At 42.9% G+C, this 72,089-nt stretch overlaps 1 protein-coding gene across 3 annotated transcripts; it reads left to right on the forward strand.

Annotated features, from left to right (window-relative positions):
- The first annotated feature begins 11,378 nt into the window (after positions 1 to 11,378).
- Positions 11,379 to 52,024, forward strand: LOC111153805 (sorting nexin 19). 3 transcript variants are annotated; one of them, XM_022513048.1, is made up of 11 exons: positions 11,379 to 13,576; positions 15,734 to 15,872; positions 17,184 to 17,284; positions 17,393 to 17,512; positions 19,407 to 19,537; positions 20,805 to 20,901; positions 21,329 to 21,509; positions 24,179 to 24,308; positions 47,910 to 48,094; positions 49,322 to 49,409; positions 50,495 to 52,024. In XM_022513048.1, the coding sequence occupies exons 1-11, from the start codon at positions 11,873 to 11,875 to the stop codon at positions 50,625 to 50,627; spliced, it is 3,009 nt and encodes a 1,002-aa protein (XP_022368756.1). In that variant the 5' UTR covers positions 11,379 to 11,872; the 3' UTR covers positions 50,628 to 52,024. The 3 variants fall into 3 exon arrangements, with proteins under 3 accessions (XP_022368756.1, XP_022368758.1, XP_022368757.1); XM_022513050.1 differs by lacking the exon at positions 47,910 to 48,094 and having other exon boundaries at positions 11,434 to 13,576; XM_022513049.1 differs by lacking the exon at positions 17,393 to 17,512 and having other exon boundaries at positions 11,434 to 13,576.
- Positions 52,025 to 72,089: the final 20,065 nt, after the last annotated feature.

The following is a 72,089-nucleotide window of genomic DNA, read 5'->3' on the forward strand; positions in this document are numbered from 1 at the left end:
CTGGTCTCCAGCCCGGAGGAGCCGAGAGCCTGGGGCCCCACTCGTCAGTGCACCCTCAGAGAACAGCGCCCAATTACTCCCGTCACCCTGGCCTCCGGCCGCGCTCCAAGCGGACCGAGCCTGCGACCGGTTCAAGGTAACCCTGAGCTTAGAGCTTACTCTTCGGCTCTGTCTCTGTAGCCGGCTTCCCCGTTCTAATACCTGTAAGCTCTGCGACATTCAGACACCCCCGATCCTTCTGTGACCCTGCGGGACCTGAGGCCACGCTGACCCCGCGCGGGCTTCACCCCGGTTAAGCCTCTGGAGCGATGTCCCTCAGCGGAACAGACTTTTAAAAGTCCTGATTTTGTGCTCCATTGCTCCGCCGCTTGCTGGGAGCCGGCCCCTCCCCCCGTGGTCTATCTTCCCGTCGCTTTGGATTCAGTTCTCCGCCAGTCCTACCTTTCAGAAAGTGGTTGATTTTCTGTTTTTAGAATTGCTGTTCTTCTTCTCTTCGATCTCCCGTTGGATTTGTAGGTGTTTGCAATCTTTAGATAAGCTATCTAGCTGATCTCCTGCTACCTGAAGTAGTCTCAGCTGCTACTTCTCCGCCATCTTGACTCCTCCCCCAAGCCCTAGCATTCTTATCTTGGGTAATTCTCTGTAGGCCAGGGACTACAATGGGATTTGTTGCCTCTGAATGAGGATACTTAAATGAAGGGATGTAATCGGATCCCAAGGTAACAGGGTGTTCAGCAGTGGCACTTAATCATCACAGACCAGGTGGGTGGACAGCATGTTCAAGGCAGTAATCAGAATAATCTGACACAGAGACTACACCTTTGGTTCTTTGATCATTGTCCCTAGAAGAGAAATAGATGCGCAATCTACTAAAGCAAGCAGAAGAATTTTAGGTCAAGTGAGCAGAAGTCTAACTTGAATCACCAAAACAGAAAATATTGCCCCTTCAATCAATTTTCAGACTTAATCATGTTTTACCAGGGTGACTGTACATTGGAGAAAAGGAAAATAATTAGACTTTGGGGGATTATTGAAACATTGACTCTGAACTGTCACTGATTTTAGAAGACCCATAATGTCACTATGGCCCACAAGTCATAGTAGGAGCTATGCAGGTCAGATTATCAATAAGGTTCTAATTCAAGTCTATCCAACAGTGGGTATAATGGATCACCAAACACAACCCATGGTTATTTTCACAGTTCCAGAATGCATAATTGGAGTAGACATACTGAGCAACTGGCAGAATCCCCACAGTTTCCCTAACCTGTAGAAGAAGGGCTAACTATGGTGGGAAAGACCAAGTGAAAGCCACTAAAACTGATTCTACCTGGGGAAAGAGTAAACCAAAAACAATACCACATTCCTACATGGATTTTGGAGACTGAGGCCATCATCAAAGAGTTGAAGGTTATAGGGGCAGTATTTCCATTCAAATCCCTAGTTGGTCTGTGCAGAGAACAGATGGATCTTGGAGATTGACAGTGGATTATCATAAATTTAATCAGGTAATGATTCCAATTACACCTGCTGTTCCAGATGTGATTTCATTGCTTGAACAAATTAACACATCCCTGATACCTAGTATGTCGCTATTGATCTGGAAAAATGCACCTTTTCTTGATACCTGTTAATAAATAAATTAAAAAAAATAAAAAATAATAAAATAAGAAGCAATTTATGTTCAGCTGGAAATAAACCTTCACTGTCCTAATTTAGGAGTATATCGATGCTCCAGCCTTACGTGATAATTCAGTCCACAGAAACTTGATTGCCTTTCCCTTTCACAAAGTATCACTCTGCCCCATTACATTGATGACATTGATGTGCTAGTAAGCTAAAACTGGCCACTATTCTAGACTTACTGGTAAGAAATTTGCATGTCAGAGGTTGGGGAATAAATATAAAAAAAATTCAGATGCCTTCCACCTCAGTGAAATTTCTAGAAGTCCAGTATTGACATCTATGTCAAGATATTCCTATATCTTCTAGGTACCTAGATCTATATTCCTATATCTTCTAGGTACCTAGTGACCCTCTAGATTTTAGAGGCAACATATTCCTCATTTGGGCATATTACTCTGGCCCATATACCAAGTGACCCAAAAAGCTGTTGTGAGTAGAACCCAGAACAAGAAAAGTCTCTGTAACAAATCCAGGCTGACATGCAAATTACTCTGCTGGTTGAACTGTGTGATCCATCAGATCAACGGTGCCTGAAGGATCAGTGGCAGACAGGAATGCTGCTTAGAGCCTTTTGCAGACACAGGTATTTTCTTAATAGAAATAAAACGATATCTCCATACAAAGAATTGCACACAAAAATTCACACCAGCTTTACCTGATATCGTTATAAACATTAAAAAATCCAATGTCGGGTGCCTGGGTGGCTCAGTGGGTTAAGCCTCTGCCTTCAGCTCAGGTCATGATCTCAGGGTCCTGGGATCGAGCCCCGCATTAGGCTATCTGCTAGGCAGGGACCTGCTTCCCCCTTTCTCTCTGCCTGCCTCTCTGCCTACTTGTGATCTCTGTCTGTCAAATAAATGAATAAAATCTTTAAAAAAATTTTTTTAAATAAATAAATAAATAAAAATCCAATGTCCATTAACTGCTAAATGAATAAAAATATTATGACATATTCATTCAATGGAACATTACTCAGCTATAAGAAGAATGGATCAATGAACAATAGATCTGTGCTACAATATGAGTGAAACTCAAAACAGTTATGCTGAGTAACAGAAGCCAGACACAAAAATGTTTACGGTATATGATTTCATTTGTATGCAATTCGAGAAAATGCAAACTAATCTAAAGTGGAAAGAAAACAGATCAGTGGTTGCCTGGGGGGAAGGGGCAGAGCAATGCTGAGTGGGCAGGAGGAACGTTTTGAAGATGACAGATATGTTAGTTATTACTGTGGTAGTGGTTTCACGGGCATATATATATGTCAAAACTTAATCAACTTGCACACTTTAGGTATGTGAAATTCATTTAATGTCAACTATACCTTAATCAACTTAAAAATATTTACATATAAGAAAATAATTGCATGGGGAAATGGTTTTCTGCTTCCCATTCAAAATGATACTGTAGGCTAAATGTCTCTTATAATTTGTTATGAGATTTGTTTTTTCCTTTTATTTTATTTTTATCTTCTTAAGAACTTTATACAATATTATATAAATTTGGAATGACCATATTACATTTGGACTTTATTTGGGAGAATTGGCTGGTAAAACTCTCCAGTGTTTTATTTGTGGCAAACTTTAAAAATATTATTTAATTTCTTAATAGATTAGATATATCCAGACATCCTTTTTCTTCTTGAAATTATATTTTAATTTACATTTTTCTAAATTTTTTTCCGTTTTGTCTCAGAGTTTGCTGTCATAATTTTTTTATCTTTAATATCTCCTATATCTGTAATTATGTCTCCTTTTTCTGACTTAATATCATTCTTGTGTTTCTCTCTTTTAGTCCCACTTTATTTCACTGTATTTTTTCTTCCTTCTATTGCAATCAACTTTCGAATTTCTTACCATCAACTTTTGGCTTTGTTGATCTACTTTTTATTAATAATACTGCCTGAATCTGTGTATATATGTCTTCATTCCAGTTCCAGAAAATTCTCAGCCAGTAGCTCTTTAAATGATTCCTCTTCTCCAGTCTATCTATATATTATCATATGTCTTATCTCCTTGCTCTCTGTGAGGCAGTCTAAGTAACTTATTTAAACATATATTCCAGATCATTAATTTTCTCTTCAACTATGTATAATCAACTATCAAAGACATCTATTAAGATTTTTATGTCAATAGTGTGATGGAGGAAAAACTTTTCCTCTACCCTCCTGGGTTCTGTGACTGATTTAAGAATTACGTTGTAATTGGGGCACCTAGCTCAGTCGGCTAAGTGGCAGACTCTTGATTTTGACTCAGGTCATGATCTCAGGGTCCTGGAATGGGGCCCCACTTCAGGCTCCACACTCAATGGGGAGTCTGTTCAAGGATTCTCTCTCTCCCTCTCTGTCTGCTTTTACCCCTGCTCACATGCTCTTGCATGCTCTCTATCTCTTTGAAATAAATAAACCTTAAAAAAAGAATTACATTGACATATAAGAGATTAACAGGGAAAAACATTTTAATTATGTGTGTGTGCATGGGAGTTTCATAAAAACATGAGATTCAAGGAGGCAGCCAGGTGATTGGGACTTACATACCATCCTGAGCTAAGGAAGAGAGAGAGGGGTATCAGGCTTCTGCAGGTGGGGAGGCAAAATATGGGAAGGAGAGGGGAGGAAATAGAGGATAAGTCAAGTTTGCCATATTACACAGTTAACTTTATAACTACTCTGGGAGTAGCTCTCTTCCTGGTACAGGTACATTTACTAATGGAAATTTCATTTTTAAAGTATAAATTTCCCTTATAAAAGGGAAAAATTAAACTTTATTTTAGGCTTTTTTTTTTTTTTTTTATTTAGCTCAAAATAATCCATATGCTGAAGTGGAATATTTTAGGGTAGCATGTTCTGAACTCCACCAGAAGTTTTTTTCATTTATAGAAATTCTCTTTGGCTATTTTTTAAAATCTGTATGGCCATATTTGATCATCTGTCATTGTTAGTATTTATGTTTCATTTCTTAGAGTTCATACACAGATAAGCATCAGTTAATTTCCATTTCTACAGTCCTGGTGGTCTAAATCTGATCTGTTATTTCTTCTGATTCTCACCCAAGGTGGTTTGCCTTCCCTTATAGCTGATGACTTTGGAATTCATATTCAGTCTATATTAAATATGAGATAATTTGGGGGGCTTAAAATGAGAATATTTTCTCCCAGGAAGGATTTGTATCTATGTCTTCTAGGAGCTAGGGAAAGTCACTGGTCTGGAATGTCTTCAAACTCCCCTCAAGAACTGTGGTGGCTAAGACAGGAGTCGGGGCTCTGTTCCACCTCCTTCTGCTGGAACAAGGCCCATAACCTGGATTACTGTCCTGCTAAGGACATCTGTCCTTAGGACCACCCTGCCCACTACTCCCATTCTGCCCTCATCTCAGAGTTTGTTTTCTGTTCTCTCCAGTTTAGGGAGAGGAAAAAGATAGTGTACTGTGAACTCACCTACCTCTCCTCTCTTTTTTTTTTTAAATAAAGATTTTACTTATTTATTTGACAGAGATTACAAGTAGGCAGGGAGGCAGGCAGAGAGAGAGAGAGAGAGGAAGGAAAGCAGGCTCCCTGCTGAGCAGGGAGCCCTATGCAGGGCTGGATCCTAGGACCCTGGGATCATGACCTGAGCTGAAGGTAGAGGCATTAATTCACTGAGCCACCTGTAAAGGCCCATTTAGCCAGGGCGATTCCATCCAGTTAAACAGTGATTTTGTTTATGCAGTGAAACTTAAACTGACCCTGCCCCAGGGGGACTTACTTAAAAGCAAGTCCGGGAAACCAGTCCCAGGTAAAAAAGCCCAAATACAAGAGTGGGTCAGGTCAGGTGGAGATAACAGCTCGAATGAAGGGATGAATCGGGTCAGGTGGAGACATCCAATCAGTGGGGCGTGCATACTGTCTCCCTAGCTACCAAGGAGTGTGGGCCCCACCTTTTGGGTGCCTTTTGGGTGCCAATTCTGACCAAGGTGATAGGTTAGTTCAAATAGCTACTATAGGGTAAATTGTAATTCAATTGGCCACCCGTGTGTGACCTAGCATGACTGTGCAGCTTTCTCTGTGTGTTACAATCTCATTGGCCACCTGTGTGTGGCCAGGCCCAACCACATGGCCTTTGCTCTATAAAAGTTAGTCTGTAAGGCAGGGAGGGGTCGCCCTCTCTGTAAGAGGTGGCCCTGAACGGTTGGTTTGATTCTTGATGCTTGGCGAGAAATAAAGCTTTGCTTGACCTTTGCTTTGTATTAGTCTCACTCCTTTAATCATGGACCCATTATTGGGGGACCTTTCACCGCCCAGGTGCCCCCTTACCTCTCCTCTTATGAGCCTATCAATTCACCAAAAAGTGTTTCCATTCAGGATCCAGTTGTTCTACTGTGGGAGTACCTATTAGAGCACTTAGTATCATGTGTTGTCAGGTGTGAAACTTAAGTCTATGTCTCTTTGACTTGTTCAATGTTATTTTTATTTTTTATGCCATGAAAGCTAATGCTGGCAGATCATAGGACTTCTCAGCCTCACTGGCATGAGCCAGTTCCTCACAATGAATCTACATATACCTGTGTGTGTGTGTGTGTGTGTGTGTGTGTGTGTGTGTGTGTGTGCGCGCGCGCGCGCGCGCGTGCATATATACTGGTTCTGTTCCTCTGTAGGATCCTAAGAGAAATTTAAAGCTGTGATTAAAGTTAAGTGAGGTTACATTGGTGGGCCTTAATCCTATATGCGTGGTGTCTTTAAAAGAGAGAGAGACACACCAGGGAGGCACAGACAAAAAGGAAAGACCATGTGAAGACATAACAAGATGTCAGTCATCTGCAAGCCAATGAGAGAAGCTTCAGGAGAAACCAACCCTGCCAACATCTTAATCTTGGATTTTCGACCTCTAGAACTGTGAGAAAATGAGTTTCTATTTTATTAGAAATAAAATATTAGAAAATTAGACACCACCCAGTCTATGATATGTTATTATAAGAGTTTCTAGCAAACTAATACAGGAGATTTCTCGGTGTTCCTCATGTTTTCTTTATTCCTAGAATGGTGCGTTCCTCTTGTCTTCATAAGAAATTTAACCCATCCTTCAAGGCTAACTCAATTGTCGCCTCTTCTGTGAAACTTTCCCAGATTCTCTGTGTTCCCATATTTTGACATATTTCTTTTATAGCATTTTTAATATTGTGTTGGTGCCTGCCTCTTGTACAAGACTGTGAACCCTTTAAGAATAGCAGCCATACAAAGTCTGTCTTTAAATTCCCAATACCTAGTTTAAATGCCTGTTGGATGAAGATATATGAATGGATGAATGAAAGAATACAGGAGATGCAATTTCCCCTTAAGATGCCATACTCCCGAGCACCTGGGTGGCTCAGTGGGTTAAAGCCTCTGCCTTCGGCTCAGGTCATGATCTCAGGGTCTTGGGATCGAGTTCTGCTTCGGACTCTCTGCTTAGCGGGGAGCCTGCTTCCTTCTCTCTCTCTCTCTCTCTGCCTGCCTCTCTGCCTACTTGTGATCTCTCTCTCTCTCTGTCAAATAAATAAATAAATAAATAAAAAATCTTAGAAATAAATAGATTTAAAAAAAAAATGCCATACTCCCTACTGCCCTCTGATGGCTATTTATTCTACAACACTGAATCTAAGGCAGTTTCCCCACAAAGCCTGTTTTCCAACTTTCGAAAAATTCTCCGCTCCTATTTTGGTATTACCACAATCTACTCTCCTCATTACATCATCCACCAACTTCCGATCATCCCCCTCATTTACTGAGAACATTTGTACCAAGATCCCAGTCCTCACTCCCCTAACATCAGTGACTTTCAATGACATGTAGATCATCCTTCTCAAAGACTGATTCAAAATTTCTTCCTCAGCCCTAGCATGTTATCTACATTCTACTTCAGTAACTCATTACTTGGCCACACCCAGCCTTCACTGTCACAAAAAGATTTTCATATCTGGATATCTTGACTCTGTAGTAAGTGGAATAACGACCCCCAAAGATGTCCACATTCTAATCCCCAGAACCTGCCACTGTGTTACCTTTTATGACAAAAGAGCCTTTGCAGATGTGCTTAAGTTAAGAATGTTGAGATCAGAAGATAAACTTGGATTACTGGGAGGGGGCGCTCAATATAATGACAAGGGTCTTTATAGGAAATACGCAGAAGGGTCAGAGTGAGAGAAGTGACCACAGGAGCAGAAGCCTATGTAACGTAAGGCCATGACCAACAGAAGGCAGGCAGGAAAGGGCAAGAAAGCAAGTTCTCCCTTAGAACCTGCAGAAAGAACACATCCCTGCCAAGTGGGTTTAGATTTATGACTTTCAGAACTGTGAGAGAAAAAAAAAAACGTATGTTGTTGTAATCACTGTTTATGGTAATCTGACAGAGCAGCAATAGGAAACTAGCACAGGCTCTAACAGACCAATCTCTAACCACAAGTTTTTAATCATCTGGTTCACTCCATTTCTTTCAGTACAACTAACCTTATTCTCACAATTGATATTCTCTCTCTGGCTACATTTTCTTTCTTAGATACACAGACACCGTGATTTTAAATATTAATATCTCTCCTCTCAAGACATCAAGGTCCTGGGACGCCTGGGTGGCTCAGTTGGTTGGGCAGCTGCCTTCGGCTCGGGTCGTGGTCCCGGGGTCCTGGGATCGGGTCCCGCATCGGGCTCCTTGCTCATCAGGGAGCCTGCTTCTCCCTCTGCCTCTGCCTGCCATTCTGTCTGCCTGTGCTTGCTCTCTCTCTCTCTCTCTCTCTCTCTCTCTGACAAATAAATAAATAAAATCTTTAAAACAAAAACAAAATCAAGACATCAAGGTCCTAACCCGAGCTAGGTCCTCAGTCCCTCTTTATTCTTTATATGAACTTCAGGAGCTCCTTCTGTTTCTCAGAGCAATAATTACAAACCAGGTCACCTGCTCCATCACTACTGCTCTCTTTAGGAAGTTACTTGACCTCTGCTTTTGAAAGAAAATGGAGGTGTGGCATGAGCTGCCTCCAGCATGCCCCCTTGCTGGAGTGCCTCCCCCTTGCTCTCACTGTCCTGCTTATTTCTCTCTTCGGCCTCTCCTAACAGACCTTCCTGCTCTCTTCCCCTTGCTCTCTCTATCCTCCATTCACCTAAAATAACTCACTTACTTCTTTATCTTTTTCCAATGTTTTCCAACTTTCTGTGAAGACTTTATTGACACCACCCAATTCCCTGGTTGACCAACCCTCCTTCATGTTCCCATTTTATTATACATTCTTCTACTGCAACTGTCATACCACCTATGATAATGTTTTGTTACATTGATTTATGTGTCTTTCTCTTTCAACTAGACTGCGAGTCCCTTGAGGTGAATTACTGTGTCTTATTTGTCTCATTATCTCTAATGCATCTAACACTTTGCCCATAATGTTTTAAGAAATGGTAAGAAGGAAAGTAGGAAGGACTTAGTGAGATGGTGAGTGATATAGCCAGACAACAAGCTTCCTCCCACCACATATACATACCATGACCATCACCAAACATCAGTTCTGCCTCTCACCTCCTCCCTGTGATTAATCTGTTTGGAGACTCAGGCTGGTCCCAGATCTCTAGGCAGAAACTCATTCCAGTCAAAATGACAAGTGCACTGGCATGTTCATCTGAGAGTCCTATTTCATCAAATCCACTTCAGAATCAGGAAGGCACTCTTGGCTACCTATGTACTCCAGACCATCTGGTCAGGTGGCACAGTGCCCACTTACAAGGTCAGTTTCTTACTGCCCTGAACACTCCAGATTATGCTGCAGAGTAAACTTTCTCTCTGAACCATCACAGGAAAATCTTCAGAATCACACTAGACTCCCTCTCATCCACTTCTTTTAGTTCTTGGTTAAATGGCAGGGATATTTCTCCAGAGCATCATTGCGATGTAACTGTCCCTCTGACTGAGGACAATGAAATGGTCTGGGAGGACAAAGGACCAGCACCCACTTCTTATATTCCTTTTTTGTGGGAGGGAGACACCAGTGAAGTGGTCTGTACCATGGAAACACTGGACCACATTCTGGCATCTCAGGGATGTGTCCAGTCAGCTTCGTGGACATTCTGATCCTAAATCAAACTCTTCGTATTAGAATTGATAGGCATTAACTATGCTTCACGTCTAAATGATGGTTCCTTTTGTATTCAAAAGAAATCGTTGCCCCAACAGTAGGCATGAGAGAAGCTACGATATGTTTGCCTCTTGTTGGCACAGTTTTTGGTTGGAGTTTGCCTGAAGGTTCCTTTAAACTTCTGGGAACTAATGGCTATAATGATGAACCCTGCTAACATCATAGAGAAAGCTGAAGATGAGTAATCATAAATAGCTTTATACAAATTATATGCATCCTGTGCCAAAATAAAAAGGATAGCCACATTGCTAGCAGAGCTCCTGGGGACCAAGATGGGGAAGAAAGCTGGCTTCACACGACACCGGCACATTCTAACACCGGTCAGTTCTACTGTCAGGTATTCGATCTTCCTGTAGGTAATTCTGTCTGGGTAGATTTCAAAGCAAATATATTTGAGGACTGTCTGAAAATACATCTCTACTTCTGCCTTCTTTTCCTATTTATTTGAGAAATGGGGAAGATAGCATGAAAGGGGTTAGAAACCAACTCTCACCCTTGAAGATCCAACATAAAGACTACCTGCTCTGTGAGGTTCCCTCTAAACCACTGGAAGCCCCAGTGATCTGTCCTTTCCCTGAATACCTCTAAGATTTTGCATTTTACTATATACCATACTGACTTGCGTTATTAGTTACCCATTCATGATCCAGGAACTTGTCTCCCCAATGAGCTACCAGGTCCTGTGTTGTTGTTGTTGTTGTTGTGTTTTGTTTTGTTTTGTTTTAGGATTTTATTTATTTATTTGACAAAGAAATAGAGAGCACAAGTAAGCAGAGCAGCAGGCAGAGGAAGAAGGAGAAGCAGGCTGTCCGAGAAGCAGGTAGCCGAATGCGGGGACTGGATCCCAAGATCCTGGGATCATGACCTGAGCTGAAGGCAGCTGCTCAACCCACTGAGCCACCTAGGCGCCCCTACCTGCCAGGTCCTTGAGGACAAGGACTGCTCAATTCGTCCACATTACCTATTCACAGTGATTGAATACAGCAGATGTTCAAGGTATCTGATTGCTTGGGTAATGCTACCAGCAAATAACCCCCAAGTCCCAAATATGATTTTGTTACAGAGTATGTGAAATATAAGGAAAAAATCTATCTCTGTATAAACTTTGTACGCCTTGTGTTCTGCAATTCCTGAGAACAAGGTACACGAGCTGTGTATTGGGGGCTGCAGGGGGGCCCCAGGAGGGAGCGGGGTAAATGTTAAAATGTATCAAGCCAATAAAAAAAATGCCCGCATGGGATTAAAACAAACTGGATTACTGAGAGTTTGCCTAAACAGTAAAAAATGCTGGCCGACTCCATTTAATAAAACTAGAAGTCTCAGTCTTCGAGGGTTACTGCCTGCAATGCCGCTCTGTGCTCCACACGGCTTTGGGAACTTAGCCCACCCTTCAGCACAGCTTCTTCAAGCAAGAGTTTGGGAGACCACTTTCCGCTGGTGGTGTCACGGCCGATCCTCACCACCAGGGGGAGCCGCGCGCAGCGCCGCTCGTGGGGGCGCGCGGCCGTTCTCCCAGCATGCCCCGCTCTGCCGACGTCGACCCGGAAGTTGTCGCCGGCAGCCGCCGGCCGGCAGCCGTGACAGAAACCCGGCGGCTGATTGCAGTCGCCCGGGGAACCGAGCCTGGGGGAGAGTTCCTCAGAGGGCGGCGGCGAAGACACTGTTGTGTCCCCTACAAATCGGGGTTCGGTCCGGGCGCGACCCCCCCAGCGGTGTATGACCCGGTGTTCGGCGTCTGTAAGTGTTGGGTGAGGGGCGCCGTAGGCCCTGCCCCGCCCTCCCCAGGCAGTGCAGAGGTTCTCCGACCTCTGCATTATGAAGGCCTCGGAGTCTCCGAGAGCGGCGTCTCCGCTGGAAGGGGCTGGAGCGAGGGGGAGAAGCGCAGCTGCCTCTGTGGCTTTGCAGTGCGTGTAGGACTCCGAGGACCCAGAGTCCTGCCCCGGTCCCTGAATAGCAACCCAGATAGCCTTGTCTCCGTACAGTTAACGCCCCATTCCCGAACTCAGGTGAAGTAGAGGGCGATCGACCGTCTGGGTAGCCATCTGCCCTTTTCAGCCATGGAGGCGGCGACAGTGTCCTCGTTACAAGAGGCTCCAGCTGGGTCGAGCTGGAACCTCAATAACCTGCTGAGTAGCCGGAAGCTGATGGTTGTGGGGATTGTGCTCGGCTGGCTCCTGGTCATCCACTTTCTGGTCAATGTGTGGCTCCTATGCCTTTTGTCCGCATTGCTAGTGGTGCTGGGAGGATGGCTGGGCTCAAATGCCATTGTGGGGGCTTCAGGTCGATTGCACCTGGAACGCTTCATCCCAGTGGCCACCTGCCCTCCAAACCCTGAGGCAGAGAGGCAACTGGAACAGGAGATCGACCGCACCATCCAGATGATTATGCGGGACTTTGTGTCATCGTGGTATCGCACTGTGAGCCAGGAGCCAGCCTTTGAGGAAGAAATGGAGGCTGCCATGAGAGGGTTGGTCCAGGAGCTCCGGAGGAGGATGGGCATGGTGGACAGTCATGCTCTTGCACAGAGGGTTCTGACTCTCTGCGGTTGTCACCTGCAGAGCTATATTCAGGCGAAGGAAGCCCTGGCTGGGAAGCAGAGTGGTACCGTTGAGCCCTCCCAGCTCTGGGAGGCTTACTGCCGAGCTGCTGCCCCACATCCTGCTGTACAGAGCGTCACCACTGAGGTCACCTATACACGTGGCATTGTAAATTTGTTGCTTCAAGGACTAGTGCCAAAGCCCCACTTGGAGACCCGGACCGGTCGCCATGTCGTGGTAGAACTCATTACTTGCAATGTAATCTTACCACTGATCAGCAGGCTGTCAGATCCTGACTGGATCCACCTTGTACTTGTGGGCATCTTTTCCAAGGCCAGAAATAATCCGACAGCGGTGGTTAAATCGACTTCCCCAGCCAGTGCCCTGGAAAAGCCCTCAGTGCCCACATCTCTGCCACTGATTGTTGAGGTACAGAGCCTCCCGGAAGTGAGAGCCCCTTCTCCAGCAGCAGCGCCAGTGCTACTAAACTGTAGTGAGCCAGATGGGCCTTCCCACCACTCCCCAGAAGTTGAAGAAGGCCGTGAAGCAATAGAGGGAGAACTGGGTGGCATGCCAGAAGAGAGAAAAATAGGAAACAACTCATCTCATTTCCTGCAGCCAGATATTCGAGGCCCTTTGTTTTTATGTGAAGACACAGAGCTGGAGTCTCCATTGTCCGAGCTGAGCAAGGAAACCATCATGCTCATGACCCCAGGCAACTTCCTCTCTGACAGGATCCAGGATGCCCTGTGTGCCCTGGAGGGTCCCCAGTCTCTGGAGTCTAAGGATATTGAGGGATCTGAAGGAATTGAGGGAGCAGAGCCCGAGGAGGGTCCAAGAACAGAAACAGAGACAGGGCTGCTAGTCTCCATGCTGACTTCCTGCCCAGAGATCCACATTGACACAGCAGACAAGGAAGTGGAACAAGGAGATGTCACCTCTCTTACAGCTTTGCTGACAGATCCAGAAAGGACCTGCCTCCCACGACCCTCAGGCTTAGAGAAGGATCTCACCAATGACGTGAGCTCTGTGGATCCTAGTCTGCCACAGGTTCTGCTTTCCTCTTCTCCAACCGGTCCTCTCACCTCAGCCACCTTCAGCTTTGAGCCCCTGAGCAGTCCAGATGGCCCAGTTGTCATCCAGAACCTTCGTATCACTGGTACCATTACTGCTCGAGAGCACAGTGGCACTGGATTCCACCCATACACACTCTACACAGTGAAGGTAACAGGATTAGAATTACGGTCGGTCACCCACTCTGGGCTGGGAATGGGTTTGGAGAGCAGAGCCAATGAAGCTAGTGTTCTGAAGGAGAGAGGCTACTCTTCATTTACTATGTTCAATTCAGCAGTCTATATGTGAATGGTCTGAAGATCATTTGTAAAGCAGAGTTGGTATCTTTAGTTGGTATCTTTAGTATCTATGCAAACAATCCTAGAATCTCAGGGTTCTTAGGATACTGAGGCTCATATTTTTCAGTGGTTCCAATATAGAGGCTTGTCCAGAAATTCTCTTTCCGAACCTCCCTGTTAATTTCTTTTTTTCCTTTTTTAATTACTAGTATCTTTTGTACTTTGTTTAGGAAATATATATATACTTATATACATACAACGTCTCAGAAGGTGTAACAGCTTCCTCATTCCCAGAGGTGTTTAAGCACAGAAGTAGGAACTACTTGGCAGAGATGATACGAAGGGGTTCATGTATTAGATGGTGAATTCAGTTACAGCAGCGGCTCCCTGAAATGCGTTAGGGTAGACTGCCTCCCATTCACCAGAAGAGGGTATTTTTGTAAATTCTCATTCAGCTCTATCAGAGCCTATCGGAATCTATTTAAAAAGAAGCCCAACTGATTTTTAAGAAGTAGCCAGGTTTGGAAATATATGTGTGTTGTTAGTGTCACTCAGGGAGCAGACCTTTCCACAGAAGCTCCCAGGTGCTCCAGGATTGAGAGCCCCACCCTGAATTCTGTCTGGGTCTCTTACCCAGGCCTTTCCTTTGCCGTGCTGGTCTGAGGGACTACTACTTTGCTTATGTCAGTTCATGATGAATACTTCGCTCTGACTCTAGAAAATTTTAATACAGTCTTAAACCCCACCAACAAAGAGATCATTTGCTCCATCACTTGTCCCACAATATAATACCTCCTCCAAACAATAATGGTAACCTACCCCTAATGAGAACAAGTACATACATAGTTCTTGCACATCATTTCATTATATCTTAACTACTCTGTCAAAAAGTCTACCCTGCACTGAGTTGCACCTTTCATGCTGCTCAGGGTGTTTGCTCTGGGGGAACATTCAGTACGAGTTCTCTTTTCCCACATACTGGCCCTCCACACATATGAAGACAGGGAACTTTGACCCCTTACAACATCTCCAGTATTCATGTGACTTCCAATCATACAGATGATATGTGCTTAGGGAAAAAAAAAAAATTAGCTCCAAGAATAATAATTAATCTGCCCAAAGCAAAACAAAAACACATGTTCCTCTAATGCATTCCAGGCAAACAAGTGATTTTATTCATCAGCTGTTTTGGATTATTTGTTCTTTCCCCTAACTAACATAAATAATCACTGGTCAAGTATAATGGCAAATGGTTATCCTTTTATAATGTCCAACCTATAATTTAGGAGTGAAAGAGGTGCTCTTGTACCTTCTGTCTTATACTCTTTGAGATTCGAAAAATATTAATATAGCCATTTTTTTAAAAGATTTATTTATTTCAGAGAGAGAAAGATAAGTGGGTGGAGCAGAGGGAGAGGGAGAGACCATCACAAGCAGAATTCACTCCAAGCGTGGAGCCTGACGCAGGACTCGATCCAATGGCTGTGAGGTCAAAACCTGAGCTGAAACCAAGAGTCGGACCCTTAACTGCCTGTGCCACCCAGGAGCCTTATAGCTGTTTTATAAGTAAAGAAAGTGTTTGTAGGAAGGGGTTTTGAGGGGGAAAGAGGGAATGGAGAATAGCAAAACTCATTTCTCTTTCTGGGCCACATATGTTAGGGAGCACATCTCATTCCTTAATTCAGCTATCCTGGGAATTCAAGTTATTTATTGCAACTCAGAGCAGCAGTCGGATCTAGTAGGTTCAGAAATGGGGCACTTGGGTGGCTCAGTAACAGTTAAGCTTCTGCCTTTGGATCAGGTCATGATTCCAGGGTTCTGGGATTGAGCCCCTGCCTAGTGGGATTATGCTTCTCCCTCTGCCTGCCACTCTGCCTACTTGTGTATGAGTCGCTCTCTGTCAAATAAATTTTTAAAAAGAAAAGGAAGAAATAAAGAGAATAGAAACTTTTCCCTCCCTTTACCTCTACTGTGCTCTTACTTTGTGGCCATTGAGCTGATGCCCTAAACAAATGTGTTCATTCAACAGTATGAGACGGCCCTGGATGGTGAGAACAGCAGTGGCCTGCAGCAGGTGGCCTACCACACTGTGAATCGCCGCTACCGCGAGTTCCTGAATCTACAGACTCGTCTGGAGGAGAAATCAGATCTCCGAAAGTTCATCAAAAGTCAGGAGTTTCCCCAGCCCAGACTGCCTGCTTGCTTTACACATCTAGCCCCCTGATCTGAGAGGCTGGAGGCCTATTAGTTTGTGAGGAGGGATAGAGGAGGAGAACACAGCAACAAGGGGCCTGTGTTCTGCCAGTTTGCTTTCATATGTTTTGGGTTTTAGTGCTGGATAGCACTGACCACACTCTTTCTGAGGCACTTCTTTGCCATTTAATGCTTTGTTCTGTGGCCCATCTAGTTTAAGCTTAAGAAACTTTCACATTTCTACGTGTGTCCGTGAGGTAGCGTAAGGAGTTAAATCAACTTTTCCACATGCATGCAGACATGGATTGCTCTTAAATATTAAAATAGTATCCAGAAATACTTGCCATCCTTCCTTTAACAACCAGGCTTTTTGTGTGTTTGCTATTTGACACCCATAAGGCACAGAAACAGTAAGAAAATGTAATAAAATTTACTCTAAAAATAAGCTAGTAAGCCAGCTACTTTGTTAAAAAAACAAAACAAAACAAACAAACAAAAAAAAACCTACAAAACTGATGATTACCCAAATAAACCTTTTAATAAGTTTAGGCATAAGTTGGGGATTTCAGTAATGCATTTTATTTCTTTCTTTTTGTTTTTTTTTAAGATTTTATTTATTTATTTGCTAGACAGAGATCAGAAGTAGGCAAAGAGGCACGCAGAGAGAGAGAGAGGAAGGGAAGCAGGCTCCCTGCTGAGCAGAGAGCCCGATGGAGGGCTTGATCCCAGGACCTCAGGATCATGACTGGATCCGAAGGCAGAGGCTTTAACCCATTGAGCCACCCAGGCGTCCCTGCATTTTCTTTCTTAATAATAATAGTTACCACTGAACTGAGCTTGAAAACTTTTACCAGGTTCTCTTCTAAGTACTTTACACATATTAGCTCACTTAATTCTCTGAACAGCTTATGGGATAGATAACTGTCATTATCCCCACTTTACAGAGAGAAAAGTCAAAGAAGGATTAGGCAACTTGCTGAAGGTCATTCTCATAGTAGGGATTGGAGCTAAAATTTAAACTTGGGCAGCTGGACTTTAGGGCCCTCATTTGTAACTCCTGAGGCATAAGGCTTCCTCTACCTTATCCTGAATGCTGATAACAAGAGTAGACTGTATGTACTATATCCTTTGGATATATTTGGAACTCCCTAAATAAAAAAAACAAAATAAAATATTAGGAATATATTCAACCATTCTGTTTTCTTATGTATCTTATGTATGTATCTTATATGGAATATCTCTCAGTAAATGTTAAGTGAATGAGTTTGTGTTTTTGTTTTTTTAAGACGTGAAGGGTCCTAAAAAGCTCTTTCCGGATCTTCCATTTGGCAACATGGATAGTGACAGAGTAGAAGCCCGAAAGAGCCTCCTGGAATCCTTTCTAAAGGTCAGCATCCTTCTGTTTTGGCTGTGTTCTCATTCTCATTTCCAAGCCAACCTGGAAAGACCTGGGGACCAGAATTTCTCTTTGAAATCCTTCTTGTGTCTTTTGCAGCAACTCTGTGCCATTCCAGAGATCGCTAACACTGAGGAGATGCAGGAGTTCCTTGCTCTGAACACAGATGCTCGTATTGCCTTTGTCAAGAAACCATTCATGGTGTCCAGAATAGACAAGGTACCAGCAGGGCCACTGTGCTCAGCTTTAGTTTCTCACCAGAGTGTATGCAAGGATTAAAAAATAAAGGAGTTTTGGGGGTGGGGAGAGACAGCAGAGAGGAGTCCATGGAACGTGGATGAGAATTTTTAAGACCTGTTGCATATATTGGTTGGACCATCACTTTGCTGAATTATAGTGGGCAACTATGACACTATATATGTACACACATCTCCAAGGCAATATTATGACATTGTTATTCAGTGGAGGAAGTTAAGGATAGATCTGTACCTCCATAAATCGGTGGTGGCAGAAAAGTCTCCTGGAGGTAAGGATCATTCCTGGTGTTGGTCACTCAGGAAAAAGAGCCCCAAGACAGGACACTAAGCTGGATTTAGACTGGTGTGGTGACTCTCTGTTGGAGAACAGAGCATGGAAAGAATTATACTTTTTTTAAGAGGTTAGCTCAGAACCTTTGGAGATGGTAGGAGGAGGGCATGTGTACAACACATTATATCCTGTAAGCAGTGATTACCAGCTGATTTTAGAGTCTCCAGGGCACAAGTCTGAAGTTTATGTTTATCCAAAAATGGCATGTGTTTAAAAAGGTTAGAAACCACTGACTCATTGCAGAAGGTGGGTCTCTCTCTAGATTTCAGGGGATAAAATGAAAAAGTGGAATATCATGGTAGGGATTAGGAGACATTCATTGCTATGAAGAAAAAGCTGCAAACTGAAAAGGGAGGGATGAAGTAGAATTCCCAGAATTCCATGAGGATGTGTCCATCCACACAGATGTGTTCACTCACTGACTTACCAGCCACTTACTGCTTCCCTGGTCAAGTATGAGCTTGACCATGAACAGGACTAACTGCTGGTGATACAAGAGTGAACAGAGCAGTTAAGAACCCTCCCCACAACTACAATTTTGTAAGCCTTGAGAACAAGTTAAATTTTCTAAGCTGCATTATCTATTCATGCTGTCCTCTTGTTTTTTCCCTGGTTTGTTACCCCTGTGCTTTATCGTCATCTTACCCCACCACTTCAGCCTTGTCTCAGCTGTGCTAGCTATGTTCTTTGTAGAGGATAAACACAGGCATGAATTAAGGAAGGCGTGATGCTGCTGGAAGCCAGCAGTGTTAATTAGCAAGGAGCACCGAAGGAAAAGTAAAGATTTCTTTTTACTTCTTTGGTATTTTAGGGTTTCATTCGTGAATTTTCCTTTTTAGCACATATCTATGTGCCGTTTTTCCATTCTGAAAAATATACACAACTCTTGCTCTTCAGTGAGGATTGTTTTATTTGGTCTTTACGACTAGTTTATATCAACTCTTATCAATTATTCCTTAATTTTGACATGAGTAATTTTTGTTACTCTTTCTGTAAAGAAGAGAAATTGTGTGAATTAACTGAAAAAAACAGTTCTTTACTCTGTGAATTACTCTGAGCATGTTAATATTATATATGCTTCTAGAACGTATTTCTTATTTGATAATCTTTACTCTTTCTCTTTTCCATATATTCCTACCTATATCACTTCCATTTATTCATATCTTAGTGAAAGTATTATTGATTTGGAAACTAAAAATCATTTCTTCATATGCAAGAAAAGAAATTGAAAAATGAAAAGTATTTCACCCGCCTGCAGAACTCCCAGCTTTTTATTTATCTCATTGTTTGTTTTGGCTTCTTTTCCCATGGCATTGTTTGTCTTAACTCTGTGAGGAAGCAGATTTTTATGGCCACCGAGAAAAGGGGGGATAGTTGCCAGGAAATCTGTCTGGTATCTGACTATGCTGATGAAAAGGCTCCACTAGCTAGCCCGGCTATCTGCTCATCTTCATTGCATAAAGCACCATGAGACAACTGCTCATTTGGTGGTTTCTGTCTGACCCTGCACCTCTGACCCCTGCAGATGGTGGTAAGTGCTATCGTGGATACACTGAAGACAGCATTTCCTCGCTCCGAACCCCAGAGCCCCACAGAAGAGCTGAGTGAGGCCGAGACAGAAACCAAGCCCCAGACAGAAGGCAAGAAGCCCAGCAAGTGAGAAGCCCTTCGGTCACGCGGGGACCCTTTCCAATTCTCAGGATGATTGCCAGTCCTCAGCCAAAGTCTATCCCCACTTTCTGGCCCTAGGAGAGAGGAGATGGGTCATACATACCAGTTTTTATACAAAGCCAGACCCCACACTCCTCAGTGCTCATCCCAAAGGAGCCTGAGATCCAGCATAGGTATCCCTGCTAAATGGTTGTCTTGCCATGGGAACCCAGGGCTTAAACTGACCATGGAGTTTTGACTAGAAGGAAAACTGTAGAATATGGATGTTCTCCTTTTCTATTTTCCTGGAAAATTGAGATGTTTCTTTCCTATTAAGAACTAAGACTTATAACTGATCTCTGTCATCATTTCTGGAAATCTTAGCTCAGAAGATGCACATACTAGCAATAAACAGGAAAGGGCCAGCATGGACACATATAGGGCCTATTTTAGGCTATTCTGTCCTGCACTAGGGTCCCACATTTACCCTTCCAAAACCAACATGTGGAAGGGAAGGGCATCACACTTACCCCTGACTGCAGACTTCATATCTGTACCTGGACCATTATGAAGAGAAAGAGTGAGTGAGTGAGTGAGTGAAAGAGAATGTGTGTGTGTGTGTGCGTGTGTTGGAGGAGGGAGAGGGAAGGGTGGAGAGTTTGTATGTCTGTTTCTGTATGTCTGCCTGACTCTCTTTATCTATGTTCGTGTCTCATGGACCAGCAATAACAGTTTTTAGCCTTTTTTAACTGAGCCCATATTTTGAAGGATGACTGTGATATCTGTGCTTATAAGAGCCTTGAAATATGAGGTTAGCACTTGTGGTCCTTCCCTACTTTTATTTGGAACACTGGGAGAGTAAGTGGATGTATGAAAAGGGCACGAACAACGGCAACAAAAATTTTGGTTTATGCCACTTGTCAATTTAATCTCCAACAAATTTTTAATGAGTAGATAGTATATGCTAGCCATTTTTTAGCTTGTGGGAATACAACCAGGATAGCTGGCCCCTATTTTACATTAGCAAAAGCCTTTTCACAAATGCATTGTGGACATAGCTTAGTGCAGTGGTTGCGCTATGTATTAAGAACTGCCAGAATGTATATCATTTTGGGAATTTCAGGACCAGGTCTCTCCTGGCAACTCTGATCATAGTAAGCTCCCAAGAATAAGTATGGGTGTTCTTGTTTTAAGGTATTAATACTTGTCAGCCCTTTGTTTGGAGATCAAAGCCATAAATTATGTTGTTTCTGCTCTTTTGTGTCAATACCAGGTCCAGATTGAGGTTCTCCTCCAGTAAGATTGCTCCAGCACTGAATATCACTGAGGTACCTGAGAAGATTCTCTATGGTCTCCAGGAAGGCAATGTGGTAAGAAGTTCCTAGATAACTCCTGGAATTAATAGCTGGGATGTTGATCCTGCAGTTACATTCTCCAAAGTCAGGAGAGATAAAGGTGCCTTGCTAAAGGACTTAACCAGCATCTAGATCTCTAGTTTTTATTCTAAACTCAAGGGTCATGGGCTTATAATAAAAGATGGCAGAATGAAAAGGAAGGCCAGTTCCTGGGAGAGAATAAAGGACCCAAATGTATTTGCAGTGAATGAGAATACAAAGGCATTGTTTTACTTGGGATTTAGGTAGAAAGTGAAAAGTTTCCAAAGGTGGCCACAGAGTTAGTTGGGTTCTATACTCATGAAACTTAGTGCAGGGAAGGAATAGGAAGAAGCTGAAAGGCTGTGGTTACTCTCCTATTTTCTTCATTCTTTATGTGATACGACACTGGCACTTTCTTCAGGAGTCAGAAATCCTATCCACGTCTGTGATGGAATCCTTTATTGAAAAACAGACAAAGTTATTAGAAATGCAGCCAGCAGAAGCCCCAGGAAAAGATCCAGAACAAATCCCTAAAGGTTGTATGGATGGTTACTTGTCTGATGCAGCTGTGCCCACCCACGATCTCCGTAGTGGTGATCCAGGTACGTGACAAGATCTCTGTTCCCACAGAGAAGGGAGGCAGGGTGTGACAGTCAGGATTCATTGATGTAATTTCTTTTGTGTTCAGATAAGCAAGCCATGTGTTAAACACCGGTGTTTGAGGGACTGTGCTGAGTCCTGGGATACAAAGAAGAATTTGACACAGTCCCCAGAGCTGAGTCAAACAGGAGCAGGGGACAAAAACAGGGAGTTCTGGTCCAGCAAAATAAGATCCATGATTATAATATTATCTTGTTATTTTTGCCATGGTTTGGCATCTTTGGACTCCCTTGACCTACGAACTTTCTTTTGTGTCTTTGGTACCCCTTTCCTGGTTTTCTTTCTACCTCTCTTGTGATCTCTTCTCAGTCCCCTTTGTTGGTTCCCTTAGTAGCCTTCCAGAACTTTATTTTTGGCTCTCTCTTCTTACTCTGTATACTCCCCCTGAGTGATCTCATTTGTACTCTTGATTTTAAGTCTAACATGTGCTGACGAGTCCGAAATACTAGATGTCATATTTCCACTTGCTTACCAGAAATCTCCACTTTGATGTACCATAGAGCAACTGAAGCTCAAGATGGAATTCTCCCTTTTCCCTGGATCTTTTCCTTCTGTTTTATTTACTACCATAACAAATGACGCCACCCGGTTCCCCAGCATAGAGCAGGAAGGGAGAAGAGGTGAGGACAGGGAGATTTGCTTCTCAAAAAAAAAATGCAGGTTTTTTTTTTACAGAGGAAGACTTGGGAGCCTTGGGTATTAGTATGTTTGCTGAGCTAGAACTTATAAAAATAAGTTTTCAGTTCCACTAAGATAGTCTCCCACTAAAAAGAAAAGATCATAAAATCCTGGGGGAAAGAGGGGAGAAAAAAACTGATTTCAGCATTGTTTCTCAAGTGTACTTGAACAGTCACCTGACCTCTGCTTTATGGACCTCAGCTTAACTGTGTGAAAAAACCCACATATCTCACTGGTTAAGTAAATGAAGTGTTAAAACAGCAAAAGCATCAGAGAGCTGTAGGAAGTTAAAAATAAGAGAAAGTCAAGCCTGTAAATTTTGAATATCATATCTCTAAGGGTATAGTTTATGTGTGAGGTTTTCTTCTAGTCCTGAGAAACAAAATGCTCACATGGTGCGAAACAGCGTTTTCTTCCAGAGGACTCTTTCTCTTCCCTCTGTTTCCTTTCTTATTTTTTACTGCTATGACAGGCTGTCACCACATGGTGGCAGCTCTAGGTAAATGCTAAACCTGAGAAAATCATAAAATCCAGAAGGGTGGCTAATGCTCTGCATGGTACTGTTTCCCAAGGAACTGAATATCCTGTCTTTGAGAAATGACTGGAAATAAACATACCAGTTCCCATGCTCCCTTGAAATGCAGTGCAGAAAAAAAAATAATAATAATTATATATATATATATATGTATATGTATATATAGAGGGAGAGAGAGAGAGAGAGAGATATTAGATGGGATTAAGAAAAAAGTAGGATTTGGTTCTCAAAGATTCATCCAAATCTGAAGTTATTAATGTCCTAAAGAGCCCTTCAGGGAAGAGAGCTTGGGCAAGCTGGCTGAGACAATACCCTTTGGTCCTAGACTAACAAAATTATTGTTGATGATTAATTATGATATTAATCACAGCAGTAGCACCAGATTGCTGAGATTCATTCTGGAACATTATGTATTCCAGGGGACATCTCCTAGGAAGCAAATCACAGATGACATGGGGCCCCCTGAAAGGGGTTAAAGAACGGATGCTTCCATCCATAAAGTACATCTGTTCAGGAGACTTCAGCTTAGCATGGGTGTGAAGTCACTTGTGGTCTTTCCAGTCTTTGAGAGAGGAAAGAAATCAGTCATTGTTATGGCATATGTTACCAAAGGTGGAGTGTTCTTCCTCAAACCACTTGTTACCTCAAAACCAAAAACTAAAGCCTTCTGGATCCCAACCCAGTAGCTCTGTGTAATGGAGATACTTTCAAAGCAACTTGTTTACAGGGGAATGAATCCCAAAACTTTCCCCAAATCTGTTGCCCACAACATTTCTATGATGCTTTGTGGAGGCCAGTGGAATATAAGAATGGAAGAGACTGGACCTTGCCAGTTTCAGTTAGTCATTATTTGGGAGCAGTTACTTGGAATAGAATGTATTCAGTTCCTGCTGGGGAAGTACAAAAGAAACAGAAGCTAGATAGGCAAAATAATTATGTGCAAAATCTTTTAGAAAGATAAATATTACTGAGTGACTAAGGAATATAAACAAAGAATTATAAAGAAATACAGAGCCTGTCACTGAACTTCTTAGATATAAAATAAACCATCTCTTGATTTGAGTACAGAAGAATTACAGAAATACAAGATGATTGATAAAACGGTGAAGACCCGGTGCATTGAAATATGTTCCTCCAGAATGGGTCTCTTCTGAGTTACTTTTTTTTTTTTTTTTTTTTTTTTTAAGATTTTTTTTATTTGAGAGACAGAGATCACAAGTAGGCAGAGAGGCAGGCAGAGAGAAAAAGGGGGAACCAGCTTCCCTGCTGAGCAGGAGCCCGATGCGGGGCTCGATTCCAGGATTGTGGGATCATGACCCGAGCTGAAGGCAGAGTTTTTAACCCACTGAGCCACCCAAGTACCCCCTGAGTTACTTTTGATGCCTTTTCATTCCCCAGGAGCAGAGACAGAGCTAGCTGACACAGCCCTAGATCTGCTCCTCTTGCTGCTGATGGAACAGTGGAGATGGCTATGTACAGAAAACATTCAGAAAGTTCTTCATCTTGTATTTGGGACCTTAGTTCAGAGGTAAGATGGCAGAGTTCTTCATCGTATTAGAGTCTCAGATTGGACAGGGGTTGGATATGATGCTGAATTCTGCACTGGAGAGGGAAAGTGTAGAGTCCAGGAAAGCTGCAGTCATGAGGAAAGACAGAGACTCTGTCATAGGTGCAGAGGGATGAAGACTGCCTGAAGAGTACCAAAAGGCTTGTGTTAATCACCTCAACGTCTAAAGTATAAATGGGTCTGCTTCTGTAAGACTTCTGGCATAATCCACTGAGTTACACTGTCTGTAATCTTAAAACACTTCACCTCAACTCTTCCTAATCGGGCATCAATTCTCCACCCAGTTATACCCCCTAGACCTATACCTTCCAACTTGTTGCAATGGACATTGCTCTTCACTGACAGTATATATTTACTGTGATGATAAACAATGAGACAAGGAGAAAACAGATCAGATCTCTGAAAATAAAGATTGTTTTCTCCAAAAGGTGTGTAAACATTCACAACTAAAGAAGTATTTACACAGGATGGTAAGGAGTAAAAGTATTCTTGTATATAAAACATGGACTGTGATCCCAATACCACTTGCATCTCCTAAAAGATCTGCATATGGATGGAGTTTTTAGCTGCTGACTTCCTAACCATGAAACTGACACAAACTCTGCTAAACTCAGGATGGTCAGAGACACAGTCTCAGAACCAGACAGGTATACACAATGCTTGTGTTTTGACCATTCTTGTTTTGATTTCTCCCTTTTGAGACATCCTGACAGATCCGAAAGTAAGAAGTCAAATTCTGGACGTCTTCTGTTAGCATGTGGCTCATGATAATAGGTCACTCCAAAAAGAAAAACTCTTTTTAAAAACAGAATTAATGTGTCCATTCTACGAGTAGAAAATCCATTAACAAGGAGCAAGTAAAGCTCCCCTCCCACTCTCAGAGTTACTTAAGATCAGAGAAGCTTCAGGAGCTTAATAATAAAAAGACCTAGTGAAAGAAGAAAATGCACTTTTATATTTGCTCAGTGCTCATCATATGCCAGCACCTGACTTCTATGTACATATATTTTCTTGTAGCAGCCAAGTGAGGTAGGCAGTCCCATTTTATAGAAGTAAATAGAGGTTGGCAAGGTCAGCTAGCATACATAAGGTCATAGTTAATGACACCTGGACTTTGAAGCTAGATGTGTATAACTCCAAAGCCAATGTGCTTTTCCCTACATATTGTAGCTGACAACTGGTCTCCAAGCGAAACCCACATATAAAATGCTGACTAGTCGCCATGCCTTTTGACTTTCCCCCTTGTCCCTCCATATTCAGCTCTGCCACTAGAGTGCTTTTTCCAAAAAGCAAATATGAATATATAGTCTGCACTTAATATCCTTCAGTTGTGCCCTATTGCCTACCAAAGTGATTTTTCTACTATGTTTCCCAGAGTTGTAGGGGTTCCACAGAGGTGCTTTAGAAGCTAAGGGAAAACTGGGTGGACCATGATCTAATCAAAGAAATTTCATTTTGGTCAGTGTAATGGCTGGGATCTGGGTTATATTTTGTTTGAGAAAGGGCTCCACTGTGTTTAAATATATATTTATCATATTAAGATTTCTCCTTTCCTATGTGACATGGCTTGGTCCCAGCCTTATTTCTAATTCTTCCCCATGCAAACCATTCATCATGGCCCGTACACTCTGTGGTCTCTCTTTCTTCAGGTCTTTATTCATCCTCTTATCTCTACCAGAATGGTCTTTCTCTGTTCATTCTTCTCCTCCTCATTCTATCTCTCTCATTCTTTCTCCTTCCCTATGTCCAAAACTCTCCCTTTTCTTGTCTGCTTGGCCTACTACTAAATATTTTTCAAAAAAATTAAGCATTAAATGTCATTTATTCTGTGAATCCTCTCCCACCTTCCTCCAGAACTAAGGAGCTCTCTTTTTTACTCTCAAAGTTCTGATGATTATACTTATTACAGTATATAGAGAAATGATTTTCTTTCCCTAAACTAGAGGTCCTCAAGTTGGGGGCAATTTTCTCCCAGGGTTCTTTGGAACATCTGGAGATATTTTTGTTTGTCACAACTGAGAAGAGAGGCAGAAAGCTATTTCATCTAGTGGGTAGAGGCCAGGGATGCTGCTAAACATTCTACACTACACAGAACAGCATTCTCCCCCCTGCCCCCTGCCCCAAACAACAATGAATCATCCTACCCAAAATATCAGTAGTGCAAAGGTGAGAAACTTTGCACTAGACTATCAGTTCTTTAAGGATTGGACGTGGCTATATATCCACAGCAACTTACACGGGACCCAGGACATAGAAGGTGTTCATTAAATGTTAGAGAATAGAATAAACATTTCCTTTCTCATTACCTTCATATTTGAAGTCAAGTCTCTGTATTTTATTCAGTCATCTGTGAATATTGCTAACCGACCCTTCATTTCTTTCTTCCTCTATTAAGTTTCCCCTTGCTGGTCTCCCAGTTGCTTTCCAAAAACTGGAAGATTCTAAAACTAGCTAGTATGTGATAATTGATTACCCTCTGTCCTTGAAGTCATTTGCTTGATGAATTGGTTTCAAAACATAAGAAATTATTCAGAGGAACAGAAAAGTATAGATGAGTCAGTAGAAATTTTATAAAAAGATTAAGATTCTTATATTAAATATATGAATGTTACTAAAGTGTGAACAACTCAGAATATTAAAGGGCTAAGCCAGTACCAGGTAAGGAGAGAGAAATATATTTGAGAATTACAGACAGATCACTGAAAAAGTAGTATCTTACATAGTTAGGGTTCTATGGGAAATTAAATACAAGGAAATTTCAGACTGAGAATTCTAAGCCAGATTGCGTTTACCTCAGTGAGTAATGATTATAAATTCTCTAGAGATAGGGAAGAGACAGAGATAAAATGGAGCAGATGAGATGTGCAGAAGTAAATATATCGTGCCCTCTGGTATAAGCATACTGGTAGACCGTCGTCCAGGCTGTTTGTAGCATTCATCCACTTTACCTTGAACTACTCTTACCTCTCTGTCCAGCTGGAAGATCGTTTTGGTCTGACTCCTTTATGCTCCAGGCTGGTCAATTAGTGAATGAAACGGACTCAGTCCTGACTTTTCACATTTTATACAGTCTCTTGGGGCTTAATACCAAGGGCCTTATCCATGATCATTAGGCTAATGCCTGGTGGAGCCAGAAATCAAAACCAGGTAGTCCAAAGCCCAGATTCTTATCTACATCTTATACTACTTCTCAGCTATGATTAATCTCTCTGAGCTTTGGTTTCCTCATCTGGAAAATAGGAATAATAATAGTATCAATCTGTTCAGGTTCATAAAAAGTGTCCAGTAGATGTTACATCTTAATATTTACACTTCAGGAAAAGGAAGGAAGGATAAAAAGTATTTTCTCTTTCAGATTTCTCCAGCTAGTGGCCCCAAATTTGCTCCTTTTATGTCTTCAGGATGGCTTTTGTGTCTTCAGGATGCCCACTCTATACTAGTCTCCTGCCAGAGCTACAATTGTCCCCGCTGTGCCTGTCTCCGAGTTAACACAGAACAGAGTACCTAACCAATAGAGACTTCATAAGGCCTTTCAAGGTGACTTTGTGCCAATGGGCTCATATGTTAAAGCAATAACCGGAGTGTTCCCGTGTCTTACATTGGGAAGCAGACCACCTACGTCTCTTTCCACCACAGACAAGCGTAGGTTAAGTACACAGAGTTCAGTAGTATTTTTTAGGATTACTGGTTACATGGGTGGGGAGAACTGCTGGAATCAAGTAGTGCCTTTCCTCATGAAAAGAACTTTGAATCAGGCTAAGTTTTCACCTTTGTGTCCCCATCTATTGACACTTCCACTAGAACCATGCTTCTGGTTAGCTGGGTACATAGCTGTCAGGTGAATGAAAATGAGCAAAACCCATAGATAGGTAGCTCACCATAAACAATCAGGGAGAGGGCTTACAACTAAATTTCTCTTGATTTTCCTTTTACCATTTTTTTTTTTTTTAATGATGTGACATCTCTATTTGTTAAAGGTGGAAAATTCTGGATGTATTTGAATGAAGCCAATATGAATCTTGTGCAAGAAAGAATATTGTGTCTATTGCTTTTGGAAAACTCTGTTATAACTTATAAAGATAACTCTGTTATCTTTTGGTCTGTTATCTTTGTTCACCATAGGTTTTTCCAGGTGATATTTTATACCTATGCAGTTGTCTAATATCCCTTCCTGTCAAAAAGTTCTTACTTATTTCTAATCAAATTTTATCTTTAAGTCCATTTTGTTTTGTGTTAACTGCAATGGAAATAAGAACACAGCCGGCTGACACCCTTCTCACCCCAAGTCTCCCCAGAGTAGAACTAAGAGTCTCATCCTTCTCCAGTCAAGGTCTTTAATCTTTCCCTAGAAATCATTCCACCTTTTTTAATGATATATAAACATGCCCTCTTCTCAGATATCTTCTGCTGGGTTCACAGTGCTCTTGAAGTTTTTTTTAAGATAGGAGTCAAGAAGAAACTGGATGTCTGGAAAAAGAACCCCAATTCCCTTTCCAGAAGCTTGAAGGATCTGTGGTATGTGGTCTCGTACCAGCAAGTTCCCCTGTGCGTGGTAGATACGGAAAAGACAGGATTTATTGCAGGACTCAAAGTGCTGACCTTGGTGACATTGTCACCTTCAGGATATTTAGTATCCAACAAACCTTTGTTGAGAGTTTACTTTGTGCAGACATTATGCTAAACACACAAACTTATTGTATCACTTAATTCCCCCAAAAGCCCTACGAAAGAGGTGTTATGATCCTCATTTCAAAGATGAGGAGGCTGAAACTTACGAAGAAATGTGGCTATTTAATCCAGATCACAGAGCTATTAAGTATACCACAGGCAGAATTTGAACCCGTTTGTCTGATTTTCAGCTATAATGACTTTCTCTTTCAGGGATTGCCTTGGGATTTGAAGGGATTAAAAACCAACAAAAATATTTTCCTCAGAGTAGTCTACATTCCTCAAGAGGACGGTATCAGTCATTTTGTAAACTCTAAATCATGTTTCTGTGGGTATGCACATTCACATGTAATATAAAGAGTCCTGCAGCATCCTAAGGTCAGCCCATGTTACTTCTCCCCTGGATAGCTTACGTTTCTTTTTTATTTTTAAAAAGGGGTTTATACAGTGCTATGTTCTTGGGCTTTACTTGCTTTGGTAAGCAAATAAGCTGGAATTTGATATCCCCGCAAAGCTACAGCACCTTCCTTGCCACTCCACCTACCATTGCTGCTTGGGCAAAGAGGTATGGTATGGTCCCTGCCTGCTTCCTGCTTTGGTGTTGGCCTCTCTGAGACTGTCCCCCTGACTGCTGCCCAGGGAGCAGCATGTTTGCTGTGTTTCTGAAACCACAAGGATTGGAGCTGTATCCTTTCGCAGATTACGTGGGCTCTCCTTTGAGCAATGTAAAGAGAAAGAGAGTCGGTATTGGGGCCACTGATAGTTACTGCCGCTTTTCTAGTCCTTGTGAGCTCACTGCAGCTGGGAGATCAGGGACGGTACAGCTATCTAGATTTACGTTCATCTTTAAAATGTTCTAATTTTCCAACCTCCTGCATTATCATCTCTAAGAAGGTAAGTTCTGCCCTCAGCTTTGTTTACTCTCCTTGCTCCCTTAAAAGGCCTATATATGCGTAACTGTCTTGGACGCCAGGGACTCCTGGCAAATCACGAGCGTGCGCTGCCTCACTCTTGAGCTCTCTCTCTAGCCTGCAAAAAAAAAAAAAAAAAGAGTAAATTCAACCTCATGACCCCGCCTTCTAAGCCAAGGTTGGAAGCGTTCTGAGCTGAGCCAGGCTTCATAAATCTCCCTTGATTGTTGATGGTGTGGACAGAGTGGGGGAAGGGAGCTGAAGAGAAGTTAGATGCCCAAAAAAGGCATTTTTAAGTCAAAGGGAAGTCTTGCACGCATGCGTGCCTGACCTCATGTGTCAGCTTCTGTGCTGGGAACATCCAATTATGTAAGAAGGAGCACTCCTTGTTTGGAGCTAGAGACAAAGGGAGGGGCAGAGGAGTGGGGGTAACAGACTTAGCCAAGAAATGAATCCAGCTTGTGCAGACTGTTCATGTCCGAAAAACAGAAGAAACTTACCAGTATCCCTGCATGCATCAGAATCAGGGTTGGGAAATTGGACAAATACTCAGACATGACTAGGTTGGAGGGAAAGAGGAGAGATGTACCGTGCTTCATTGATGGTAGAAGGTTTGGGGCAGGAAGATCCAGCCAAGGTAAGGGGTGAGATTATTATGGAGTCCTGATGTAGAGCAAAGGAATGAGAAGAAGCTGGATTGGTTCCCTGCCTGGATGCCCAGAGCAATGCCACGATAAAAATATGAAGCAGGCTAGCGGTAGAGTACACGAATGCCACGTCCTGTGGCTCTGCCCTCCCCATGGCCCAAAGATGGCATCAGACGCTGTGTCAAAAGGGCAGCAGACACATTCCTGGCATCTACATCAGGATTTCTTAAAGAGTGAGCGAGTGAGTGAGTGTGTTTGTGTGAGTATGTGTGTGTGGGTTGGGCATGTGAGAATGGAATAGAGTGGTAAAAAGAGGAAGGAAAAAAAGGAGAAGGTTCTGTAACCTGTGGGCAAAGGAGAATAGAAAAGTATGTGGAGTCAGGAATTCTATAGAGATGAAGGTGAAAAGAAAGGATGTGTCAGGTTTAAGGAATCCAACAAGCATTGGACCCAGGAGAAAATGAGATGGCAAGCTCTTGGCTTTATGCCAGGCCATGGACTTGTTTTCTTAGAAATGCTGTCTCTACAAACCATCTCTCAGGAAAGGTCAGGAGCAGGCATGTGGAAAGAGAGGAGGGGATCCTCACAGAGGACTGCACTGCCAGGCACACTTGTTCATCTTCCTGAAAGACAATTACAAATGATTGACCACATACTCTGCTTGCACCGGTTCTTACAGGTCACTCCAGAATCTTACGTGTTCCTCAAGTGGAGTTCATTCAAGGGCCTCTTTCTCAGTGGGCATGTCTAAGTAGCAAATGGTTAAAGGGTCTTTCTGACCTCAACTAGATCTTAAGGGAAACTCCAGGTCTCCCACCAAAGGGTACAGGCAAGTGGCACAGGAAAGGAGCTGACATTTATTTAGTACTAACTATACCAACTAAGCAACTCTGTGCTTCATGGACTGATGTGCAGTGCAGTTCTGTGAGATAGACCTGTATTTACACATATTACAAGTAAGGAAAAGGATATTCAGATAAAGCTTCCCAGAACCATAGAGCTAGTAAGTACCAGCCCTGAGATTCCACTGTAGTCCTCCTGGCCTTAAAGCCCGTGCAATTTCTGCTACTCTGATGGCCTCCCCACTCTGCAGGGTTTCTCCCCAAGCCATGGCCACTAGAACTGTCCTCACGTGCAAGTCCCTCTGCCTTATTTACATCTAGTCTCTCTCGCTTTCATCTGCGTGGACTCAGGAAAACATGCATACAATGGTCGTATATAAATTGATTTTCATCAGCATATTTCTGATTTTTATTCTTAAAACACTCTTGGATCAGAGATAATCTCCCTTAGATATCCCTATTCTGCATCCTGTTCTCAGAAAAAAGATTTTCAGAGTTAAGACTCAGCGTTTCTCAAGGAACATAGATGACAGCTTTTCTCCTTTGCTCCATAAACTTCTCTTTCTTGTAATTCAGTTCTGGCGCCTTGTGGTTTCTTATACCTGATCTCTTTCTTTGAAGTTCCTGTAGGAAAGTAGCATACTTTTCAAAAGCCTCAGATACAAACTAAATCTCAAAATTACCTCAAACTAAGTCTCTAGATTTTCCTCTCAGATTATTTTCTTGCCCTCTATTTATTGACTCAAGTAGTTTTTAGAGGTCCTGAAAATAATTTTTTGCTCTTGTTCTATTGTGCTTCCTTGAAGGAAAAGGGGCACTGCTTGTCTCATGCCTCTCCCACTAGATCTTGACAAAAGGGAGGTTCTCAACTTCTGTAGACTGGGCCTGGGTGGGCCTCAGGAGTCCTATTATGAGTGGCCTCCCTGTCATTTTTCTTAGGTGTTACTTATTCTACACCCACCTTCAGATGAAAATACCATGTCTTTTCTATCATATACTGACAGTTTCTACTTGAGTACATCTTTAAGGACATAACAGATAGGTGCCTGTGTGTTTTTGCAGTTCTGCCTGTAAATTCTCATACACTCAGAGAGGCAGAATTGGTCATTGCATCAGCTAAAAATAAAACAGAATCTCATGAGGTATTTAAACCTCAGCATCTTTCTTCAAGTCAAGTTACTGGTATCTCTCCCGTCTGTAACTAAACAAATAGGAACCCAGGACAGTTTGAGACTGTCAGGATCCTGAGTTGGGGTCCTTGTCTTATTCATCATTCTGTCGTAAGCACCTAATCATATACATTGAAGGCACGTAACAAATTTGGTCCAATGAACATCACATGCCATTCCAATCAAATCAGTTCCTCTGTTTATGACTAGTGAGGATCCCAGGATTCCTCAATCATGGGGAGACAAGAAACACCAATGTAAACTGAGTTTCTGTTATATCCCTCCCCAACAGCTCTTTAAGTGAGTGCCTCAAATTCGCAGAGCCATAGTTCAGCCTGAGAGGAGGTTTTTCCTTTGCGCCCCTCAGGCCCTCTCCTATCCTAGTGGCACTCTTCTTTCCAAAAGAACATAGTGTCCTCTCTGCCATGGGCCTCCCACTGTGAGACCCATCTAAGCTGGCCCTCTCTGGAAGCATGTCTTGCTAGTGTGCTTCTCAGCCTCTTTCCTTCCACACAGGGAAATAAGAATATGGACTTTGAAGTCAGACAAATCTGAATTCAGATTATACTTTGCATTTTACTATCTGTGTGACTTAAAACAAGTCTCTTAACCTCCCTCTGCCTCAGTTACTCTCTAAATGGGAATTACAGTGCCTAGCTCATAAAGTTAGTTGGAAGATAAGCAATGATAATGAAAGCCTCCTGATGCATGCCTGGTACATGGAAGCACTCAGTAACTGGTGAGTTACTGACATATGACACATCCATATGGATAAGTTCTCATCCAGGCTCCATGTTCCATTTCCTTGGGGATTCTAAATTGCCAGGGCAGTAACATACCTGATGTAAAGAACATGTTTACATTTTAATGTGTTTTTTTGGAAAAGTCTTTATAATGTTCTTGCTTTTGGGATCTTTTAGTAGCAAAAGACCCTGGAAGACAGAAATTCTTTTCTGCACCCTTCAAGTCAGGATCCCTTTCTTCATATGATCTCTATCTCTACATTCTTCTATCCTGTCTTACATACTTAAAGTCTTCCCTGGTCATATCCAGAGCAGAACCTCAGAGTTTCTTCAGAACCAGGGAACTGCCCCTAATCCAGGTGCTCCTAACCCTCTTCATTTGCTTCCTAGGAAACTAACTTTATGCAGTTCTTGTTATGGTGACCTTTTTACAAATAATTTTTGAAAAGTCTGTGTAATATTTGATGCCTGTGTGTACTTACTAAGTAGCAGCTGCCTGCTAGCTCTTCAGATCTAATGTGTGACTGTTTCTATTTCAGGGGACTTGCAGCCTAAGAGAATAGAGAACCCTTATGAATCAATTAGAAGTATTGAACAATGTGAGGTTAAATGACATGGTATAGGCTGTAATGCAGTAAAAAAAATTGGGATTCTTGTTTACATAAACGTTAGGGAGGCTTTATAGAGGAAATTAAGTATTTAGAGCTAGATGTAAGATAGGTATCATTTAGACAGGTTTAGTGTAAATATTCCAGACACTAAGCATTTTAAAGAGGGGGGGGCATTATTTCTGCTTTTAAATAAAAAGTAATCTTTAAAAAAAATTTTAATATCTTCATCCAGTCCCCCTCTGAGAGAGACAGAGGCAGAGTGTGTGTATGTGAGAGACAGTGTTCATGAGCACAGAAGACAGAGGGAGAACATTTTGTTAAATACATCTTGGAAAGTGCTGCAAGGTTTTGCTCCTTGAGGGGAGTAAGAGCAGGAATTCTCCCTTTGGGCACCAGGTGGCGCTGCAGGTTAAACTATACCCATTTGCCTTCTTTGAGGGAGTATTCTTTTTGCGATTACAGGCCTTGTCTCGGTGGTGATAGTAATGAAACCATTCTCTGTCTTATTCCATGATTCAGAAGCTACTTATCTGCCCTCTGCTCTGGGCCAGTGACTTTTAGATGAGCCCAATTTCTTTATCTTTCACCCTCCTCACCTCTGTTCTGATCAGTCTTCAGTGGACACTTGCTTCTTGAGCAGTATGTACTGCCAGAAGTTGCCCCTTTGAGTGCATTCCACCCCTCAAGGAGTCAGTGCTGGAGCTGATTCATTTAAGAACATTTTTGACTCAGAAACCCGGAGTAAACCAGAGAGTCTATGGTGATTAAACCAGCTGAACATCCAGAAAAAAATTGTTGGTATTTTCTGTAAGCTACTTGGTCCTATACTCAAGTCCTTTTTGGATACCAGAATCCTAGATCTCCATCTCACTGAGGTGGACACTATCAGGGCTAGATTGCACTGGTGTTGGGAATCTTATCTACCTCTCAAATGATCAAGGGTGTTTCCATCGCTTTCAGCCATGGGTGGAGATCATTTGGCTCTTTCCTGTTAAGTCGGTGCTGGCAACACAGCCATTTGTTAATTCTTGAGGTTCTATCTTTACCTTTGTCCTTATATATAGATTCAACAAGTGCCCTGTGGAGGAGTAGGCCTGTATGGTACTAGCACAGGGAGGGAGTAGGGGGTGAACTAGTAGGAAATACACCTTAATCTAGTGCTGATGTAATTATGATGCCACAGATTTTCTTGGGGGGAATTTAGCCCTTCCCCAATAAATATATAATCTCTATAAACATGGTATGCTTGCTATACAAATGCAGCTTCAAGATAAGTCCCATGTCCACCTCCTCCCCTGCCCCCCCTTGTTTTCTAACCACAGGTGGTGCCCCCAAAATCCCTCCTACTATGTGGAGATTCTGGAGTTGTCGCCACAGCTGTGTTCCATATCCTTACTATCAGTGGATAACCTTCTTTGGAAAGGTTTTAAAATTCAGGCTATAGACAAGAAATGGGAAACAAATACTTTTAGGTACCTCTTCTTCCCCAAGGTGCTTCTGTCTATTATATTTCCTTTTCCCCATGCTCCTTCCAGGTTTTTCCCTGTTTCCTTAACTTTGACATCTGCTTCTGTCTAAACCTTGTTCTTTTTGAGGATGGTCTGTTCCAGCTTCCTCTAGCCATTTTCACAGCATAATTTGGAACACTACCATGTCTGCTTATTTAAACCCAGTCCCTAATTCTCTTCCAGATCATGGCTGAGCATACTCTAACCTGTAATCTAGTGGAAGTTGGGAGCCAGTCCCATCATGTACAGCAGAGTTACCACCTTTCCATCCTCCACTTCTCCCTCCTCCCTCTTTTTGTAGTGGTGGGGTTTGCCCAGAGCAGAGTCTAGACATCTCGCTGTGATGTAAACTCACCAGGAACAATAGGGGTTTGGTTGTCAAGACAACAGTGAAATCCCTGCCTTCTGCCCTCCTTTGTGTGTTGTCTTTCTTTCCAGTGCCCCAGTTCTAAATGTTTCTCTCCCTCTCCCTGCCATTTCCCCCTCCATGGACTCAGTATTCCTCTGAATGAGTGGCCATTTTAATCAGTCTTGCCCCTCTTCCCCTGCCTTCCAGCCCTCGGTGCTGAGAAAGAAAGGCTCAGGATAGCTGCCTGATGACTGAGAATGACCCAAGCTTGCTGTTCACATGGGAGTGAGGAAAGAAGGGGAAAGAGAGATTATGGATCCTGAAGTCCAGTCCTTGCAGTAAAATTCTCATTGTTATAGTATATAGAGGGCTTGTTTTAGGAAGGATTCTAAAATATAATCTTCACATTACCCATAATCCCCTGCAGTTTCTCCCTAATATTCCTAAACATATAAGACAGAAATGGTTCACTGTTCTAATATTTATACCCCTAAGCCTGCCAGGAGGGGAGTCCGTTTTGCAAAAGGGGCAACTCAGGCATGAAATGCAAAGCTCACTTGGGATCTTTTCATCATTTCTAGGACATGGTACAATTTTTTAAAGAGGATCCAAAGGAGTCTTCAATTGGGGCACACACAAGCACTTTCAAAAATGCTTTCGTTTTTCTTGTTTGATCTTGATATAACTTTGTTAAGAAGGCAAGGCAGGAATTAGTCCATTTTATTAAGAAGGAAGCCAGACCTCAGTTCATTCAAGCGGTCAAGCCAGGCTCAAAACTGTGGCTTTACAGTGTTATTTCCATTCATTGCCAGACACTGCCTGTGTGAGGCCTTTCTGGCTTTTCTGACCACTGAGTCTGCCTTTCCCTAGAAGAGTATGAACTACTTTTATACTCAGTCTTGCCTTGAAAAGTGTGGTGACAGAGGAATCTCTTGGCCTTGGAGCAGAAACATGGACTGTTCGAGACTCTAAGGGGTTTTCTGGTTGTGAGACAGATGTCCTACTGCTTCTTTTGCATGGATCAAACAAGGAGCACAGGCAGTCATCCAAGAAACATGACTTTGATTTTGCCTAGCTTTCAAGTCCATCAGCTGTGATGTTTCAGAGCTGGATTATGGTGCATTAGCAACATAGTAAGGGGCTGAAAAAAGTTATTCTGAAGGTCTTCAGAGGTACGCTACATTTGTGTAAGAAGCTTTTGAATTGGAATCCTAAGGGTATCACAATACTCCAATTCAAAACAAATTTCTTGAGCTTCTCCCTTTGCAGCTAGTCTCATTTATCCCATGAATACAGAGCTTCTCAAATGTGTTTCTCTCCTTCTGTGTTTGTTAGAAAGGTAACCTGGCCCTTGCTTTTGGTCACTTTTTACCCAAACATTCTGCTACCTTCTTTTCTTCTTACTAGTTTCAAGTAATGGGTTGGAATCAGTTTGATGCTGTTCCATCCATCAGGGGCACTTCCCAAAATACAAGTGTGACTCACAGTTCTCATAACCCCTTTGCTTTTCCTTGACTTTCAGTTTCTTCTGTCCTCTGGGCCTATTTGCCAGGAAAAGTGACAAAAACATAGACTGCTGGCAGGTGTCTCTCTTCTCTAGGATTTAAAGAATGTGCCAGAAACAGAGGATGGCTGACCCACTCCCTTCCTTCGACCTCCCTTGCCTTCCAGGGGAATGCATAACCAGGTGTGAATTGCATGGATTATTCATGATGAATTCTTACTTGTAGCTCAGCTGACTTAATGCCCACAATACTGACAACATTTACCCTACATCTTCTGTGTTGGCACACGGTTTAGTTTTAATGGTATCCAAACAAAAGGTTATTAGGAAAATAAGTCTGCCAGTTGTTTACATAAAGACCTACAAAATGCCCAATACAAAGGATTTCTAGATTGTCCACTATTTTTTAAATCTCTTACTGCCTTCTTCCATAAGCATGAATAATGAAGAGCTTACTGTTCTTTTGCTGCTTGAAGTATTGAGATGTTTGCCTTTTGTAAAGCTTATTTTGAGCTACATGTCATCCATTAAGACCATTGTTTGTCCCACAGAGAGCATTAATTCCCTTAGTAACTAATATTTATTGATTTCCCATTCTGTGCCAGACACTATGTTGAGTGATCAAAATACAGAACAAGACCCCAAATTCCTACCCTAGGAATTTAATATCCAGTTGGAGGGGCAATCTTACAAAGAGTTAGAATATAAAGTTTAGTATTTTTAAAAAGACTCTATAGGTAATGAATAAAAGGAATGAAGTAATGGATGATGAGAGGCCCAGAAAAGGCTCACAGGAGAGATGACTTCTGAGACAGGATTGAAAGAATGAAGGGAAGTTTTGAGCAGATGTTGGAGAAAAGAGTGCTGGTGGCAGAGCAGTAAACAGCCTGGCAGATTTGTGCTACTCGAAGAAGACAGGTATGATTAGAAATAGAAGATGTGCAACAGGAGGGACCAGATTACCCTGGAGAAGGTGCTGACTCATAGAGAACCTGTGAGCCATTCAGAGATCAAGTTAGCCCCCGTTTGCGGGGAAGCCTTTTACAAAATGCAAACAGGTGGTGGCGGGACCACCTTTGTAACTTAGAAAATCACTTAAATAATGCCCTGGAGGACTAATAGAAGGAGACAAAGTTAGGACCAGGGAGACAAGTTAGGGAAAGGGTTGTACCGGTAGAAATGAAAGGTAATGAGGAATTGCTATAAAAATGGGAAAGGGTGAGGAGTGCCTGAGATGGAGGAGGTAGCATCACCTAAATTTAGTTTTTAGATATTTTTCAGTAATTCTGTGGTGTTACAGGGGTGTAGATAGATTTGGAATGGGGAAAAGGAGGAACCAAGGATGACTCCCATTTTCTACCATGTAGCTTGAGACGCATAGCTAAGAGGATGATAGAGCATCTTTCTGCCCAGCATATCTGACATGTGATTAAAAGTCTGTGGCTGCTTATCAGATCAGTACATTATAATCTCCTTTTGTGTAAAAATAAATGGCAACACATGAGGAAGCAGGAACTGTAGTCCTAGTAATTTTGAGATTTATTGATATAAGGCTTAAGGACCCATTAGCCCAGATTATATTTTTCATCTTTTCTTTTATCTGCAAGTTCTTTTGTCTTTGGAAGAAAAAGGAAAATGTAAAATGGTATAAGCTGGTACAAAGGGAAATTTTTCAGAGTTTCTGTTCTTTGGCACGTGAAACTCACAAGGCAGATTCCCAACTCAAATAGAGCATACTCAAGGATAGTAGAATATACATGGCAGAAGACCATTCAATTCAGTGAAGAGCAAGAAGCCTAAAAAAAGAAAAAAAAAATTTTTTTTTGAGATAAAGCTAACTCTGGATATTATGGAAAACAGCTGACAGGAAAGTGGAGGTAGATGAAAGGTTAATAAAATTCACAGGAGAACAGAACAGAGCATGAGAAAAAATAATACCATTTTGTAGGCTATAATAATGAGTTAACTTCAAATTCTAGCACTCAAAGTTATCACTGGGAATTGTGGAATAAGATTGATTCATTCAGTACTGGATAGCTTATTGTATGACTCGCACTATTATAGTAAATGCTGAGGAAAATATCAAAGTGAATTAAGTAAGATCCCCTCCCACAAAACCTTAGAATCTTAGTCTTTTGGCACTTACATGAAGCTCCACCAATATGTGTGGAGTAAATGAAATAAACTAATTAAACACAGAATTCCAGTGAGGAAAGGAAAGAATCAAGATCAGAGGAAACCAGTGTAGTTAACTGATTCTAGACGTATGCACATACTTTTAAAAAGAGGCAGAGGAGAGGACACATACTGAATAATGCAAAATAGTAGTGATAAAACTAATGAGAATGGTGTTCAGTAAGCTTAAACTCAGAGTTGAAGTTGTGAATAAATGTTAGGAAAAAAGACTTAAAAAACAGCAAAGAAAATACAGGTAAATCTTTTGAAACAGGTGCTGTAGTAGTCAGTGGCTACATTGAGAAAGCATTTATTCATTTATTCAACAGTGAATTAGTCTATTTGCTAAGCTGTCCTATTTCTAGTTTTTTTTCTATCAAGGAAAATGGTTTGACAAGAATTGGACAGACACGATTAAACTAGAAGACTAAAATAGGAATGCAAATAAGAGAGCACTTAGCCTATTTTAAAGTTCCAATACCTGACCCAGATGAATTATGTTCTACAGAACTTAAAATTTGTATTTATCATTGAAGACCTAAGATCATTGAAAAAGTTGGAGATGGACAAATATCTTGCCTTTTAAAAAATGGATACAGGTCATTGACCCTGACATTTATCTCTAGAAATTTCTGAAGCAGATCATTAAATAGATGTTTTGTGAACATGTGCAGAGAGGGAAATGGCGAGCCCCAGAAATCAGTATGTATTCAGTGAGAATGTGCCCAACCTGATTAGCATAGTTTCTTTCTTTCTTTAGCAGGATTATTAAGCCACTAAAGTAAAGGAATGCATTGGTTATTAAATTGTAGGTGGATTTCAACAAACTTTTGCCGTATTCTCATAAAATCCATGTGGACAAAATGGACATACATGGCCTGGACTGTAGTACTTTAAAAAAAAAAAAAAGGTTTTATTTATTGAGAGAGAGAGCATGTGTGGGACAGGGGGCAGAAGGAGACAGAGAATTCCAAGCAGACTCTGCGCTGAGCACGGAGTCCAGCACGGGGTTTGCTCCCACAACCCTGAGGTCATGACCTGCGCCGAAATCAAGAGTTCAACGTTCAACTGACTGAGCCACCCAGGTGCCCCAACAGACTGTATAGAGGACTTTTAAGTGATCCATGGTTAGTTGAGTTTCTTTAGCCCAAGAGTATCTGCCTAACAAATTTGTGTCATCTTGGAGGGAGATTTCTAGTGATAGAGCATTTTTCTTGTTCTTATTTTTTCATCAGTAAATTTGCAAGTAACAATAACATCAGAGGTATGATTAATACTCTGGGTGACAAAAATCAGGATTTGAAAAGTTAGAATAATAGGTGAAAACCAACATGATGGAGTTAATAGAAAGAACTGTAGTCAGAATTTAGATTTTTTAAAAAATTGCACAAGTGCAGAAGGGCAAGACCAGGCTTAACAGAGGAGCATGTGATTTTCTTGTTAAAGTACATATGTGGAACTAGGGTCCTAGTTGACTGCAAACCTCAGTATGAGTCAGTGCTTTGAAGTGTGTGCCCAAAAAGTCAACACAGTCTTCGACTGTATTAATAGAAGTATAGTGTATGGAACAAGGAAGGCACTAATCCTCTGCATTCTTTCATCTTTTGCTGGTCAGGGCACATCTGGAGGTTGTGTTTGGTTCTGGGTACTCCATTTTAAGAGAGAATAAAAAGTAGCACACACCCAGGGGATGGAACCAGGATGAGGAATGGTTCATTTCTCTTCAGTACTTTATTGAGTGTATTCTGTGTGTTCAACTCTGACGTTGCCAGAATCAAGGATGTGTATCTTATAAAAGAGACTTAGGGGAGAAATAACAGTTGAATTTAAAAATGCAAAATGTTTTTTCAGGAACTCTCCCCATTTTTAATTGGATTATTTAGGGTTTTTTGGTGTTGGGTTGTGTGAGTTCTTTATATATTCTGGATATTAACCACTTATCAGGTATATCATTTGCAAATACCTTCTCTCGTTCAGTAGGTATCCTTGTCCTTTTATTGATTGTTTCCTTCTCTGTGCAAAAGGGTTTTTTTCAGTGTGTTACTGATAGGTTAATTTGCTTTCATTTCCCTTGCCTGAGGAGACATATATAGAAAAAGTTTTCTATGGCCAACGTCAAAGAAATAACTGACTGTGTTTTCTTCTAGGGTTTTATAGAATCAGGTCTCACATTTAGGTCTTTGGTCCATTTTGAAAGAGATTTGACCTAGTAACTTTAGTACTTCCCATTAATTCCAGAGGGTAGAAGTAAGAACAATGACCAGGAGTTACAATGAGGCTGATTTTGGTTGTCAGTATTTAAGGAGCATCTCTCATAAATTGTAGTTATCCTTTTCAGGAATTTAAGCAACTTCCCCAGAGTCACATTCCTAATTGGTGGCAGAGCTAAGATAAAAGCCCAACTTTTTCTGCATTCATGGACCAGAACTCTTGGCTCTGCCATGATGCTACTCAGGAGATTTAGACTCTGGGAGGAGGTGAGGTAGGGATCACCTGTTTCCTTCCAGCTGTGAAGTTGTATGTTCCTATAAGCCTCTTGCTAAGCAGTGCTTGTTTTTGGTTCTCTGTTTTCATGTGTTAATAGGTGAGATTATTGGAATAGATAACCTCTAAAATTAGATGATTTCTTTAATTTCCTTCCTCGATTCAGAATGCTTCAATTCTTAACACTTATTAATTTTGTAGCTGTAACTTGTACGTTACTAATCAAAAACAAAAACTGTGGCTAGATATAGAAGTATGGAACTCAGATTCTTCAAGCATGGTTTTTAGGCAGTATGTAGTCTTCCCTTGAAGCACATGTTTTAAAGATGTGGATCTATGATTTAAAACATGAAAGCAAAAATCAAAGAAGAAATTGTGTAGACTCTGAGCCATTTTAGATTTTACAATAGTTATTGGGAAAAAGAAGTAGGGGTTTCTTGCCCTTGAAGTTCATTTCCTCCTCATTCTTCTCCCCACACAAGGCAGGAAAGGATGGTGACCTAGATACACAGTCAGAGGGCAACAATGCTGAACTTTCTCAGACACAGCTGAGTAACCTGGGCCTGGCCAGTTCTAGGACTGAGAAGGCTAGAGCCGAGAGCTGACAAGGAGGAACTGTCTGTAAACATGAGAAGGGGCCATGGCAGGAAGGCAGAGGCCTGGGAAATGAATCAGAGGGACTGGAAGTGTTACTTTTATCAGGTGTGACATTGGCAAAAACAGCTTGTTTAATGGGAAATGCCCTGGATCCACATTACCTCAAGATCTCCTCTCTCTCCACCCTATGCGTTGGGGTTACTGATTTAATGAGCAAATACTTGTAGTACTGTGCTAGGACTGTGGTACAGAACACAATGTTCACGATCTATGCCATTGTAAACATTTTACAGGGTACTTGGGAGTGGGTGGAGGTGGGGAGTGTTTCCAGGAGGCTAAAAATGTAGCTTGGGCTTTTTCCCCCTTTTCTGGGAACTCCTAATTCCTTATACTATATCAGTGTTTTTCTTGCTATTTTTAAACTTCAACCCACAGTAGGAAATACATTTACATCATGACCCACTGTGACCACATAGTACATGCAAGCAACACAAATATATCTGCTAGAACCATATAAACATCCATATATGAAACAGAGGGTCCCGAAACATGAGATACACATTCACGTTTTCTCATCTATCCTGCTTAGCTGTTTTTAAATGTCACAAACTACAGTGTTGAGTGCATGGCGGCCTCTAATGCTGTTGAGCCCACAGTTTGAGAAATGATGTGCTACAGCCACTAGAGTTGAGGTGACTGGAAATGGCCCAGCACATGGCTTCCAACATCCTAAGTCTAAGGCAGTGATTCCCAACTGGGGATGATTTTGCCTCACAGAGGATGCGCAGCAACGTCTGAAAACGTTTTTGACTGTTACACAAGAGGTACCTGGGAGGGCAGGAATTCTGCTAAACATTTGACAGTGCACAGGACAGCCCCCCACAACAAGGAATTAGTAGTCCAAAATGTCAGTAGTGCCAGGGTTGGAAAACTCTAAGGGTAATAAAATGAGTTGACACTTCTACTGTAAAACTGTTTAGAATGGTAGGAGCTTTAACCTGATCTTCTTTTACCCTCTCTTTTTTCTTTGAACCATATTTCATACGTGAAAATGACGTGGAAGTGTAATTGCCCTTGGGTTGCCTACAGAGGTAGCCAGATGGATAAAAAGGGTACAAGGAATAAGTCTGTTGTTTTCTTTTGTTTGGACTGCACCAGGCATTTTTGTTAGAAGATTGTTACTGCTGTTAGGAATATTTTCTGTGTTATAACTTCATGATCCTCCCCGTGGACCCCTCCTCACTCAGCCACAGCAGCTCTTAGCAAAGAAGTGAAGGGTCAGTGGGTAATTAGATTAAACATGGTCCCTATTAAGCTTTTTCTCCTTAATCGTGAGATTTGATTCTGTTGTTTTGATGGGAAATGACCTTCTTCTAACCTTGAGGTGCCATCTTAAGCCCTAGCATTAAACTGTCTCCTTTTTAGCTATTGCTTCATTCCTCCATCTGTAGCTATTTCAGATCAGGTTCCTGTGAACACGGACTGGACATGCACTCCCAGTGTAGTGGAAAGCCCTCATCTCCACATCCTCCCTCCTTCCATATCTGGCATCAGAAAAGATCTTGAATATCTCTGTGTCAGTCTGTTGTTGCTTTTTTCTCATTTTATTGGCTATCTCTAGGCCCACTAGGAAGGCTGCCTTGTGCTCAGAATCATCCAGGGACATCCTGACAGAACAGACCTGGTTTGGCTTTTTTTCCTTCTTCTTTTAATGGTGAAAAAAGGTAGGATAGTAGGCGGAGAGATAGCTATAAAACTAATATCAGAACTGGAATAGTAGTAGAAACTAAAACCAATGCTATTTGTGGCTAGTCTCTACCATATTTATTTTAGCGTATTTACCTCATGAGTCTTGAATTACATAAACAATAACATTTGTATTTAGTAAATGAATTCTTATAAATAATTTACAATAAATAAACCAAGGGATATGTGTGTGTATCCACCTTGAAACTTTAGATTTCTGTGAGCCGTACCAACAGATTCCAGAAACTGATACTGGAAAAGCTTCTGTGGTACGTTGGACCTCAGACACACGCATTCCATTCCTTTTGCTTCAAGAGAGGCTATAGGGACACAGATTTCTTTTTAACTTTCCCACTTGTAGGTTAAGAATAGAAAGACAACATGTGGAATAGAGAGATGAAGGGAATTAATAAGAAGCTAAGGCGTCAGTCTGTTTTTTAATTTTCCAGTGTTAATCTCTTCACCTTATCTGCTCTAACCCGTTTTCAGAATGAACTGAGCAGGATGAAGGGAATTAATAAGGCTAGATAAAGCACTGTGGTATGATGTGTGGCACTACACTCTGGAGAAGGATGATAGAATAAGAGGAAAGGAAATGGGGATGGAAGAGGTAGAAGAGCTCATTGGATGAAGAAATCCCTGCCCTCTTCACTGTCATCAGTTGTTGATTCTATGCTAGGTGTTAGGCAAGGCAAATAATACCGGATCCCCGAATCTGGCCATTTACAACTTAAAAAAGGCATTTTGTGGAATAATAAAACATGCCTTGGAAATTGTTCTAAAGTTCACAGACTTGTTTCTGTTTTGTCTGACGGGCAGGGCAGTTTGGGTGGTAGAAGTAGTCGGCACTGGTCATTTTCTTGGTTTCGGCTGTATCCTTTTTTCCTTCCCCTTTGGGATGCTCATCACCCATGACGAGAGAGTATACCTCAGAAGTTCTGTGAGGGAGAAAGCTTTGCTGCCCTGCCTCTTTTCCATAGGCTGCCTGGGGCTAGGAAATAAAACCTGGCTAACCCCAGATATCCAGGAGAAAGCCTCCTGTTCTTGGAGGAGGAGGGGTGGGAGGAACCTGGGCAAGAGGAGAATCCTGAAAAGGGTGAATGTTTAAATCTTCACAGTACCAGGGTGTGTGGTTGACGTCTTTCGCCTTCGGGGTATGGAGAAGAGTAAGACTAACAGAAACCATAGTACTTCATAGGTAGAAGCCACATTCTACATTATGTGCCTCTTTCTAGACGTGCATTTTGTTTCTTTTCTGCCAGTTTGCACAAGTCTTATATTTTCTTATGTTCATTACATTCCTGGGACAGACTCTTCTAGAGCCTTCTGTTGATCAGTTCTGTGCCTTAGGGTTTTATAGTGCTTGACAGTTTCTTTATCAGCAGCTGACATTCACTTGGAGACTTGAGTTCTCTCTGTCAGTTCTGCTTAACGCCAGCAACTTGTCTTGACTCACTGACTCATCCTCATCATCAAAGGGTTTATTTTTACTTTTTCCTACTTTGGTTCTTCTTCCCAACATTCCCATTTAGAGTTTAATAAGCTTTTGTTCTGTAGATTTATATACATTTATACATTCATATTTTGCCACATGCTAAAATTTGTTTTGCACCCCGCTGGTGTGCTTGAGTCACTGAGTTACGATGGAAGAAAACAAAGAGGACAGACATCCTTGCCATGGTGCAGCACAGGGGCCTGTTCCTGTCAGGTGAATTAACAGTAGTTCAAAACAGTCATTCTCCTCTCTTGTAAGCCAAGTCCAGAAGGTGACTGAGGTACCCAGATTTACTGGTGAATATTCTGTTCTGAGAAGGATTGAGTGGATGTTGAGGTGCCTCTGTAGAGTGGGGTCACAGGCATCAGTGGCCCCACAGGACAAGAGTCAGGGCACACTGTGCAAATGTGAATGAGAACTGAGCTAGAACTAATTCCAGCTGGCTTAAGACTCTCCTGACTTTTCAAAGGACTTCAAGATTTTGGTTTTCAGGTGTTCGCTCCCGCCCTCCAGTCACTCAGATGATACCCTGGTGCGTGTCATTCACCTTAGCAGAAGTCATACAAGCATTTGTGGCTCGAGGTGAAGAACGAGAGTTGAGTCACCTGATCCCCTGCAGAGAATCTGATCAGGGCATCATATCCATCTCCCTTTGCTGACCCTCTTCTATAAACAGGAACAGAAATTCTTGCTACTGGATCCCTTTCATCAAGCGTCTTAGGCTCGCTGAATGAAAAGCCCTATAAAAAGGAGATGAAGCCCTAATAATAACAAATACGATCGTGATGGCTATTTTGGGCAAGAGCAGCTTTGTGCCGCTCTTGATCTCCATCAGTGTCTGCCATTCCTGCCCTGCCATTACCTTTCAGACTTCCTATTCTTAGAATCATTTGTGAGCCCTCGGCCTGGGGGATTGCAGCCCCCAAGGCTGGAATGCCTAGCTTGAGAGGAATGCAGACTGTCTGGCAGAGTGGAGGTTAAATAAAGTTTGCCTTGGCAGCCCCCTCTGCTCTTGGACGGGTGACAAGTAACTCGGGTATAGGAGCAGTGGCATGAGCTGCCACGTGGTGTAGTACCAGAGTAATGGCTGATGGTCCGTCCATTACAGGCAGAGAGCCCTGCCAGTCTCAGCCCTGCTACATATTAAGGAGGCCTTGGGCAGCCATGAACCTCAGGTAGTAACCGTATTGCTCTGAAAACATGCAGGAACAAATAAAGAATGAGAGAGAAAATGCCCTGCAGGAACTGCAGGTTTGATTTGCCCCCTCCAAGTTATTGCCTCATTTTTTTTGATGTGAGATAAAGGAGGAAGTTTTCATCATAACAAGAATAATTGCAATCAGTCAACAAACATTTTTTGAGCACCAAGGCACTGTGGGGAACTTTTTAAAAGTGTAAGACCTAGAACTCTTGTGATGCTTATAATTTAGTTGGAAAAGTAGAGCTGTAAACACATGAGGAAATAATTTCTGCTCCAATGTAAAATATGAGTTCAAAACCTATGCTGTAGAACTAAGTGCCAGAGGGGGTCTGAGAGGACAAAGCGGAGCACTTCTGGCTGGAATGATCAAGAAGAATTTTGTGGAGGAGGTGGGGTTCAACAGGTCTTTCGAGAATAGCTGACTTCTGGAAAGAAGAGGGACTTGCCAGTGAGAGGACTTCCATGAGCAAAGGACAGATGAAGGGTACTCTCAGAACAGCTCATAGGGACACGAAGAGCAGCTAGAAGTAGACAGGGTGGCAAAGCAGAGAAATTTGTGTAAAATCACCAAACCCTTAACTGTGAAGGCTGTGTGTGCACATTGCTGAGAGGACAGTGCTTCCCAAGAGGACAGTTGGCAAGCTCCAGTCCTGCCCAGGGACAGGGGCCCTACTAGTGCTCTGTTCTGTGAAACCCCTAATACAACATGGAGCTCCTAGTAGACACTCAGTAAATAACAAGATTATTATTATTACTCATCTTCAAATTCTGTGGTCTCAAGTTGTTGAATTGGCTTGGTGTCACTTGTAAGAGTGGGCACTGCCTTCGCTTTGCCCTATTCTCATTGCTCACCTCCTTTGCCGTGGTGTTTCCTTCAGATTTATCTGACCTTTCTCCTCTCTTCCACCACAGGTGGCTAGAGGTGCAGGTGGCTAACCTAACATGTCCACAGCGCTGGGTGCAGTACCTCCAGCTTCTTCAGGAGTCCATCTGGCCTGGTGGGGTTTTACCGAAGTGTCCACGGCCTGTGAGGACCCAGGAGCAGAAAGTGGCTGCCGAAGAACAGGCCTTGCAGAGCCTGATGGGAATCTTGCCAGGTAATTCAACAATGAGATTGGTTATGTTTATAATTATTCCTTTCCCATCCTGCCTTGCCACCATTACCCCACACCCCTCAGAAACCTAGACTCAAAAATCTGTTGACCCACCATTTCTCAGGCTAATAGGTAAATGCTCAGAGCTGTGATTCTTCTCCCCCTCATTCAAGTGATGCTGAGGGAATGGAAAGGATCAATGTGACCACACCATAAATAGTAGGAGAATCCTGCAGATATGAGGTAATAAAAGCTATGCCTACACCACAGAGGCAGGTCTCAGAACTATTCCCAGCAGATGAAGATTTCAGGTTCTCTGCCAACTCATGGTATTTGGACCAGGGAAGAAAATGATATGTTCCACAGAAGCTCGGCCTTGATAAATTGGGGTCGTTGAATAAGGCATATGGTCCTTAGCAGTAGATAAAAACCAACTCTGAAGAGGGTTTTTTTTCTTTACTTTCTGTAGGGTCTTAGGAGGTTGGGAAGGCAGTTTGTTACCTATGGCTGTGCTGTGGTAATGAGGGTATAGTAGTGAATGGCTAGCTCTTAGGACAATGTTATATACTTTTGTTTTTCTGTTATATTTATTTTTTATTTAAATTCAGTTAATTAACATGTAATGTATTATTAGTTTCAAAGGTAGCGTTCAGGGATTCATCAGTTGCATATAACACCCAGTGCTCATTATATCCCGTGTCTTCCTTAATGTGTTATCAGCCAGTTACCCCTTCCCCCAACTCCCTCCCCTCCAGCAACCCTCAGTTTGTTTCCTATGATTAAGAGTCTTATGGTTTGTCTCCCTGTCTGATTTTGTCTTGTTTTGTTTTTCCCTCCCTTCCCCTGTGCTCCTCTGTTCTTAAATTCTACATATGAGTGAGATCATATGATAGTTGTTTTTTTCTGATTGACTTATTTCACTTAGCATAATACCCTCTAGTTCCATCCATGTCATTAGATACTCTTACCAACCTCTGTTCTCTACCCTTAACTGTTAAATCAGACGTACCTACAGTGACAGGTTACAGAATTATTTCTTCAGGTCCATCCTTACTTAAACACTTAAGAAACACTTTTCTTAGCTTTTCCCTGTTTTAGTTTGGCTGTGTGGTTCAGAAGTTTGCCAGAAGTTCCCAGTTTGGATAAGATAGTAGATATCAGGAGATAATCTCCTTAGAATCTCAGGTTTCAGTGTTACTGCTGAAACCACATCTGTTTTTTCCTCTTCAGATATTGTGGTAGAAATCCTTGGGGTGAACAGATGCCGGCTGAGCTGGAGTCTAGTCTTGGAGTCACTGCAGCAACCCCTTATCAACAGGTAGGGTGGAAGGCATGTATGCAGCATCTCTACCGCTAAAGCCATCTCTGGTCTCAGGTGTCCACGGATTCTAAGTGAGCAGCCCACGTGGAGGTGGATAGAACTGCAGTCTTTCTCTGCCCTGACTGCCGATTGTGATGTCCAGGTCCGTACACACTAAGGAAAACCCACACTGCCTGCTTCTGAGCAGGTTGTCATACTGCAGTGGGCCAGTGTTGGGCCAGCCACTGTTTCCATGTGGAAGAACTCGATGCAGGCCCCCATGTGAGCTACTGAAAATGCCCTGTCACCCTCCAGGCTTATTCAGTGTGCTTAGCAATTCTTTCAACACCTGCCTGTGAACACTATAAGAACATCCCCTAGCCTGTGTACCACAGGCTGGATGATTATTTTCAGCTCTGTGCTCAAGGCCTCACCACAAAGCTGATTCAGTGTTAGAATCAAGAATTGTCTTTGCTTAATAGGAAGGAGACAAGATAATGAGGTTGGGCTCTGATAAAAGGGCCCAGAAATACTGAGTGAACACCCCTAGAATAACCCAGAAGAGGTAGGTATTTTCCTTGCTGGTACCTTGGGATACCAATGCTTCTGAAAAGTATTCAGGACTGCCAGTCATTTCTCAAACTCTGTCCCAAAGCAGACTGTACCTATCAACTGTCACTACACAAGGGTGCTGGCTTTTGCTCCATTGCCCGTAAGGTCACTGTAGATCTATAATGATGAACTATGAGAAACAGCCATAGTCAGAAGCTCTGAAAATTCTTAATAAGTTGATATCACAGGGATTTTTCCCTCCCTCACAGTCTTCAGGGCAGTGCTGATGTGGTAAGGTAGCTATATAAATAAATGTGGAATTTCCTGAAATTTAGTCTCAAGTTCTGTTTCCACCTTCACTGGGGTCATAACCTTTATTCACCAAACTTTTATTTCATGGCAGAGGCTTCATCGGGCTATTGAAATTTAGAGTTCACTAAGGATATCAGTAATGGGCAAGGTGGGGGGAAGGGAAAATAAATGTCATAAACAGGATCTGGTGTCTGTTGACTGAGCCAGACCCTCTAAGTTGTTCTGTCCATTTGTTTCAGGCACTTGATTTACTGCCTTTGGGACATCATCCTGGAATTCTTGGATCTCAGTGCCTCTGTTGAGGAGTCAACCATAACCACCTCTGCCTCAGATACCCCAGGCAGCCCCAAGAGAATGGGTGTCTCCCCTTAGCCGTAGGTTATTCACCCATTCTTTGAAGGCTGGGAAAGGAGGGTTGTTGTGCCACCCCGCGACCAGTCAGGAACCTGTGCCCTCTGCAGCTGGACTGTAGCTCAGAAGGCCTAGGGTCCCAGGGTCACAGTTCTCCCCCAGCTCTATTCCACAGGGCAGGTAACATAGCAGATGATGGGGGAAATATGTACCAATCGTATGCATATCCATTTCCGTACTTTTTTGTGCTATTCAGATTGTTGCTGGTGGGTAGATCCTGGAAAAGGAATCTGTGAGGTAGAAGAATGAGCCCCTTTTGCCTCTCCTTTGCCCTCTTCCCTAAGATTGTTTGCCAGGAGCCTGGCCCTGTGCATACATGCTCCTGATCCACCAACACACAAGCTATAGATAGACCAAGGGAAAACTGAAAGCCAAATTTCTTGGAGGAACAGACAATTTTCTGGAGCTCTCTGTTTTTACCAGGAAACTGCAGTTTCTTTTAGGACCACTCCCAAAACCAGACCCCCCAAGTTCTGTCTAGTTTCCCAATAATTCCAGAAGATGGAGGGAAAACATTTCTCAAGGGACTTTTTGGTGATTGACTATTCTCCAACACATCAGCCCTATGGAGGATCACTGAAGGCTGCTTCCCTGGGTGGCTACACTTTTTTCTGCTCAGAAGACTTCAAAGCAGACTGCCAAAGCTTCTTGGTAGATCCACCCCACTCCCCACACCCTTTCCTAAAAGAGAGTTGCATCAAAGATTTTATTTATTAGCTTTACTCCTAAGCCCTCTCCAAGAGCAGTTGAGTTTCAGTCTCTGTGACCTTCTCTCTTCCTTCAGCAGAATCGCATGGCAGATTGCTTATTCAGCCCAGTACTTCCAAAGGGAAAGGAGACACTGGGAATGCCCAAAGAGTAGGAAACCCAGGGGGCTATGGGCTTCTGTCTTCACAAGTCTCCAGTGAGGGACTTTTAAACTGAACCGATAATATTAGCCAACCTGCAGGGAATTGATTACCCACAAAAAGCTTTTTACTTCTTGTTCTTTAAGGATCTAATTAGTCTTTGAGAACACTCGAAGATGAAGGCAAAAGTGCTATATCATGCTGTAGTGTCTTAGAAGAAAGGAACAATTAGGAGAAATTGTTGGTAGGAAAGGAGGCAGACAACGTGACGTTAAATGCATGTCAGTAGCTGACAGAAAAGTTTTAAGGAGGTCACGGGAGACCTCTGCCCCCTCATCCCTTAGCTTTGCGCCTGCCTGTTAGTGTCCTGCTGTCACTGAATTATGGATCCTCCCATTTGGAGGGGGATCTTGGGATTAAATTGATGAGAATGGGATGGGTCTAGAATGGGCATCAGGTTCTCTTAGACTCTGAAGTAGATGATGTGCACACAATTAAAGTGGTTTATGGGAGAAAGTTGTGCAGTCTTACACTTTTTTTCCCCCCTCTGGAGGCTTTTAACCATAAAATGTGTTCTGCTATGGTTGGAAGGCTTTAGGTCGAATATTACTGCCTAAGGACAAAGAGATGAATGAGATCATGTCTCATGGCACCTTCTAGCCTTAAAATATGATTGTTACAATGACTTTATGGCTCCAGAGCTCTCCCACCCCGGATATTCACAGGCAGAAGGAGCTCAGCATTTCTAGCTTTAGTAAGTATTTGCAGGAGTGTGGGATGGCAGGGAGTTCAGCCTCACTTGCTGAAGCCGATCCTTCACCTTTTTCAGCTCAGGCCAGGTTGCCCTTCGGGAGAGATGCAGTAGCCAGCTCATTCCCACTCACCTTCTCTCCTCATACGTACTCAGCCACCTACATTGCTTTGAATCTCTGCTGTTAGTTCTGGTTCAGATGTCACACAGAGCCCCAGTATGTAAGCTGACACACCACAAAATCCCTGTGGCTGTAAATTCTAAGTAATTTTTTAACACTTCTACCCCAAAGAAAACTTCCTTTTATTTCACGTTACATAAGAGATGCCACTTCTATTGCCTGAGCCCCAAAACACACACATAAGCTGTCCTCAGGCCCTCCTACCTAGAAGGAAAATCATGGATGTCACCAAGGAAATAATCAAAACCCACTTGTCAAGTTTCGGTAGCAGGCACAGTCAACTAAGGAGATCAGCACTTGGGAGAGAGCCACAGGTATCAAGAAAAGATGCTACCAGCTGAGAGTGATAAAAGGCAATGACGAATTGGGTCTGCACTAACCCAGGACATCGTGATTTTTCTTTGGCTCTACCCAGCACATTCATTTCCAGTTGCTACTCTTTTCTTTGCTCATGGAACCCAGCAGCAGTTGTTAGGTCCTGGGTGGAATAAAAATGTGTGTATATGGCTGTATGAGTCAGGATGCTCTGGACTGAAGGAAAACTTGTAGGAAATTTATTTTCTTCCATAAAACGAGTACCTGAGTAGCTAAGCCCCAGGGGCTGATGGATTCAGCAACTCTGACCTCATAAAGGGCCCAGGTTCTTCCCATCTGTCCCTCTGCCATTGTAGACAGGCTTGTCCTATTCTCAGAATGCCTACCTACCTTCATGGTTGCTGCAGTTCAGAGCATCACATCCATATATAACAATATGAAAGAACAGAGTCATCTCTTCCTTGTTTTTTATTTTAAAGAATGAGGAAACCTTTTTCCAGAAGTCCTTCTTCAACAGTGCTTTTCACATTGGCCAGAAATGTCACCCCTAAGCCAATCCACAGCTACTGAAAATGGCATTACTTGCAACAATATTCCCCCCCCACCACCACCAACAGAGAGGAGGCCACCCTCCAGGAAAGTTAGATACCTAATAGATGTTAGCAAGGAAGTAGCAGAGAAAGAGTGTTAGTAGATAATGTCTATTATCATAATCATCTGTACAACATTAACAGCTCCCCCATGGTACTCTAAAAATATCTGGAACCAGCTGTAAGGGAGAACATTTGCTGAAGCCACCACATGAGGCACTTCCACTTCACCTGGTTTGACTCACTTAACCCATACACAACCCTGTAAGGTAGGTTCTATTATCTTTTCCCAGTTCATAGATGAGGAGCATAAGGCACAGAGGGATTGTGAGTTGCCCAGTCACTTGAAAAGAAATGGCAGAGCCTGGGGCACCTGGGTGGCTCAGTGGGTTAAAGCCTCTGCCTTCGGCTTGGGTCATGATCCCAGGGCCCTGGGATCGAGCCCCACATCGGGCTCTCTGCTCAGCGGGGAGCCCGCTTCCCCCCCTCTCTTTCTGCCTGCCTCTCTGCCTACTTGTGATCTCTGTCTGTCAAATAAATAAATAAAATCTTAAAAAAGAAAAAGAAAGAAAGAAAGAAATGGCAGAGCCTAGATAACGAATCCTGCCAGTCTACCCTCAAGCCTACACGTTTAATTAACCATTATACTAGTCTGTGTTTCTTCTTACAAAGCAAAATAAGACCTGGTTCTCATTTTTAAGGAGCTCACGATCTAGTGCAGAAGTTCACAGACCTTTTTGGTAAAGAGGCAGAGAGTAAATATTCCTGGCTTTGTGGTCATAGGTGGTCTCTGTTGCAACTGCTCAGCTCTTCCACTGTAGCGTGAAAGCAATCATAGACAATACAGGAAGCAATGTCAGTGGCTGTGTTCCAATAAAACTGTATTTACAGGAACAGGCTGCTGACCGGGTTTGGCCCATGAGTTGTCTGCGGGCCTCTTGTCCAACGAGCTAGAACAGTGCTTTTCAAACTTTCATGTATGTGTGATTTACTGGGACCTTCGTAAAGAGTACGCTGCATTTCTAACAAGCTCCCAGATGTATGGCAGTGAGAATGCAGATCTTCAACCCCATGTTGCGTATCAATGGGTTAAAACATGGACAACTCTCAAGTGATTAATACACTACTAAATATATAAGAAGGGCACTTCACTGAGAGTAGAGAGCCATGGAGAGCCTGAGGTGATAATATCTGAATTGACTTCTGAAAGATTCCTGAGAATTAACCAGTAAAAACATGGGGAGGGTGTCCAGAGGAACAATGAATAATGTGTGCAAAGACAAAGTCTCAACAAAAAGACAAAAACTGTATGATTCCACATATCTGAAGTACCTTGCACGGTCAGTCTCACAGAAATAGTAGAAATGTGGTTGTTAGGAATCAGGGGAATGGGGAGCATGTAATGGGTACGGAGTTTGAATTTTGCCGAATGAAAAATTACGGAGATAGGTTTTATCAACCATGTAAGTAGACGTGACACTACAGAGCCATATGCTAAAAATGGTTAAGATGGTAAATTGTAGATTTTGTTTATTTTACTACAACCAAGAAATGTAAAAATGAAAAAAAAGCTAGGGAGAGCTGCAAGGCACAGGCTGCAGGGAGGGAGTGGTGAGAGGCAAGGCAAGGCGAGGGCCTGGAGAGGGGCCTGTCTGGGGCAGTGTGCTAAGGAAGCTGGCATTGCTCTCCCTCTATACAGTGGAAAATTGTTGAGGAATCTTCTCGAGGAGGATTCTTCACCAAAGTTAACAGTTCCTCCTCATGGGAAACATGAGAGTTCCATTGCACATGTAAACAGCCCTTGGATTTGACATCTATCTCAGTCATTTTCTGATCCTCCCCCCTTAATTTCTTCAAGCCTGTTCCCATTATTTCTTAGATATGAGATGGCTTTAGGGTCTATAGAGTATAATGACCTGGAAACAATAACAGCCTGATTGAAACCCTAGCTCTGCCACTTAATCAGCTGTGAGGAAGTGGTCAGGTAACTTAACTTCATTGGGACTTAAATTTTTCTCTTAGAAAAAGGGACAAATACATTACACCATTTTGAGAAGTGAATTATAAGAACAAGGTTTATAAAATAACAAGTTTTTATTTTATAGCTGTGCTATAAAAATGTCAATGGCATCATCTCCTGCTCATTTGGAGATGCCTTGCTTCGGGAACCATGCAGCTAAGCTGTCCTCTGGCGATCCCCTGTTCCCCAGGCCTCTCAGAACCTGCTGTTTGTCTTGGTCTTCCTTTGCCCTGGAGCAATATGTGTTCTCCCAGGAGGAGGAAAGGAAGGTTAGCCAGCCCTGCTGGATACAGATGGGAAAGGGAACCAACCAGGGGAGGAGCAGTAATTGGGTAGGAAAGCAAATCATGATGCTTTTGTAGTCCAAGACCCAACTGCGCAAGCACTTCCATAACTTGGCATCTCCATTTCCTTTCCACTGCGACTGCCAGAAATCCCAGGGCAGTAGATGCTTCCACTGCCTTTGTGGACAAGAGAATGAAACCACTGCAGGGTCAGTTTCTGCTCACAAGCCCCCATCACTCCTCTGTGGTGTAAGGCATAAGAGAGGTGGCTGCGCCCAGAATTGTTTCTCAGAAAAGAGCCAGTGAGGGGAGACTATAACAAATATTGCTTCCGTATCCTAAGACTCGCCCAGTATTTATTACACAAAGACATCACTGGCTCATTTGAAAAAGAAAGACAAAACCCCAGAAGAATGTGTCAAGCGAGTGAAAATCATCAGAGCCCATTTCCTGCTGTGACCCAGCAGCAACAGGATATGAAGCCAAGGCAGCTCCCAAGCGGTGGAGAAAATGTGGGCACCCGCAGCCTCCTTGGCAGATACGCTGTGCTATTCTCAGGTTTGCTGAGCCTTCTTGCCGCCTCCCTACACCTCTCACCTGTCTCTGGTCTGTAAGTGCACTTGAACTCTGCTTTCTTGGAAGTGCAAACAAGCATGTGACAGAATCCCAAGAACTCCTGTCTCTGATGTCTCTTCAACATGACAAAAGCTGGTTTCTCTCCATATCTTGACTCTTCAAAATTCACCTGCAAGTCCTTCTGTAGAAGTCACTAGCACAGTTTCTGAGATCTGGAAGTTTGGGAGGAAAAAAAATGAAAGGGAACAATTAATAGTACCAAGATCCAAACTTAGATAACCTATCTTGAAGTGACATTATCTACTCTGTTCAACTCAAAATAGACGTCTTTGTCCCCAGAGTTTGTTTAGGAAATGCAAGATAATATTAGAGTGTTGTAATGATTAAGAAGGTAGGTCTGCGTCCTTTATCTAAATCCATATTTTGGCTTTTTTTTTCCCCTTCACCCTTTTACCCTGTCACTGTTGCAGCCTGTCACAAGCAATGGAGAGCTGGCTATAATTACTTTCAGACACTTGGGTTAATCAATGAGGAAAAAAGCCAATCTAGATAAACCAAAAGTCTGTGATTGCAGAAAAGGTTCTGGTATGTCTGTAGAAGCTGTGACTTCGCTGTTCTGGGTTGAATTGGATTTAGTGACCTTCAAGCTCAGGTCATTGGCCCTTTTGCCTGTGCTCCTTAAAGAATCATTCTGCCCCAGTAGCAATGAAAAGATTAACAAAGATTGAGCAAAGTGTCTGCATTTGTATCTTGCCATTTCATATCAATCCTCTAGAGAGGATTGACCTTAAGAAAAAAAATTTTTAAAGCCCTTTTGGAGTTTACATTCTTTACCTGTACTAACATGGAATCCAAATTCAAAGCAATGGCAAGCCAGTTCCTTTCCACCTTTGTGTCCTTGTGTTGGAAGTTTGCTTGTAAACGCAAATGATTCAAGAATACTTAGGGCACATTGCATCTAACTCTGGGAGAGTCACATAGGCTTGGTGGGCAGTATGGATTATGAAGATGGTTGAGCAGAGTTCAATGAGATGGTTTCCTAGAAATGTATGGACCTGCATCCTGCTTTTTCCTACTTCTGTCCTTTGACCCATGCTCTTCCAGCTGTGCACACATGGGCCCCCTCTGTCGGGGCCAGTTCAAATTTCACCATCTCCATGGAGCTTTATCTGATGGTGCCAGCCAAAATTCTCTCTCCTTCCTCTGTGTGACTTTACACTGCCTGTCAGTGTGATCAAAATACATGTGCATTTTATGGGGTCCTCAATAAGAGATTCTAATTCGTCAAGAGCAAGGAACATACATCTGTTTTATTCCCATTATATCCCTATGACTCAACCTTCCCATAGATAAACCTAATGCATAGCAGGTACAAAATAAATGCTGAAGCTCATTTAGTTAAAGGAGATTATGCTTATTAACTTTTAGAAGGTAAAATATGTTAATAAGTTCACTGAATTTACTGGGGGCAGATGTGAGAGAGGGACAAGAGGGAAGCACACTTTCGTTTTTCTGACCTTATGTCTTTGTTCAACAGCAAATATCAAATGAAAGAAGTTGGTTTTTGTATTTCCTGTGCCAAAATCCACACATTTTATAACAATACTGTTTGCAGTCTAAGTATGTGGGCCATAAGGTGCTAAAACTGTAAGCTTTTTAAAGAAAATTAGTCCTGATTTAAAGATTTTTTTTCTAAATCCTCCAGTCACAAAAATACACAACATACCCTGTCTACTCTCTACTCCTCACCTTCACCTACTGGATCAGAAAACAAAACAAAAGTCTGCAGGAAATATTCTCAGCTCTTGCCTACCACAGACACAAATTTGTAAGAAAGCAATTACCATGAAGAGAAAGACTTGCTTGCTATCTGACTTCTTTACAATCATCTTGGAAATCCTTTGGTCCCAGATTAAAGATTCTTTATTTCAGACCTTCTCTAACAGCTTATCTAAGCCATGTCTAAAATCCCACAAGGAAAACTCTTCGAAGACAAAGTAATAATCTTGAAGAAAAGAAAGGATAGCAGAAATTCCCCCATCACTCTTACAGGTGTTTGCTATCTTCCCCGACATTTCCTACTGCAACTCTTTGCCCAAACACAACAGATCAAAACTAGGCAGCTGCCATAAGAATGAAAACTAATGAATCAAAGACATTTGGATTCACTACAGGTCAACATGTTGGGGGAATAAAATCACCTGCTGTTTTGGAGCCCGAGAACAAGCCTCCAGACCATGATTTGAAAGAGGGCAAGAGCAGGTAAAGGAGCACAGGAGGAGGAAGTTCAGTCTGAGAATTAAACCAATGATGCATTTTATGGAAAGAAGGAAACTCTAGACAATATAGTGCTTGGGTCATATATTATCTTAGAGTAGGTCTGCATAAGAAGGATCCCATCTGCTGTGGAATGAAGTCCATTCTGGTGCCAGTGAACATTTGCACAATACATGATGTGGAATAGTCTCTGGAGCCAAGATTGGTTCTGAATCCACCCCCGGGCAGGTTGGTCAGTCTCCAGTGTAAACCTCCTTGGGATTAACCACTTATTCCAGTGTTGTGCACTGGATAATTAATGCCAGATCTGTTCAGACAGCTTTGTACATCCTGCATATAGATGAAGATCCAAAAAAAGGGGTTTTGGTGATCTGTTTGGGTGGGGTAGAGAAAGCTGAAGCAGAAGTCATCCCCATGTACAGGTGTGTTACCTTGCAGATGTGGGCAAATGGCATTTACCAGGCAGAAGCTTGCCTGGACAGGTAAGGGGGGAGAAAAGTGTGCCTGTGTGGATACAGAAACATCTGCAGCCTTAAGGCAGGAAGAGCAGAGCTATGTACCTTATAGCAGTCTGAAGAGGGTTGAGATAAGAGTTTGTGATTCAGCAAGGTTTGGAAATGAAAGAATGCCCGCTCTTGGGGTGGAATGACCCCAGTTCTTTACAAGATTTAGGGTTTCTATGGATTTTTTTCCCACATGATAGAAATTTTCCTCTTCCAGTCTCGTTCATAGCAGGCACTGTTGGACTAATAATTTGCCTAAGCCAATTCCTTCTTTTTTTTTCCCCCCACGATTCCTCAATTCCTTCTCTATATTATTTCTGAAACTCCTCCTTTTTAAAAAAAATTTTTAAGAGAAAGAGAGCATGAGTGGAGGGGTGGGGCAGAAGTAGAGGGAGAAGCAGACTCCCCACTGAGCAGGGAACCTGACTCAGGGCTCTATCCCTGGACCCCAGGGAACATGACCTGAGCTTACAGCAGACGCTTGACTGACTGAACCACCCAAACACCCCCTGTGAAACCCTTTCCTTAAACACTAAGTAAATAAAAAAAAAAAAAAAAAAAAAAAAAAAAACTTTTCAAAAAACTGCATATTTCTGGGTCTTTCTCTTTTTAGTGTGTGCAGCACCCAAACTGCTTTTCTTCATCCCTAAATTTTTCTCCTATATCAGCTTACCAATCTTCATGGGTTGACTTGGCTGCCCCACTAGTCTAATTGCCTTTTTGATAAATTAACATGGACAGCAACTTAACTTTACATGTAAATCTTAAACATGATATTTCTTGTACTTGACTCACATTTGGTGTTCTATGAGGAAGATTGCCCTGTCTCCTCCTATGAAATCGGAATAACCACCAATCCTAAGATTAAACATTTTGATAAATTCTTTCCACGTCCCAAGCTGTTCACACAATGTTACAGACTAAATGTTTGTGTCTCCAAAATTCATATGTTGGAGCCCTAGCCCCCAGTGGGATGGTATGTAGGAGATGGGGTCTTTGGGAGGTAATGAGATTTAGATGAGGTCAGGAGGGCAGTGCTCCAATGGTGGGATTAGTGCCCTTCTATGAAGAAGAAAAGACAACAGAGCTTCCTCTTTCCTCATGCATGTGAAGAACAGACCATGTGAGCAATAGTGAGAAGATGGCCACCTACAAGCTAGGAGCAGAGGCTGTAGAAGGAAAACCACCTGCCAGCACCTTGAATTTGGACTTCCAGCCTCCAGAACTGTGAGATATAGTTACTGTTTAAACCACCACTCTGGTATTTTGTTACAGCAGCCGGAGCTAAGATACACAACTATAAAGTTTAGACACGTAAATCTCTTCCTTTCATCAGTTTTTATGTAGTAGTCTTCCAAGATTAATTGTTTCAATATAACACCCAGTGCTCCATGGGTTTATCTTAAATGGTCTGGACTTAACTTGCTTGAAACATACCAGCTGTCTTCATTAAGAAGCACCTAAGGTAGTCAAGTGTCCATCCTAACCTGCGCCTTCCATGATGTCTGCCTGTCTTCCTCACTGGACTATAAACCCCTTGAATCCAGACTATCTTGTTTACTACAGTCCCTCCAGCATTAAGCATTACACCATGATATCTCACTCTTTTCTCCCTATGCTGTCATCTCACAATTTCTCAGAAAGCTTGTCTAGTTCCTTTGTCCTCTCCACATAGGCCTGTGACAGACTTGTCTGTCCGTAAATGGACTTGGCAACCTTTTTGTGTCAATGAGTAACAATTTTCTTTCTTCTGGTAGTCTTGGAATCCTCATTGACATCGGGCAATTTTCTTTCCATCTTCCTAAACACACATCTCAAAACCCCCTTGACTAGCCAGATGACGAGAACACCAATTTCCATGTAAGCAAAGGTGGACCCTGACCTTTTGTCTGTCCCTGCCCTCCCCTCTGCTGTGAGAGTATACCGACTTCTCAGTTTGATACTGGAGGAGGGTATATGGTGCAAATTTCAAAGCAGCAGCAGGCTTCATCTGAAACTTGGGGACCTCCTATGATCCTGTTGCTGTGGTAACCACCATCACCTGACTCTAATGCCCTTTGAGACTGTCTGATTAAGGTGGAAATGTCCCCAGAAAGCAGACCCCGGACTGGCAGCTTCTAACTATGACCCCTCTCATAAGCACATAGCCAGCTGGGACTCTTTGTTGCTGGGGTGAGAGGGGCCTCTATATTACCACAGGAGGAATCAGATGAATCCTGGTCTCAAAAAAGGGTTTGCTCCCCCCCCCCCCAAGAGACATAATCTTCAGTCCCCAACCTACTTCTGTGACACGGTTTTCTCCCTTTCATATTACATTCTGTGTTCAAAATACTGAGCTAAAGTAGGAAGGAGCAATAACACAAAAGGATTTGAGTTATCATCCTGTCAGCAGAGGACGTCTCTGCCCCCAGTGTGGGATCAGAGAAGGCAGGAGGGGAGCAGAAAGTCAGCCCCCTGAGATGTGTTATTGTAACTGATCATTTCAACTCACAGGAACACACAGCACCATAAATGGGAGCAGATTTCAATCTTAAAGGGCAGCATTCCTTCCCACAGGAACACAGGTGATTTAATAGTATCTATGAGACCCATATAAATGATGCCTGTTTAACTCTTTAGGCATGTAAAGGCAGAGAAGGAAACATTTCAAATATGAGCTTTAAAAAAGTGACCACTTCATTCTTTGGAATTGTCACATGATACAGATTTTGAACAAATTCCCATTCACTCCAAACCCAGGCAGAAGGGAAGCAGCTAACAGGAGGAGCATATTTGCTTGGGCACTGGAAGGACTAGCTTCTAGTCATGGGTCATAGTGATCCTGGGCAAATATCTACTTGCCTAGAGTGAGGTTTCTTTCCGCCATGCAGAGAGGTTGGGCTGGATAATAGGTAAGACCCTGTCCAGCTCTGTAACATCAGAGCTGTGTCTTCCAGTTCTTGGCCAGTTTCTGGAACAATGATAATGCTCTCTCAATGTGTGTCATGGAAATGAATGTATTATTATAATTCATCTTGACTTTGGGTCTTGATTTCAGGAAGGAAAGGAGAAGCATGCAGGCAGAAAGGAAGGAAGGAAGAAAGGGAGAAGGGAAAAGGAAGGGAAGGAAGGGAGGAAGGAAGGAAGGAAGGAAGAAAAGAAGCTTTGAGAAATTTTTTCTGAGAGGAATGTCTTGCCTCTCTCTGAGCTCCTAGTACATGAAGTTCCTATCCTACATTTTCCCTCTTTAAGCCTGCCAAAATCAAATTGATTTAAGTATGCCATATAGATTTAAGGAATAAACTACATCCCCAAATTTTCATGGAGTCCGAAGACCTGTTCATCTCCAATCACCCTTAGGACAATGGCAGTATTGATAATCAAATTACACACTTTATTTTTCATTTTCCAAATTATTTTCCATGAACCATCTCATTTTAGCTTTTTATTATTTCTCTATGGAATGTAATACCTGGCACATACATAGGACTTTCAAAATTACAAACTATATCATATCCAATATCCTTTTTAGATTTTGACACTTTTTAAGTTAATTTGAAAAGTTATTTGCATCCTCATTTTCCTGAAAGAGGAAGCTGAAATACAGAGAGTTTTTCTCTTGCCCAAGACCAGTTGCCCATTTTCTCAAGAGGCAAAAGAACCAGGATTAAGAAATCAGCTCTGACAATAGCTCCCTAGCTCTCCCACTGATGATTAGCTCTGTGTCCTTGGATAAATTGTTTAAAATCTCTGTGTCTTAGTTTCCTCATCCATTAAATTGGAATAATAATGGCAATTTCCTCACAGAGACTGGGTAGGGGAATGGTCTAAATCAGCTAATATGTTTAGGATCCTTAAAAAAACATCTAACAGGGGCGCCTGGGTGGCTCAGTGGGTTAAAGCCTCTGCCTTCGGCTCTGGTCATGATCCCAGGGTTCTGGGATTGAGTCCCACATCAGGCTCTCTGCTCAGCAGGGAGCCTGCTTCTTCCTCTCTCTCTGCCTGCCTCTCTGCCTACTTGTGATCTCTCTCTGTCAAATAAATAGATAAAATCTTTAAAAAAAAAAAAAACTAACATACATTGTATTATAATTGCCATTATCATTGGCAAAGCCTAGACTAGAACCTGGGTCTTCCAACTTCTAGCTCCATGATGTTTCTGCTGCCTTACATTAATATTATCCTTACTATACAGATGAGCACCTACATCCTACAGCATGTAAGCACAAAGCCCATCCAAAGCCTCTCTTGAATAGAGAAGTCTAGAACTGATGTGTTCTGGACTCCATTTAGTCCTTCCACCATTACACCATGCTGCTCTTAAGTGTTTAAAAGTTTATAAACCAAGCAATCTCATGAAATACTACCAACAGGCTGAAGGTAGACTCTCCCACTCTTCTGGGGAAAGGATCTTCTACCTTCAGTCTTAAGAGAGCAAAGGTTTTCAGATGGCTCATTGTAATGGGCACGTGCTTACTGACATCTCCAGGCCTTTCCTTAATGTTGTCTGTCCACCGGGATAGCCTCTGTTCTTTTCCTTCCAACTGCAATTATCATTAGTGCCAGATGATTCAATATTATGACTATTTTTGGCTCTTTGTGCATAAGTCTTGCTTTTTGTGCTTTCATTATGTACTCCTTGAGAGTACTGACTATGTGTGTGTAGGTGTGTATTCTCCACTGCACATGGCAAAATGCTCAGTCAATAGCGGGTATATAAATAGTTCTTGATTCATGAATTGATTAATTGCTTGATGGGCCGATAGTTCATTCTCCCATTGATTGACAATTGTTCAAGATGCTCGAAGAACTTGCCTAGATGGCATTTAACACCACAGTGACTGAACGAGGTAGAGGTTTCAGGAGTTGTCTGTGGGGGGAAGAGCAGGGGCTGGGGAGGGGAGAGAGGTCCCCTTGCTCTCATCTGGGCTGGCTGCCACAAAGCCTCAGAACCTGGCCCATGCGACTGTCTGAGTGCACACTGTGTGCATGGAAGACTCAGACCTGAACCAGACCCGCCCTCCTGTCCACAATCCATACCCCTCACGGCATATCCAGACCAGACGTGACCTTGCTCTACAATTAAAAACAAGTGAAAGTCATCTGCCAGGGTCACTTGGCACCAAAGTCCTGTGACAGAAGGGGCTCCACTTAAAGGGCAACACAAATCCAGGGCATTAAAATAACCTGAATGGTGTTGTTTTCTGATCAAATACCTTTCCCTGTCGGGTTTGTGATTTTTGAGCCTGAGAATGTCCCCTCAAGGCTCAGGTTTCTCTGCTGTCACACTGGTCTCAGGCCTGGAATGTGAGCACCGGCCACGGAGGTCTGAGGTAGCTATGTCACAGTCCCAAAATGGAGAGACATTATCTCATAGACAGTGGCAGCAGGCAGGCACCAGGGTGCTGCTGGCGGGCACAGTCAGAATCTGGCCCGGTGAGTACTTCTCACCCCGGTTCCCAGCAGACAGAGGGTCTCAGGCCCCAGATACCAATCTGTGCCCTAGTAAACTGGGGTCTCACAAAGCTTCCTACCCAGCAGTTGACATAGGAAAACAGAAGCCAGGATACAGACAGGCTCCTCTTTGCAACAGGTCATGTTGGTTTGCAGGAGGGTGATCCCCGATGCATCTGAGGGGCTTGGTTGGAACGCAGAGAACAGCCATCCATGTGGAGAAAGATGGGGTGCTAAAGGCAGGGCTAGGCTACCATCCGTCCTTCCCTTGGCCCCTGAGGGCAGGATTGCTTCCCACAGGGCAGGTGGGGCCTAGTGGCCTATGAGGTAACCATCCCTTTCAGCTCTTGGAGACGATGAGGCCCCCAGGGGAAACCAGCAGCCCTCTCCTAGAGTAATAGAGGCCATCAGAGTCCTAACTAACCACTTTGATCATGAACTATCTTGGGGTTGAAGAGAAACACCTTCCTACCCAGCCCTGGGCGGGGGGCGGGGAGGTCCTTTCCTCCTTGGTAGCCTATTCACCTGGTTATCTTTCCATGGCTCTGCTCTGAGACGCTTCTGTTACAACCAAGCCATTTTCCAAACAGGCCCTGCCTGCTCCTGCCTCCTCCCAGCGCTCATTCCTTCCTGGACTGAAGAGTCTTCCCCTCCTTAGCCTGCCCTTTTATCGGGGTCCACACTCGATTGGTTCCTTCTGAGTGCCGGGCCTCCAGTCCCTATGGCTCCTTCAGAACCAGTGTCTGCTCCTTTCATGTGATCCGTGCCACATACCTGCTTCAGGCTCCTTCACCATCACACACGCACTCGGATTAGAGCACTTTGATGGGAGGGGTCCTTCCACGTAGACGCTGCCTTTTATCTCTTGGCGCTCTCCGTGCCCAGCGGTGTGCTCACAGCTCGGACTCTGAATGCATTCCCTCTCTGATGGCTTCCCACCACACTCTGCACTAAGACCTAAGTTAGAAGCCAGTGATGTAGCCTCATTTCCCAACTCCCCAGTTCCCTCACTTTCCTCCCCCACACCAGGCATGCTTCCTCAGGCCTTTCACTTGCCCTTCCCTCTGCCTAGCATGGGCTTTCCCTGGACTCCCACCTGGCCACCTCCTTCCCTCCGCTGTCTCTGCCCAAAGGCCACCTTCTGAGAGGACGCTCCTGACCACCTTGTCTGAAGAATAGCATTTCTCATCCTATAAGTCCTTTCCGGCTTTGTTCTTTATCCTAGCGCTATTACTGACTGGCGTTATGTTATTATATTATACTATATTACATTACACTACGTATTTTTAAATGTTTGTCTGGGACCCCCATGAGAATGCAAGTTCCATGAGAGCCAAGACCTGGCTTTTTCACAGCTTGTTCTTGGTACCTACAGCTGTGTCAGAATGTTGTAGGTCCTCAGTACTTGTTAATGAAATCGGTGGGAAAATGAATGAGCAAACAAACATTTCTGTATAAAGTAAGGACCTTTCTGGGCAATGATGTAACATACAGTCTGCCATGCGATAACGCAAGGCTTCCTTTCAAAGAACCAAAGAGCGGGGGCACCTGGGTGGCTCAGTTGTTAAGCATCTGCCTTCAGCTCAGGTCATGATTCTCGGCTCCTGGGATTGAGCCCTGCATCAGGCTCTCTGCTCAGTGGGAAGCCTGCTTCTCCCACTCCCCTGCCTGTGTTCCCTCTCTCACTGGGTCTCTCTCTGTCAAATAAATGAAATCTTTAAAAAAAAAAAAAAAAAAAAACCAAAGAGCATTAGAACTGTAAAAGGTCCTTGAAAGGAGGTCAGCTCTCAATTGTACAGAGTAGGAAACGGAGTCCCAAAGAGAGAAAAAAGAATGGGAAAAGCACTTGAAAAGTTAATATCTCTGACTTCTTCCTAGGACTTGGCCTGATGTAACAATTAATTCATCTAAACAAACTTGGAGTTATCAATTTTCTACTGGTTTTGCATTTGAATAATTTTTATCAGAGTCAAAAACCAGACAAGAGAACAAGGCTAGTCACATAAAATTTCACCTCTTCATGCTTCTGAGTGTTTGCAGAGGCATTATTGAAAAGGAATGATCTACACTGATTAGGTCCAGTGTCCCTTCAGTAGCCCAGACTGGCACAAATACTGAACCATTGTTTCTTTATTCTTCCCAATCTTTGTGTGTCAGGCAGGACCCTGCAGGACCATTTCCTTTTGGAATAAAGAGGAAATCTAGGTATAAGCTCATAGCTAAGCTACAGTTGGGGTTCCAGGTCTTCATCTGGCCTTCTCTGTAGGCACCTGTGTAATGCTGACTGTAGGTCACTGAAAATGGCCTGGAACCGTTCAGCGCCAGTAATGAGCGATTCAGCTGAATGTAGGCACCAGTATTAATCAGACAAACGGCCATTCTCAATTTTCTTTTTTTTTTTTTCCTAATTCCCCTGAGGGTTCTGAGAAAATCCTATCCAAAGTCTTCTCTCCCAGGTGGCCCTTGAGGGTGGTTGCCCCCCTTGCTCTTCTTGTAAGATTGTGTTTGACAGCAATGAAAACCAACAGTTCAACAGCAATAATTTCTTGGCAGGACAGATTGGTATGAGACTTGTCCCAAAACAAAATAAGCCTTTCAAGGAAGTGTATTTCAAGTTGGACTCACGTTCCGAAGATACTGAGATTCTTATACGACTGACATAGAAGCCGAAGGCTGAGTCTCAGCCAGGGCCGTCAATGATTGTCAATAACACGACAGAGCAGAGAGAAGACTCAGGGGCTGAGTATGCATCTGAACAGTTCAAACAGAGGTAACTGGAAATGCCATGGAGCTTGTTCTGGGGAAAGGCTTTTTATACCCCAGCTTGATTTTCTTAAAAGGCCTTGTTAGTGACTTCAGGCCTAGAGGAGGATGTTGCAGGTCAGGGTAGTATCTCCTTTCCTTTCGTTCCACTTCTTCTGGCTACCCGTTCCTTCCCACCATTTCCATAATTCTTCCCATGCCACCTACCACCATTTCACTGCTGTATGTGCCACTCAGAGGACCTCTCTGGACATTATGCCCCCAGTGAGCATTCCATGTCCCCTGTGTATGGCAACTTATAGGCCTCTGGTCGTCTGCATCCTGAGTTGTTATAAAGCCTTGGTCTCTAGGCTTGGTTGCAGTGCACGGGTTCACAGAATGACTCAAACATCAATGGTGGAAATGTCCCCCAGGTCATCATTTTTAGCTATGACCTGAGGATAACCAAGTCGCTTTTGCGCTGCAACCTCTGAAAGGCCACAAGAGGGCGCCAAGACCTCCCAAGTCAGATTAGGACAAGAGGCATTGAGGCCAGGAGGTGGCGCTGTTGCCTTAACCTTCAAGAAGGGAGAGGCTCCAGTTTAGGCAGGCTGTGAGCGTACCAGTCGGGGGACACACAGGCGGCCGCAGGTGACCCCTAGACGGGATGTTATGCTGTCCCAGCCAAACATCGCTACCCGACCCTGAGATTAAAGCCAAGTCCCAGCCAGCCTGATTCAGTAAGAAAGCTCTGGAGGAGATTATCAGAATTCTCGGGTTCTAGTTCTGACTGCCCCGCTGTTTTGCCGGGAGGGCTTGAAGGAAACCATTTATTCTTTTTGCCCCTACAGCTTCCTCGACCTTCCATGCATTCAACCAACATAACTTAAGATTTAGGAGTGTCAGGTGGGCTTAGGATTTGGGAATAAGAAAGACAAAACCCATGTTCTTGGCAAATTCACTGTCTGCAAGATGGAGGGTGGGGGGCGCGTATCATCAGAAAGTCAAGGGTTGAGGAAGGAAGTGTAGGGAGGGAGGCACACACAGAAGCACACAGGAAGAGGACTTCACCAGCCTGGCGGGTTGGTGAAGGGTTCCTGGTGATTCTAGAGAGTCTCAGAGCTGAACGGGAGCCATGGTGGTAAAGAAGGGTTAGAAGGGCAGAGGGGCACCCAGGGCAAAGGCAGAGGCAGGGAAGAGCCCGGTGGGTGAGTGGAGCTCTCGTCTAAATGAGTATGTTAGAAAGTGGAGCTGGATGAGGACACAGGGGCCAGGCAGTTGGGGTTTGCAGGCCCTGTCCAGAAGTCCCTCTACAGGCTTTGTGGGCCACATGCTCTGAGAAAGGGAGAATTACAGAGACCAGTGGTGTCCCTAATACATCTATTTATTTATAGGTGCATAAATCTGCACTCATTTGTAGATAAAGGAGTAACCCCCACGGGCGAGGGAGGATTGGGAGAGACATTGGAACAACATCCACCTTCTTTTTCCTTTTTTTTTTTTTTCAAGATTGCGTTTATTTATTTGAGAGAGAAAGGGAGAGAGAGAAATAGAGAGAGAGTGCACACAAGCAGGGTGAGGGGCAGAGGAAGAACCAGACTTCCTGCTGAGCCAGGAGCCCGACATGGGGCTCAGTCCTGGGACTCCAGGATCATGACCTGAGCCGAAGGCAGATGCTTAGCTTAACTGACTGAGCCACCCAGTGTCCCTAGTGCCCACCTTCTACTGAGTTGTAGCTTGATTTCAAGTCACAGCTAGGCACCATGGTTCTCTCTCTTTCCTTCCTGACCAAGGAGTATAACAAACTCATTAGGATATGAACTTGTTAAGCTGAAGAGCAGCCATATATTTATTTAGCAAGATAAATATGCATATTATTTATGCAAGATAATAAGTCACCAACTTATAAAATATATATTGTCATTTATTTATCAAAACAAAGATATGGGGTCACCTGGGTGGTTCGGTTGGTTAAGCATCTGACTTCGGCTCAGGTCATGATCTCAGGGTTATGGGATGGAGCCCTGCATTGGGCTCCCTGCTCAACGGGGCATCTGCTTGAGATTCCCTCCCTCTCCTTCTGCCCCTCCTACTGCTCACACACACACACACACACACTCTCTCTCTTTCAAATACGTGAATATTTCTAAAAAAAACAACAGACAAACAAAAAACCCCAAAGCTATGTACTCATGTTTTATAGATGAGAAATAAGAGACCCAGCCCATGCAGCTCATAGATGGTGATGCTGGCACTCTGTCTGGGCTTTCTGATCTAACTGCATGTCCTCGCCTTTTCACCAAGACAATTCCCTCAGACTGCTTTTGGGATTGACCATCTCCGGGGAAGGCAAGTCCAGCATCACTGGTACCTAGTGCATTCACTCACTCTGTGACCTGGAAGGCTACAAACAGGGGTTTATGTCTCACACAGGATGCTATGTTCACAGAAAGAGATGTCGGGTGTTGCTGGCTTCAGTTTTCATCCTAAAACCCCCTGTTCTAGAATGAGCAACAACTAGTCACCAGCACTGACAGAGCACACAGGGCACCATGAGTTGTAGAGAGAGAGGAGAGATTTTCAGATGCACTACTGTATGGACATTATGGCTAGGGCACACGTTCAATGTTGTGTCGGCATCTGGGTCGATGTTGTGGAGTGGATCTGTGACTTGATATACCCTTAGTTAAAATGGCATCTCTCCCAGATGCTTAGTTTCCAAACAGAAAACAGCCTGAAATTTCATTTTTTTAAAAGTTTCTCCTCCAAAATCCTTGCCAGTGTATTGATGTTTATGGAAAGAATGTTTTTAATCAGCTAAGTCTATTGAAGTATGTAAAGTTCTCGGAAGGAATACAGCCCACCAGGGAGGCAGAGAGAAGGGGCTTCTGGCAAAAACAAATGGAGGACCCCATACTTAACATCACTGGAAAGAAGCTAAGTCCAATAAGAGGATAGTGATGGGGTAGATTGTGAAAAAAAAAAAAATCTGTGAGAATGGAACACATGGCATGCAAATAGTCCAAAGAAGAACATGTAAATTAGCATCAGATTTCCAAAGAATCTGTGAGTTGAGAGCCTAGAGAGACCATCTCTCCAGATGATGCTACTGAACCCCAGGGAAGGGAAGCAACTTGCTCTAGTAAAAACAGCTACCATCAAAGAGGGCTCACAGGACATCAGGCCTTGATTTCAAAACTCCATGTGAATTAGTCCACTTCATTGTCCCAGAAAGGGCAGGGAGCCTGAGGTTTGTTCCCTACTGGCAGATGGTGAAACAGATGCTTAGGGAAGTTAAGGTCCTTGCCCCACTCATCTCATTAGTAAAGGGCAAAGCAGTGATCCAAATCAAGTCAGTCTAGTTCCCAGCCCATCCTCACAATCAGGGCGCTCCTGGAACTGTTGCAGATCAGCCCCAGAAGCAAGACTAAAGCCCTGTGCCCCAGGCCCCTGGTCTTGTTTGTTACACCATCCACTCTCTCCTCAGTTGGGCCCAGAAGGTTCTCCCCTCAGAGCCATGGAGGCTAATCTTTATGTGGAATGCTCTTCTCCTGCGTCTTCATGGAGCCTGCTCCGTCGGGTCCTTTTCTGACCACCCCAGATAAAATGGCAACATATTCTGCCCTCTGCAGCTTTGGATGCCAGACACTCCTTACTTGGCTTCATTTGTGGAGAACAGATGTCCCCATCTACTTGCTATATACGTGCTCATTTTGGCTGTTGTCCTTCAGTGTCTCCTACCGAGTACAAGCTCGTGAAGGCAGCATCTATGCTTTCTTCAATGACATATTCTGGGTGCCCAGCACATATCAGCATTCAATAAACCTTTGATGAGAAAGTATATGAATAAGTGAACAAATGTGTGAATGGTAAATAATTCCCTGCCCAAAGCAGAGAACTCAGGTGCTCTGTGCAGCACCATGAAAATCAACCCCAGCTGCTTGTGACTAAGATGCTCCCCAAACATCTCACTCTGGTCCAGATCCATCCTCTTCCACGAAATCTGAATCCTTCCACCATGAGCTCCCAGCAAGATTCATTTCTTGAATTGTAATATCATGTGTCTGAGAGTCTTCTATTAAACTGTAGGTACTTCTGAAAGGAAGAACATCCTACATTAATTAACATTAATTAATTAACATTAATTAATTATCATCAACTAACATTAATTAATTATCATCCATTAACACTTGTGAATATACTAAAGTAATACATAAACAAGATTTTATATGTAACAGATCCAAACTCAAATACAGCTAGCATGGACGGAGTGTTTGGAGCATGCCGGTCATAGTGCTAGGTACTTCACACATTGCACTAATTGCCAAATATTTCCGGCTCTCTGCCTTCCTGGCACTTGTGGGAATTGCACTACCCAGGCCCTTTGTGGTGGGTGGCACCGTGTGACCGTTTCCAGCCAATCAGAAGCCAATGGCCCTGTTACCCACTTAGCCTGCTAATGAAAGACCCCTCCGAGCTCTCTTTCTCTTTCTGCTAGCCAACTGGCAGCATTGAGGTGGTGACTGCTTAGTCAGCCTGAGCCCCTGAGTGACGGTGAGGAGCACAGGACCCACATGACCCCAGTGTCTACACCGCAATCTTTTGAGTTAATCTGTGCTATCTCTACTTTATGAGAAAAGAAGAGGCTCGACATTATTAAAGGATTTCCAGAGAGAGCCAGGAAGGGAACCAGGTGTGTTTGATGCTAAAGCCAATAACATTTATCCACTTTTACTCTCTCTCCCAGATCTTTATTGAATAAATAAGGATAGAGAAATGAGAATACTATTTGGAAAACAGCAGCTTTATAAGGCACCCCAGCTTTTCGGGGACAAGAAGGCACTGGGATCTTGGGGAAAATGCTTGTACAAACTGGTGATGCTAAGGAGGAAACTCTATTGAC

This window comes from Enhydra lutris, unplaced genomic scaffold, assembly GCF_002288905.1.
Source record: "Enhydra lutris kenyoni isolate GAN:26980312 unplaced genomic scaffold, ASM228890v2 scaffoldscaffold34, whole genome shotgun sequence".
Lineage (NCBI taxonomy): Eukaryota > Metazoa > Chordata > Mammalia > Carnivora > Mustelidae > Enhydra > Enhydra lutris.

Coding starts and splice junctions, on each gene's coding strand:
- LOC111153805 (XM_022513048.1), top strand. CDS start 11,873: ATGGAGGCGGCGACAGTGTCCTCGTTACAAGAGGCTCCAGCTGGGTCG. Junction 19,538..20,804: donor GAAGGCAAGAAGCCCAGCAA/GTGAGAAGCCCT, acceptor TGTCAATACCAG/GTCCAGATTGAGGTTCTCCT. Junction 21,510..24,178: donor TCTCCGTAGTGGTGATCCAG/GTACGTGACAAG, acceptor TTCATTCCCCAG/GAGCAGAGACAGAGCTAGCT.